Below are 71,855 nucleotides of genomic sequence, written 5' to 3' on the forward strand. Positions count from 1 at the left end.
CACAGGGTGATACTGCAATCCCATCCCCTCCAAGCTCACACAGCAACCCTTAACTGAGCAGGATCCTTCCTGCAAGTCATCCTCCCTCACCCCTGTCCATCGGGTGCAGTGCCTGCCTCCCTGCCAAGCTGCAGCCCACCTGCCCTCGCAGAGCAGGCAGTGGAGCAGCAGCTCCTGCAGCTCTGGCCCAGAACAGCCTTCAGGACTCACCTTGCCTGTCGTTGGTGAAGACCTGGCTCTGTTGGTCTCAGCTTTTTTCACCTGATCAGAGACACTGGCCTCAAGAGATAAAACAGAGCATGAGCACAGGGCCACGGACTGCACCAAACCCCTGAGCCTGCCCCCAGCCAGGCACTGGCCAGCATGCCATGAGGGACGGCTGTACTGTCCCCAGTCCCATGGAGCCTCAATGGAGGAGTCGTGGCTCATGCTCAGGCAACAGGCTCTGCTCTGCCAGATAGAGGCAGCACAACAACAGAAGCTGCTTCCCTCTTGCCTGCACCCTGCCTGACACTGGCAGTTAAGCAGCCTCCAGAGCAGTAACGGTGCAGCTGCAGGAACATCCCCTGTGAGAGCAGAGCTCCCCCACCCACACCCTGCCCCACTACCTGATCTCCAGCACCAGCTCCAGCAAAGGGTCAGAGCTCTCCCAGATCCTCTTGCACGCTGAGAACTTCACTGCAAAAGCAAGAGCAGTAAGCACACCCTGGCACAACACCTGCACCCAACACCAGCCCAGCACAGCACAGGCAGCTGCCGTGTTCCCCCTCTCCAGCTTTGGGCTCTGGGATGTCGGCACCAGGATTCACAGCGTGCAATTCCACTGTGCGCTGGGACAGCAAGTGCTGCTACATAACTGCCAACATGGGTTCCTCAGCTGGTGGCAAAGAGCTGGGGGCCCCCAGCCAACAGCTTTTTTCATCACGACAACACACACCACAACACACAGGAACCACAAGACTGACCAGCTGCACCTCTGGATAAGTTACACACACTCAGCAGTTTTCCCAAAAGATTTGTACTGCAAGGCTCTCAGGGAAACCGCTGCCCTGAGAGTCACAGGCCCAGGACCTGGCAGCCAGCGCTCACCACGGAACCACAGGGATCCGCCAAAGATCTGGTGAACCAGCATGGTGGCCTGGGTCTGGTGAGCCAACCTGGAGACAGCAGCACCAGAGCTCACACTGCCCCTCCGCAATGGCCACCCCTGTCACCCACCGCTGCGTCCTCAGCATCCAAACCCATCCCAGTGGCAGCTCCTCTCTCCCTTCCCGGCAGGAGCATCCTGCCAACATTTATCCAGCACTTGCAGTGGCCACTGACCAGGCCTGGAGCTGTCAGGAGAAAGGACTCCCTGGAGCTCACCCAGCTCTAAACTCAGCCCAACCTGCCGCTGGCTCGGCAGCCGGCACTGCGAGCAGCGCAGAGATGGAGCGGTTGGCAAAGAGCTTTAATCCTCCCTTTCTATTGTCTCTATGGGGCTCTATGGGGCTCCATGGGGCTCCTTGGGGCTCCATGGGCCCCTACAGGTCCCTATGGCTCCCTATAGGGCTCTATGAATCTCTGTGGAACCCCCAGGGTCCTAAAACCTTCTCCAGGAACTCCTAGGGTCCTAAAACCCTCCCGGGGAACGCCCAGGGTCCTGAAAACCTCCCGGGGAAGCCCCAGGGTCCTAGAACCCGCTCATTCTATGCAGACCCATTGACTGGGACCTGGCAGCTTCCAAACCACTGTGTCCAGGCCACATGCAACACCCCTCAAGGACCAGATGGACAAACATGGGGCCTCTCAGGGCCTTCTGACCAGGACACCTCTCACACACACAAACGAAAACCCACACTAAGGTGGGAGCATGCAGCACCACGGCAAAAAATGATCATCCATGTTTCTTCTAGCAAAGAGCCTGCTGGCTACTGCAAGGCGCAACTATTGCAGGAAAATGTTAACAAATAATAAACCAAATATTAGCAAATGCAGAAGGCCAGTGACCAATGAAGACTGAACACTTACCCCTGGGATTGCCCCAGGCTCAGGAACAGGATTACACCAAGAGGCTTGATCACCATGGACTGCAGGAACCAAACAGGGAGTCAACCACGGGTGAGGAGCTTCCATGGCATGTTGTGATCTCCTTCTTCCTCAGTCACCTGCAGTGATGGGAGGGGGTGAGGTAATGACACAGGACACATACAAAGGTGGACATTCCCACAGCTAGAAATGGAACACGGGTGACCTTTTTGCTGACACCTAGCAGGTTTGCAGGCAAATGAATATTCATTACTTGCCTGTGTAACACCACCAAGGCACAAAAAGCTTTTGGAAAGCCTCTGAGATGATCCTGGGTACAATCACACATTAATAACCTATTAAAACGCGAGTGTTTATTCCCTCAAGCAGACAGACGGTGACAACTTACCCCTGGGACAGCCCAAGGCTCATAACCAGGATCCAGCTGAGAAGCTTCATCAGCTCTGCCAATGCCATGGCCCGGAGTCATCACAGATCAGAGAGGTTTCCAGGCTCACAGAGCAATGCTCCTGCATTTCGGGTATAAGAGGACATAAAGAAGAGAGAAAAAACAAAACAAAACACAGCACAACATATTTAGGACAACAATGCCTTTATATTGCAGAGAAATAGCCCTATTTAGGGAGAAAACTGGAAAAATGACTAAATATTCCAAATATTTGGGGGCTAAATTGGCCAATACAGGCAAAAGATTCTGAGTATTTGGGCAAAAAGTGGCCAAAAGAGGCAAAAATGTCCACATTTGGGAGCAAAACTGCTGGCAAAGGTGAAAATATCCCATATTTGGGAACACAGCACCTCCAGTAGGGGAAAAAATGGGCAAAAGCACCTGAGTATATCAGGTAAAAAGAGCCAGAAAAAACAAAGCACCACTAGATTTGGATTAAAACTGGCCAAAAAGGGGTATAACATCCCCAGATTTGGGGTGAAATGGGGCCAAAAAGTCAAAGTATGCCCAGATTTGGGTAAAAAATGGCCAAAAGTGGCCCAAACACCCCCAGATTTGGGCAGAAACTGGACTGCAAAGCCAAAGAACTCCCAGATCTAGGCAGAAACGACCCCAAAGGGCACAAATGTGCCCAAATTGAGCTCAAAACTGGCCGAAAGGGCCAAACCAACCCCAGCTTTGATTTGAAACAGGCCCAAAGGCTCAAAGCGTGCCCTGGGATGGGGCCGTGTGGCACGGGGCTGGGGGGCAGGGAGGGCCCCGCAGGGACTCAGTGCTGGTTTCTGCCCCTGTGCCACCACTCCCAGCCCCTGCTTGCCCACAACTTGCCCCTGAAGCAGCCGCAGCCCCTCTCCCCTCCCTGCGGGGCGTCTGCCCCCTGCCCACACCCTGGTGCTGCCTGGCTTGCCCTGCCCGGCCCAGCCCGGCTGCTCTCCCGGCCCCAGCCCCAGCCCTGGCCCCACTGCTGCCCTGCTGAGCTGCTCGGGGCTGGGTGCTGCCCCTGCCCGCCCACCTGCTCCCTGCGCTCGGCTGGAGCAGCCTGGGCCTCCCGGGCTGGCAGGGACACCAGCAGGAGGAGGAGGGTGAGGACCATGGCCCCCACGCTCGCACCGTGATGCTGCTGCTGCTGCTGCTGCTGCTGCTGCTGCTGCTGCTGCTGCTGCCGAGACACAGCACAGCACGTCACCGTGGGGCTGTGACCTCATAGTCACATTGGAATCACCACATCTGCACACGACTGCATGGCCTTGTTCTACACGAGCATGGGAGGAACAGGAGTGGAGAAGAGGGCACCTATTTGGGAGGCAGCGCTGCCTATGGGAGTGCACAGGCTCTCACTTCTTGCTTCCCAGAAATCAATCAATCAATATATCAATCGTTATCAAAAGCTCCATATTAAGACTAAATTAGAAAAAAAAAGCCAACTTCAAGGGTCTTTCCTTGTAACTGTTTCTGTCAGGCAGCTCTCTAGGAAGAAACGAGCTTTACCTGCTACTTTTACCACAGCTTCAATGCCTTTAAAGCCACCACTTCTTACCTCTGCTGCTCCCACACAGCCTCACAGCCCAGCAAAATCATAGTGCAGGCAGAAACCTTCACCATACAAAGAGGGAGAGTCAGGAATACGTTACTCTCAAAAAACAGACACTGTCAACCACGCTTGCTCTCGCTTACCAAATTCAGACACTGTTAGAAAACAACAATAAGGAAGCGAGATTCTTATTTCATGGACCCCATTATACTGACCATTCAACATCAAGTCCAACCAGAGTCTGAACCTCCAAATAAGAAATATCATCTTAAAATTTCTAGGAAAATGAAGGGCTTTGAAGTGACAACACCATAAAATGTTCATAAAAGCACCGCCATGCAAGTCCACACCCCTGATCACAGACCACCTGCCCTGGTACCTAGGGCAGTGATGTTCTCAGCTGATTCGCAGCCACTGACATCTGGAAAACAGCACAAAGTCTCACGTTCTTCAGTGCCAAACATGTAGTTTGGAACTGAAACAGGCAAGAAAACCATCTACAGTCAGTCTGGTTTCATTCGAGGCCATCAGGACAAGTTGAGTTCACATTCACCAGGAACCACAGCAGGTCCCACCCGTCCCTGCAGACCCCAACACCGCTCCTGCGCAGGGTCCCGAGGAGCAGGAAGCACAGAACAAGAAACCTCCCTTCCAAAGAAGGCCCACAGCCGCTCTTCCAACAAGCTGCATAAGCAGCAGCTGAGAACAAGCTCTGCTGTAGGTGCACCCGGCTCTGCCGTCTGCTCAAGGAGACCAGCTCCTAAATGATCCCCAGCCCTACAGACACAGATCTGCCCCAGGGCAGGGATGAGGAAACACCAGAGTGCACGGACACCTGGTCATTCAGTTGAAGCTGCTGGGGAGAAGGACAGAGGACTAGAGAGAGACAAATGAGACGAGAGAGAAGACAGAGGAGCCCAGAGAGAAAGAAACACACAGGGAAAAGGAAGGAGAGATGGAGAGATCAAGGCAAAAAGGGACAAGGAGCCATGAAGAAACAGGGAGGAAGAAACAGCAGGGCTGATGGACAGGACAGAGGGATGGGGAGGGGGGAGGAGGAGAAGCAGGAAGGGGGTAGAGAAAGACAGGGAGGGGGATGTACGGATGGAGAGACAAAAAGAAAGGCAGGGAACAGAACAAAGGGACTGAGAAACAAAGCAAAGTTCAGATCAAAATGAGAGGATGGAAAAGAACGGAGGACTGTACGAATGATGGTTGCAGCAGTCAGAGAAGGTACAGCTTAGAAATCCAAAGACCGAAGGGCAGAGTATAAGGGGCCTAGTCCTAAGACAAGACCCCTTAATAGCGAGACTACAATGGGATGGGGTGAGCCGATAGAATGTTTTTACTGTGGAAAGAAAGGGCACATTAAGCGGAACTGTAGGAAGAAAATGGGGGATGAGAAAATGTTTAAAGCGGAATAGGGGTGTCAGGGGCTCTTTTTGCTGGGGACCCAAAAAGGAACAGAGCCCTTGATCAAATGGAAAGTGGGTCCCCAGCAGCAAGAAATTGAATTTCTTGTCGATGCCGGGGCAGAGCGATCTACCATACAAGCCTTGCCCAGGGGATGCAAAATATCCTCCGACACCATGCAAGTAATTGGGGCAAAAGGGGAGCCATTTCGTGTTCCCGTTATAAAGGGGGTAATTATCAAAACCAACTCCAAAATAGGAGTGGGAAATTTGCTTTTAGTTCCAGAAGCTGAATATAATCTCTTGGGACGGGATTTAATAATTGAATTGGGTATCAATTTAGAAGTAAGAGGGAAGGAAATAGAGAGAAATAGAGAGATTGTTAGAAAAAGGCTTGCTTGAACCTTGCATGTCTCCTTTTAACACCCCCATTTGACCAGTAAGAAAAAAAGATGGGAAATGGAGGCTGGTACATGACCTGAGGGAGATAAACAAGAGGACTGTGAGTCGTCAGAAAGAAGTGACAACACCAGAAAACACATTGGCAGCCGGTGCTTTGACCAGTGAAGGTGGGGTCTACAAAAGTCTGATTAAACCAAACAGCCTGAGGGCTTTATCAAGCTGCAGATCTGCCAGGCATGCTGAAATGCAAGAGTTTACTCCTGCAATATTCCACAATGGAACAGCCCTTCATATCCAATCTCATCTCAAAGTTCCAAACCAGTACATTAAAAAGCTGTCACTAGGTATTAGAAGACCACTGCAAGTTCGTATTGCTTTTTGAGTTCAATAAGAATTTTTCAATAAACCAAAACGCAAGCAATTTCTGCAGTCTGTTGCTCATCCTCCTGTTCATTCCTTAGCACTGCAGTAATCGGTTTTTATACGACGTGTCAGCAGAGGCGTTTGAAAAACCCCAAACAAAACTTATTCCAGTCCATGGACCCCCCGTCCTCCCTGCCCCCCCTCACCCTGAGCCCCACGATCAGAACTTGGTGCGGGAGAGGAGCACAGCTCAACATGTTGGATCTGGGATGCTGTATCTATTATGCTGCACCTAGGATGCTGTATCTGGGATGCTATATCTGGGATGCTGTATCTGGGATGCTGTATCTAGGATGCTGTATCTAGGATGCTGTATCTGGGATACAAGTCAGGGATGCGGACTTGCATGGTGGTGCTTTTATGAACATTTTATTGTGTTGCCACTTCAAAGCCCTTCATTTTCCTAGAAATTTTAAGATGATATTTCTTATTCGGACGTTCAGACTCTGGTTGGACTTGATGTTGAATGGTCGTTATAATGGGGTCCATGAAATAAGAATCTCGCTTCCTTGTTGTTGTTTTCTAACACTGTCTGAATTTGGTAAGCAAGAACAAGCGTGGTTGACAGTGTCTGTTTTTTGAGAGTAACGTATTCCTGACTCTCCCTCTTTGTATGGTGAAGGTTTCTGCCTGCACTATGATTTTGCTGGGCTGTGAGGCTGTGTGGGAGCAGCAGAGGTAAGAAGTGGTGGCTTTAAAGGCATTGAAGCTGTGGTAAAAGTAGCAGGTAAAGCTCGTTTCTTCCTAGAGAGCTGCCTGACAGAAACAGTTACAAGGAAAGACCCTTGAAGTTGGCTTTTTTTTTCTAATTTAGTCTTAATATGGAGCTTTTGGTACTGATTGATTGATTGATTGATTTCTGGGAAGCAAGAAGTGAGAGCCTGTGCACTCCCATAGGCAGCGCTGCCTCCCAAATAGGTGCCCCCTTCTCCACTCCTGTTCCTCCCATGCTTGTGTAGAACAAGGCCATGCAGTTGTGTGCAGATGTGGTGATTCCAATGTGACTATGAGGTCACAGCCCCACGGTGACGTGCTGTACTGTGTCTCGGCAGCAGCAGCAGCAGCAGCAGCAGCAGCAGCAGCATCACGGTGCGAGCGTGGGGGCCATGGTCCTCACCCTCCTCCTCCTGCTGGTGTCCCTGCCAGCCCGGGAGGCCCAGGCTGCTCCAGCCGAGCGCAGGGAGCAGGTGGGCGGGCAGGGGCAGCACCCAGCCCCGAGCAGCTCAGCAGGGCAGCAGTGGGGCCAGGGCTGGGGCTGGGGCCGGGAGAGCAGCCGGGCTGGGCCGGGCAGGGCGAGCCAGGCAGCACCAGGGTGTGGGCAGGGGGCAGACGCCCCGCAGGGAGGGGAGAGGGGCTGCGGCTGCTTCAGGGGCAAGTTGTGGGCAAGCGGGGGCTGGGAGTGGTGGCACAGGGGCAGAAACCAGCATTGAGTCCCTGCGGGGCCCTCCCTGCCCCCCAGCCCCGTGCCACATGGCCCCATCCCAGGGCACGCTTTGAGCCTTTGGGCCTGTTTCAAATCAAAGCTGGGGTTGGTTTGGCCCTTTCGGCCAGTTTTGAGCTCAATCTGGGCACAGTTGTGCCCTTTGGGGTCGTTTCTGCCTAGATCTGGGAGTTCTTTGGCTTTGCAGTCCAGTTTCTACCCAATCTGGGGGTATTTGGCCCACTTTTGGCAATTTTTTACCCAAATCTGGGCATATTTTGACTTTTTGGCCCAATTTCACCCCAAATCTGGGGATGGTATACCCCTTTTTGGCCAGTTTTAATCCAAATCTAGTGGTGCTTTGGTTTTTCTGGCTCTTTTTACCTGATATACTCAGGTGCTTTTGCCCATTTTTTCCCCCTACTGGAGGCGCTGTGTTCCCAAATATGGGATATTTTCACCTTTGCCAGCAGTTTTGCTCCCAAATGTGGACATTTTTGCCTCTTTTGGCCACTTTTTGCCCAAATACTCAGAATCTTTTGCCTGTATTGGCCAATTTAGCCCCCAAATATTTGGAATATTTAGTCATTTTTCCAGTTTTCTCCTTAAATAGGGCTATTTCTCTGCAATATAAAGGCATTGTTGTCCTAAATATGTTGTGCTGTGTTTTGTTTTGTTTTTTCTCTCTTCTTTATGTCCTCTTATACCCGAAATGCAGGAGCATTGCTCTGTGAGCCTGGAAACCTCTCTGATCTGTGATGACTCCGGGCCATGGCATTGGCAGAGCTGATGGAGCTTCTCAGCTGGATCCTGGTTATGAGCCTTGGGCTGTCCCAGGGGTAAGTTGTCACTGTGTGTCTGCTTGAGGGAATAAACACTCGCATTTTAATAGGTTATTAATGTGTGATTGTACCCAGGATCATCTCAGAGGCTTTCCAAAAGCTTTTTGTGCCTTGGTGGTGTTACACAGACAAGTAATGAATATTCATTTGCCTGCAAACCTGCTAGGTCTCAGCAAAAAGGTCACCCGTGTTCCATTTCTAGCTATGGGAACGTACACCTTTGTATGTGTCCTGTGTCATTACCTCACCCCCTCCCATCACTGCAGGTGACTGAGGAAGAAGGAGATCACAACATGCCATGGAAGCTCCTCACCCGTGGTTGACTCCCTGTTTGGTTCCTGCAGTCCATGGTGATCAAGCCTCTTGGTGTAATCCTGTTCCTGAGCCTGGAGCAATCCCAGGGATAAGTGTTCAGTCTTCATTGGTCACTGGCCTTCTGCATTTGCTAATATTTGGTTTATTATTTGTTAACATTTTCCTGCAATAGTTGCGCCTTGCAGTAGCCAGCAGGCTCTTTGCTGGAAGAAACATGAATGATCATTTTTTGCCGTGGTGCTGCATGCTCCCACCTTAGTGTGGGTTTTCGTTTGTGTGTGTGAGAGGTGTCCTGGTCAGAAGGCCCTGAGAGGCCCCATGTTTGTCCATCTGGTCCTTGAGGGGTGTTGCATGTGGCCTGGACACAGTGGTTTGGAAGCTGCCAGGTCCCAGTCAATGGGTCTGCATAGAATGAGCGGGTTCTAGGACCCTGGGGCTTCCCCGGGAGGTTTTCAGGACCCTGGGCGTTCCCCGGGAGGGTTTTAGGACCCTAGGAGTTCCTGGAGAAGGTTTTAGGACCCTGGGGGTTCCACAGAGATTCATAGAGCCCTATAGGGAGCCATAGGGACCTGTAGGGGCCCATGGAGCCCCAAGGAGCCCCATGGAGCCCCATAGAGCCCCATAGAGACAATAGAAAGGGAGGATTAAAGCTCTTTGCCAACCGCTCCATCTCTGCGCTGCTCGCAGTGCCGGCTGCCGAGCCAGCGGCAGGTTGGGCTGAGTTTAGAGCTGGGTGAGCTCCAGGGAGTCCTTTCTCCTGACAGCTCCAGGCCTGGTCAGTGGCCACTGCAAGTGCTGGATAAATGTTGGCAGGATGCTCCTGCCGGGAAGGGAGAGAGGAGCTGCCACTGGGATGGGTTTGGATGCTGAGGACGCAGCGGTGGGTGACAGGGGTGGCCATTGCGGAGGGGCAGTGTGAGCTCTGGTGCTGCTGTCTCCAGGTTGGCTCACCAGACCCAGGCCACCATGCTGGTTCACTAGATCTTTGGCGGATCCCTGTGGTTCCGTGGTGAGCGCTGGCTGCCAGGTCCTGGGCCTGTGACTCTCAGGGCAGCGGTTTCCCTGAGAGCCTTGCAGTACAAATCTTTTGGGAAAACTGCTGAGTGTGTGTAACTTATCCAGAGGTGCAGCTGGTCAGTCTTGTGGTTCCTGTGGGTTGTGACGTGTGTTGTCGTGATGAGAAAAGCTGTTGGCTGGGGGCCCCCAGCTCTTTGCCACCAGCTGAGGAACCCATGTTGGCAGTTATGTAGCAGCACTTGCTGTCCCAGCGCACAGTGGAACTGCACGCTGTGAATCCTGGTGCCGACATCCCAGAGCCCAAAGCTGGAGAGGGGGAACACGGCAGCTGCCTGTGCTGTGCTGGGCTGGTGTTGGGTGCAGGTGTTGTGCCAGGGTGTGCTTACTGCTCTTGCTTTTGCAGTGAAGTTCTCAGCGTGCAAGAGCATCTGGGAGAGCTCTGACCCTTTGCTGGAGCTGGTGCTGGAGATCAGGTAGTGGGGCAGGGTGTGGGTGGGGGAGCTCTGCTCTCACAGGGGATGTTCCTGCAGCTGCACCGTTACTGCTCTGGAGGCTGCTTAACTGCCAGTGTCAGGCAGGGTGCAGGCAAGAGGGAAGCAGCTTCTGTTGTTGTGCTGCCTCTGTCTGGCAGAGCAGAGCCTGTTGCCTGAGCATGAGCCACGACTCCTCCATTGAGGCTCCATGGGACTGGAGACAGTACAGCCGTCCCTCATGGCATGCTGGCCAGTGCCTGGCTGGGGGCAGGCTCAGGGGTTTGGTGCAGTCCGTGGCCCTGTGCTCATGCTCTGTTTTATCTCTTGGGGCCAGTGTCTCTGATCAGGTGAAAAAAGCTGAGACCAACAGAGCCAGGTCTTCACCAACGACAGGCAAGGTGAGTCCTGAAGGCTGTTCTGGGCCAGAGCTGCAGGAGCTGCTGCCCCTCTGCCTGCTCTGCGAGGGCAGGTGGGCTGCAGCTTGGCAGGGAGGCAGGCACTGCATCCGATGGACAGGGGTGAGGGAGGATGACTTGCAGGAAGGATCCTGCTCAGTTAAGGGTTGCTGTGTGAGCTTGGAGGGGATGGGATTGCAGTATCACCCTGTGTCCTTGGCACAGTGATTCAGCCTGGAGGCCCAAAAAGCTGCTCGCCCTCCTGCAGCTGCCTCCAGTGCCCAGAACAGTTCAGAGCTCCTGCAACACCAGCAGCACAAGTGGGGCCAAAGCAGAGCTGTCCTGGCAGAGCTCCTGGGAGAGCAAGCAGCCACCTACCTCAGCCAAGCTGCTGCTGGAGCCCATCCCCAGCCAGGAGCCCAGGGGCAGTGGGGAGAATGCTGAGACCCTGGAGAGGGACTCCTGCAGCAGCGGTGCTGCCAGCCCAGTGCACGGCACAGCGGGGATCTGCCCAAAGCGTCCGAGAAGGCCCAGGGTGGAACCAGCAGCTTCTGCACCTCTCAGGAAATGGTCTGTAGCATAGACCGCCCTACTGGCTCCAGCACCAAGCTACCTGCCCCCAGAGACTCCAAACCGGCAACATTGAAATCCTCCCTCTTGGCCAGTGCTGCTCTGGAGCTGAACATCACCATGTCTCCACCACCAGCCATGAAGCTGGTGCTTTCTGCCAAAAAGTGAGTCTGAGCTTCTGCCTGGAGTCTTCAATAGGTGCCTTGTGTCTTCAGAGCTGGAGATTGTGTTGGGGAGAGTGTAGACTGGATGCTGGGTGTCTTGCTAAGCTGGAGGCAGACAGAGAGAGCCCCTCAGCCCCAGGGCTGCAGCAGTTGCTCTGGTTTGGGTACAGGGCCAGGTCCCCGCTGTTGTTCCTATCCCTGATTAAGGCTGGAGAAACGCCTCCTGTCTTCTTGCTCAGGACAGAGGGGCGGCTGTGCCAGTCCCTGGAGCGGGGTGGCCTCACCAATCTTCTCTGAGTGTCTTGTCCCCTGGGGCGATGGGAGCAGGTGAGTCCCCAGCTGGAGGCTGCAGAGTCTCCTCCTCCCCACACAGGAGCTGGGACCGGCCCTCTGGGCGCCGCTGTGCAACCCGGGCTCAGGACAGTGCGCTGGGGTTTCTGGTGTTTAAATTTCCTTCCTTCCTTTTTTCGTTTCTGCTCCTAACAGAAAACACTTCTGAGTTGTTGACCACCCCCACTTTCCTCTCCCCTCCTGTGTCTTTACCCTTCCTTTTTCCCTGGGCTCACCTTCTTATTTTCTTCTCTTGGCTCATGGAAACCTCTTTTCTTTAGATCACCAAGTTTGTTGTGTTGTTTTTCATGTCAATAACTGCAGCGCAGCATCCTGTGGAAGGCGAGCAGAAGTGACCATTGCACACCACCTCATTCACAATTTGCCAACCACACCTACCCCATGGACACCACCCACCCCAACTCCTTGGCCTTTTGGCAAGTTGAGGTAAGTGGTGCCAGTCGCTCCCAGGCTCCTGCAGGGCAGCAAGGCCGGTAGTCCAGGAGGCAACTGTCTGACATGGCAGGTGGCCCGCGGGAGTGATTTCAGCAGCCACCTGTCCTGTTCTCTTGGATTGGCTAAGATGGGAGCAGTTGGGTGCTGTGCTTGTGCACTGTGGAGTGTGGAGGAAGAGGGGGGCTCCTGCTCCTGACCTGGCCTTCAGATCATGTCGCCCTCTTTTCCTGTCCTGCAGGCTGTCCTCGTCTGCTCTCCATTGGCCAAATCCTGAAAAGCCGACCTTCAGCTTCATCCTCAGCTCAGCCCTTTGGCTCCCAGCCTCCCCGTGACCACCTGTTCCAGTGCCCACGCTTCGCACCACCTTCCTCCCTGCAGCAGCGAGAAGGAGCCCAGCCAGGTCACCGCTGGTTCCTCCAAAAAGAGGCAGTGTAAGCAGCCCCGTGGAGCAGACAGCAGCCCCTGTGCTCTGGTTCTGAAGGACAAGGATCAAGTCTCCAGCCCTCAGGGAAGAAGAAGAAGAAGAATCTGGCAGGAGGGCTCAGTGTCCCCTGGGGGGAAGGAGGTGGCAGGCAAGGGTCCCAGCAGTGGCAGGGAGGCACCCAGCTGTCAGCACCGAAAGATCAGGCCCGTGGTGCAAGTGTGAGGCCCCAGGACCTGTCTGGACACAGAGCCCATCTGCCCCCTCAAGAGGAAGAAAAGGAGGAGATGGAGGAGACAGAAGAGTGCTGCTCAGGGTTAGAATGAGGTTTAGCATTAGGATTACAGACTGTGGGTAAGGGTTAGAATGAGGGCTTGGGTTTAGCTTTAGTGTTAAGGGTTTGAGGTAGTGATAGGGTTAAAGTTAGGTTGATGGGTTAGGATTAGGATTAGAGTTACAGTTTGCTGTTAGGTGCTAGGGTTCGAGTTCGGGTAAGACGAGTGTTAGGGCTTAGTGAAGAGTATTATGGTAAGTAGTTAGGGTTAGGAGTAGGGACAGAGTTAAGGTTGGCTTTTGGTTAGAGGTAGGTTTATGGTTTAGGTTTAGAGTTAGTGTTAGTGGTTAGGATTAGGGTAGGGTTAGGGATGAGGAATTGGCATGGTAGTTAGTGATAGGGTTTGGGGATAAGGGAAATGGTTAGATTTTGTGTTTGAGGTTAGGAACAGGGGTCTGGTAGTGCTTGGAATAGTGGTTAGGGTTAAGAGTGTTAGAGTAAGGGTTGGAATTTGGGGCAGAGCTGGGGTTAGCGGTTAGGACCAGGGTCAGAGTTTTGCTTAGGGTTATAATTTGTTGGTGATTGTTTCTTGGCTAGCGTGTATTAGTTAGGTTTAGAGTTAGGATTAGTGTTTAGAGTTAGGTTTCAGTGTTAGGGTTAGGGGCCAGGGTTAGAGAATATGTTAGGTTGAGAATTAGTGCTACAGGTTAGGAGTAGGTTTGTATTAGCATCAGAGGGGGCTAGTGTTTCATCAGATTTAGGGAAAGATGGGCCTTTGGGTAAAGCAAAGGATCAGGATTAGAGTTACCAGTTAGGGCTTAGGGAGCATGGTTAGGGTTAGTGTTTGGGGTTTAGGTTTTGAGTGAGGGTTATGGGTCAGGTTTTGGGTTAGAGTTAGTCTTAGAGTTGGGATTAAACTTTGGGCAAGAGCTTAGAGTACAGCGTTAAGGGTTAGGAGTTTGTGTTTGGGTTATATGAGGTTTAGGTTAGGGTTACGTGGAAGGATTAAGGTCTAGGGTTAGATTTAGGGTAAAGGTAAGTGTTAGGAGTTACAGTTAGGGTTAGACTTAGGAATTAGGGAGTGAGGTTAGATTTTGGGGTTAGGGGTTTGAGCTAGGGTTAGGGGGAAGGGCTACATTTAGGGTTAGAAATAGGGTTAAACGTAGGGCAAGGGGTCAGAGTTAGGGTTAGAATTACTGTGTTTGAGTTAGATGAGGTTTAGGATTAGGGATATGTGTTAGAGTTAGGCTTTAGGGTTAAGTGTTATGGTTGGTGCTAGAGTTAGGAGCTAGGGATTAGTCTGAGAGGTAGGGTTTGAGGTTCGGGTGTGTGTTTGCATTGGGGTTTGGGTTATTGTTCAAGTATTAGGGGTAGGATTTGATGAGTGTTGGAGTTGGAGAGTAGTGTCAGTGGAAGTGGTTAGGGTTAGGGGTTAGTTTTAGGAGGTAGGGCTAGGGTTAGGGTTCTGTTTAGAGTCAGGTTTAGGGTTAGAGTTAGGGGTAGGGTCAGGGTTTGATTAGGATTAGGGTTAGAATTAAGGTTAGGGCTTTTGGGTTTGGCTTAGGGGTGGAGTTTGGTTTTAGGTTGAGGCTTAGATTTGTGATTACAGTAAGAAGGCTAAACATTAGGTTTAGAGTTGGAGTTAGAGGTAGGGGTTTGCATTAGCGTTCCCTTAGAGTGAAGAGAATTGGGTAGACTTTAGGGTTAGGCTTAGGGTTGAGGGAGTAGCATTAGTGACATAGTTAGGAGTATCTTAGGTGTAGGAGTTGGGGCTTGGGGTAAGATTTAGGGGTTGGGGTTAGAGTTAGGGATAGGAAATATAATTAGGATTAGAGTAAGGGTTAGATTAAAGTTTAGGGCTTAGGCAGTAGTGTTAGAAAAGGTGGTTAGGGTCATGTTAGGGTTAGATTTCATGTTAGGGTTAGTGTTGGGTTTGGTTGGTTTAAGGGTTGTGGTTAAAGTTAGGTTAGTGATATGGTTATGGTTAGGTTATGGTTAGGGTTTAGTTTTAGTGTTAGGACTAGGTTTCGAGTTAGGGTTAGAGTTAGTATTAGGGTTTAGGCTTACCATGAAGGTTATAGTTAGTGTTAGGGGTCAGCATTAGAGTTATCATAAGTGTTGGGTTTGTGTTAGGGAGCAGTGTTACGGTTAGTGGAACTGGTTAGGGTTAGGTAGGGTTAGTTTAAGGGTTTAGGGGTTATTGCTCGTGTAAGGGTGAGGTTTAGAATGATGGTTACTGGCTAGGGTTAGGGTTAAGGTTTAGGGCTGAGCTTTAGAGTCAGCTTTAGGGGGTTGGTGTTAGGCTTAGGTATTAGGGAGAAGAGTTAGGATAAGGAAGGATAAGATTATGGCTAGGATAAGTGGTTAGGACTTAGGTTTAGGGTTATAGTTCCTTTTAGGGTTAGATTAGAGTCAGTTATTGGGTAGCATTACCAGTCAGGGAGAAAGGTGAGAGTTAGGGTTTGATGTTAGCGTTAGATTTTGGGTTGGGGATATTGTTAGGTTAGGGTTTGGATTTCTGTTTATGTGATGTTAGTCTTAGGGTTAGAGTTAGGGGTTTTTCTTAAATTTTAGGATTAGATTTAGGATTAGTATTTAGGTTTACATTTAGGCTTAAGTTTTAGGATTTGGTTTAGGGTAATGGTTGGATTAGGGTTAACGTTAGGGGTTCCGGAGTTGTCTTAGGGGTAGAGTTAAGTTTTGGGGTTAGATTTAGGGGTAGGGTTAGATTAAGGTTTAGATTTAGAATCAGGGTTAGGGCATTGAATTAGTTTTAGAGTTAGGGTTAGAGGTTGGTCTTAGATTTAGCCTTTGCTTTAGGATTACAGTAAGTGATTGGACTAACATTAGAGGTTTAGATTTAGGTATGGTGTTAGAGGTAGTGTTAGGGTTATTATTAGGGTTTGATTAGGATTAGGTTTAGGGTTTAAGGGTAGGGATGTGGTTAGTGGTAAAGGTTAGTATTAGGGTTAGTGTTAGAGGTAAGGATTAAGGTTAGGGGTTAGGGAATAGTGTTGGGTTAGTGTTGCGCGTTGGGGATACGGAGTAGTGAAAGTGGTTGGGAGTAGGTTTAGGTACTAGGGTTAGATGTAGGGTTAGGGTTTGGATTTACATTTTGGGTTTGGTTAGTGTTCAGGTTAGAGTTAGGGTTGGTGGTTAGTGGTTAGTTTTAGATTTACAGTTAGGGTTAGGTTTAGGGTTAGAATTGGGGTAAGGGCTTGGGGTTACAGTTAGATTAGTTTTAGGTTAGTGTTAGGGTTGGTGGTAGGGGCTTATTTAGGGTTAGGGATTAGAGAGTAGCGTTATTATAAGTGGTTAGGATTACTGTAAGGGGGTAGAATTAGGGGTGGGGATAAGGTTAAGGTTAGAATGATGGGTTAGGGTTGCAGTTAGGGTTTGGAACTGAGGGTAGAGTTAGGTTTCGGGACAGGGGTTTGGGGTTCAGATTAGATTCAGGGTTAGGGTTTAGGATAAGGATTAGGCTTTTGGTAAGTGTTGCGTTAGTGTTAGGGGTTGGGGACACGAAGTAGTGGAAGTGGTTGGGAGTAGGTTTAGGCACTAGGGTTAGATTTAGGGTTAGGGTTTGGATTGACATTTTGGGTTTGGTTAGTGTTCAGGTTAGAGTTAGGGTTAGTGGTTAGTTTTAGATTTACAGTTAGAGTTAGGTTTAGGGGCCAGGGAGTTGTGTCAGTGGAAGTGGTATAGGGTAGGGGTTAGTTTTAGGATTTAGGGTTTGAATTAGGGTTAAGTTTCAGATTAGATTTAGGGTTAGGGTTAGATTAGAGTTAGGGGATGGTGTTTCCAGTTAGACTTATGGTTAAGGGTTTGGATGAGGTTTACAGTTAGGATTAGATTAGTGTTAGGATATAGTTAGTGTTAGAGCTAATGATTAGGTTTCAGAGTTAGGGAATAGTGTTAGTGTAAGCAGTTAGGGTTAGGTTTTAATATTAGGTTTGAAAAGTAGGACTAGGGTTAGGGTTGGAGTTAAGCTTATGGGTAAGTATTAGAGTTAGATTAGGTTTAGAAGAGGGTTAGAATGTAGGGTTGAAGTTAGCGTTAGAGGTTAGCTTTATGTTTTGGGTTAGAGTTAGGATCACGTTTTAGCTTCAGATTTAGGTTAGAGTTAGGGGTGGGGTTAGCATTAGGGTTAGGGTTAGTGTTAGGCAGTAGTGATAGCGGAATGGTCAGAGTGAGGTTTTAGGTTTATACTGGAGATGGAGGTTGGGGTTGGCATTAAGGGTTGCAATTCTGGTTAGTGGTTAGGGGGTAGTGTTAGTGTAAATCGTTAGGATTAGTGTAAGGGGTTAGCTTTAGTGGTTAGGGGTAGGGATAGCTTTAGGGTTAGGATAATGGGTTAGGGTTTGAATTTGGGTTAGTTCATGGTTCAAGTCATTTGTAAGAGTTGCAGGTTAGGATCTAGGGTTAGGGCTTGGTTTAGTTTAGTGTTTGGTTTAAGGCTGGTGTTAGTATGATGGGTTAGGATTAGTTTTAGGGTTAGGCTAGGGTTATGGGTTAGGGTTAGAGGTCGCATTAGGGTAAGATTTCAGTGGTTCGAGTTAGGGTTAGTTTTAGTGTAAGTGGTTAAGGTTAGGGGTAGGGATAGGCTTAGGTTTAGGGTTAGGTTTAGGGTTAGGGTTATACTAGGGTTATTGTTTGGGTTGAGGGGGTTTGGTTTAGGTTAGATTTTGTGCAAGAGGTAGGGTTAGGGTGGTGTTTGGGTGAATGTTATGGTTAGGTGAATGATAGGTGTAGGGTAAGTTTTAGGTTTAGGGGTTAGGATTATGGTTAGGGTAAGGGATGGATAAGTGTTAGAGTTACGGCTTAGGGAGTTTTTTTATTTGAATGGTCAGTTTTAGGTTTTAGATTTATATTGAAGGGTTAGGGATAGGACACTGGGTTAGGGTTAGAGGTACTGTTAGTGTTATTTTTGGGATAGGGGCTTAGGGTTATAGTTGGTCTTAGAATGATGGGTTAGGCTTTAGCATCAGATTAGAGCTAGGTTTAGGTTAGGCTTTAGGGTTAGGCTTAGAGGTTGAGTTAATGGTTAGGGTTAGATATTGTGGTTGGGTTAGTGTTAATTTTAGTCTAAGTGCTTACGGTTGGTGGCTGGGTTCATGGGCTAGGGATATGAATGGGGCTAGGATTAGATTAGGGTTATGTTTAGGTTTAAGGTTTGGGTTAGGGTGAATTTAGGAGTTAGGTGTAGAGTTCAGGTTAGAATTAGGGTTAGTGTTGGGTCTGTGTTAGTGTTAGTGTTAGGTTAGGTTAGGTTAGGTTAGTTACGGCTTACCATTAAGGTTAGGTTAGTGATAGAGTTAGTGTTAGGTTAGGGTTAGAGTTTAGTATTGGGGTTAGAGTTTGGGGTTACTGTTAGAGTCAGCGTTAGGGCTCAGATTTAGATTTATGATTAGAATTAGTGGTAGTGGTTAGGATTAAGGTTAGGGTAAGGGTTGGAATAGTGTTAGGTTTGGGGGTTAGGGTGTAGTGTTAGGGTCAGTTGAAGTGGTTAGGTTTAGAGGTTAGGTGTATGGGTTAGGAAAGGGATAGGGTTAGGGTTAAGTTTAGATTTAGATTTAAGTTTTTGATTAAAGTTAGAGGTAGGGTTAGGGTTTGAGTTTAGGCTTAGACTCAGGCTTTGATTTAGGATTAGAGTGAGGGTATAGGTTAAGCATTATGGCTAGATTTTTTTTAGGGATAGGTGTTAGGGGATAGGCTTACAGTTAGGATTAGGTTGTGAATAGGGTAGAGTTTGGGGATGAGGGTAGAGATTAGGTTAGGGTTAGAGTTATGGTTTAGAGGTTAGGATCAGGGTTGAGGTTTAGCAATGAATGTTCATATATGTGGTTATGGTTAGGGGTTAGTTTTATGAGTTAGGGGAAGGGTTAGTCATTAGGGAATGAGTTAGTATTATAGTTAAGGATAGGGTTAGGGTTAGCAGTTATGACTTAGGGTTAGGGTTTCAGCTAGGGTTGGATGATGGTTAGGGTTAGAGTTGGCATTACTAGTTGGCGGAAGGGTTAGGGTCTGGTGTTACGGTTTTGGTTAGGGGTAGAGTTAGCGCTAGATGTTTAGGGTTAGACTTGGAGTTAGGTTTAGGAATTACAGTTAAGGTTAGTGTTAGGGTACAAGTTAGGGCTTAGTGTAAGGGTTAAGTTAGGTTTAAGAGTTAGGATTGCATTTAGAGTTAGGGTTAGCACTAGGGTTATCATTTAGATAAGGGTTAGTGTTGGATAAGGTTTAGGGTTAGGTTTAGATGAGGGTTAGGGAATAGAGTTCGAGTCAGGGTCAGAATTAGAGTACAGGTTAGGTTTAGGGGTAAAGGCCTATGGTTAGTGCTTGGGGTTAGGCATTTGAGATAGGGTTAGAGGTTGATTCTCAGGTTAGGGTTAGGCATACTGTTAGGATTAGGCTTTAGAGTTAGTGAATAGTGTTAGTGTAAGCAGTCAGGGTTAGGTTTTAATAGTAGGTGTAAAGGGTAGGATTATGATTAGGATTATGGGTAAGTATTAGAGTTAGATTAGGTTTAGAAGAGGGTTAGAATGTAGGGTTGGAGTTAGCGTTAGGGGTTAGTTTTATGTTTTGGGTTAGAGCTAGGATTACGTTTTAGCTTTAGATTTAGTTAGAGTTAGGGGTGGGGTTAGCATTAGGGTTAGGGTTAGTGTTAGGCAGTAGCGATAGTGGAATGGTCAGAGTTAGGTTTTAGATTTCTATTAGAGATTGAGGGTGATTTTGGCATTTAGGGTCAGAATTCTGGTTAGTGGTTAGGGGGTAGTGTTAGTGTAAGTCGTTAGGATTAGTGTAAGGGGTTAATTTTATGAGTTAGAGGTAGGGATAGCATTAGCGCTACGTTAATGGGTTAAGGTTTGAATTAGGGATCTTTCAGGGTTAGAGTCAGTCATAAGAGTTACAGGTTAGGATTTCAGGTTAGGGCTTGGTTTAGTTAATGTTTGGTTTAGGGCTGGTGTTAGTATGATGGGTTAGGGTTAGATTTAGGGTTAGGCTAGGGTTATGGGTTAGGGTTAGAGGTCACATTAGGGTGATATTTCAGGTAAGAGTTTGGGTAAGGCTAGGGTTAGGGTTAGTTTTAGGATTATGGGGGTTTGGTTTAGGTTAGATTTTGGGCAAAAGGTAGGGTTAGGGTGGTGGTTGGGTTAATGTTAAGGTTAGTTTTAGGTGAATGATAGTTGTAGGGCAAGTTTGAAGTGCAGGGGTTAGGATTAGGGTAAGGGATGGATAAGTGTTAGGTTAGGGCTTAGGCAGTAGTGTCAGTGGAAGTGGTTGGGGTTGGGGTTTAGCTCAGGGTCCCAGGGGGATTTGTGAGGTACCAAGGCCTGGATGAAGAGCTCCCTTCTGGGTCGCACACATCCCAAAAGACAGGGACACGTCTGTGACTGATCTGCCTGGCGCTGTCCCACCAGCAGTGGCAGATGCATCCTGGAGAGGAGCGGAGCTGCCAGGCGCTGTCAGAGGATCTCCCTGAGGTGCCACTGGCTGCCCACCCAGACTCACACACTGTCCCTGGCTGGGACAGATGCACCAGCTACGATCTCTGGACACAGGACACAACAGTCCAACTGCAAAGACCATCTCTCCTGTCCTGACAGACTCTTATGACCCCGGGAGCCCAAAGCCATGGACCACAAGAACTCATTGGACATTTTAGAGGCGTGGCCTATAGACTGAGGAATGAGATCTGTGTGTATATCCAGAGATAGGAAAGTGCTGTTGATTAACTGGAATGTATTGGAGAGTGTGGGACCCGGGCACAACACAGATGGTACAGAAGAAGGGGGGGGCACTGTCCTGGTTTCAGCTGGGAGAGGGTTCATTTTCTTCCTAGTAGCTGGTAGAGTGCGGTGTGTTGGATTTAATCTGAGAAGAATGTTGATAGCACAGGGATGTTTTGGTTGTTGCTAGCCATGTTTATCCCAAACCAAGGACTTTTCAGCAAGGAGGCTGGAGATGCACAAGAAGCTGGGAGGGGCACAGGCAGGACAGCTGGCCCAAGTGGCTAAAGGGATATTCCACACCATATGATGTCATGCTTGGTATGTCAACTAGAGAAAAGTTATCTGGGGGAGCGCTGTTTGGGATCTGGCTGGGTGTCACTCAATGGGATGTGAGCAATTGCATTGTGCGTGATTTGGTTTATATCTCCTGTTATTATTATTACCATTTTTGCAATTGCTACTATTACTACTGCCATCATTATTATTATAATTACTATTGCTATAATTATTTTATTTATTATCATTATTATATTATATTTATTGTAGCTATTGTTGCTATTGTTGCTATTGTTGCTATTGTAGCTATTGTTGTCCCAGTATGTTTGGGATTGGAAGGGACCTCAAAAGCTCACCCAGTGCAATCCCCCCATGGAGCAGGAACGCCCAGGTGAGGTCACACAGGAACATGTCCAGGCGGGTTGGAATGTCTGCAGAGAAGGAGACTCCACAACCCCCCTGGGCAGCCTGTTCCAGGCTCTGCCACCCTCACTGAGAAGAAGTTTCTTCTCAAATTTAAGTGGAACCTCTTGTGTTCCAGCTTGATCCCATTACCCCTTGTCCTATCATTGTTTGCCACCGAGAAGAGCCTGACTCCATCCTCGTGGCACTCACCCTTTATATATTTATAAGCATTAATAAGGTCACCCCTCAGGCTCCTCTTCTCCAAACTAAAGAGCCCCAGCTCCCTCAGCCTTTCTTCATAAGGGAGATGCTCCACTCCCTTCTTTGTTGCCCTACGCTGGACCCTCTCCAGCAGTTCCCTGTCCTACTGGAGCTGAGGGGCCCAGAACTGGACACAATATTCCAGATGGGGTCCATCAGGCCGGAGTAGAGGGGAAGGAGAACCTCTCTCGATCTACTGACCACCCCCCTTCTAATACACCCCAGGTCCCATTGGCTTCCTGGCTACAAGGTCCCAGTGCTGGCTCAGCCCACAGCACCCAGCTGGTCTCCCATCCAAGCACTGACCGGGCCCAGCCCTGCTTAGCTTCCCAGATCAGACGAGATGGGGCGTTCTCAGGGTGCTATGGCTGTGTGTGTATACATATGTATATGTATATATATATATACATATATATATATATTTATATGGTCTCCCATCCAAGCACTGACCAGACCCGACTCTACTTAGCTTCCCAGACCAGCCATTCTCAGGGTGCTCTGACTGTATATATTATATATATGTGTATGTTCCCCAAGTATATACTGGCAGTATGTGAACTAAACCCTTTCTCAAGGGCAGAGCAGAGGGGCAGGAGAACCTCTCTGACCTACTGACCACCCCCTTCTAACCCACCCCAGGTACCATTGGCTTCCTGGCCACAAGGGCTCAGTGCTGGCTCATGGTCATCCTGTCATCCACCAGGACTCCCAGGTCCCTTTCCCCTACACTGCTCTCTAATATGTAATTTCCCAACCTATACTGGAACCTGGGGCTGTTCCTGCCCAGATGCAGGACTCTGCACTTGTCCTTGTTAAATTCCATCAGGTTATCCTCCGCCCAACTCTCCAGCCTGTCCAGGTCTCTGATGGCAGCACAGCCTCTGGCATGTCAGCCGCTCCTCCCAGCTTAGTGTCATCAGTAAACTTGCTGATAGTCACTCTATTCCCTCGTCTAAATTGTTAATGAATATATTGAATAACATTGGCCCCAGTACTGCCCCCTGAGGCACTGCACTAGATACTGGCCTCCAACTAGACTCCGCACCATTGACTACCACTCTCTGGCTTCTCTCCTTAAGCTAGTTTGCAACCCACCTCACTACTCTATTGTCCAGACCACTCCTCCTCAACTCAGCTGTGAGGATGCTGTGGAGACTGTGTCAAAGGCTTTACTGAAGTCAAGGTGACCACATCCACCGCTCTGCCATCATCCATCCACCCTGTTACATTCTCATAAAAGGCTATGAGGTTGGTCAAGCATGACTTACCCTTGGTGAAGCCATGCTGACTGCCCCTAATAACCCTCTTATCCTTGATGTGCCTTGAGATGGCACCAAGGAGAAGCTGTTCCATTGCTTTCCCAGGGACATCAGTCATCAGATGTCATCAGAAGAGCAAGGTTGGTCTCTTCTCTGCCCAACAGCTGCCGGCATTGCATGGACAAGCAGCACATCACACAGGGATCTTCACTCAGTCTCTTGATGATACAAGCAACCAAAAGACCAAATACTTTCACAATATGCCTGGATCCATCTAGTTTTCAAGGACAGCGTCCTCCAGGCACAGCAATGGTTCAGATCAGAACACAATTAAAACTCCAAAAGGAATTGAAGGTCATCAAGATAAGCTGTTGCTAATTCAGAAACAGCTAAAGGAGAATCCTAAATACTGGGAGACTACTACTGAATTTAGTAAGACAAGGTGTAGGTAGACCTGAGATGTCTCCGTGTCTTTGCATCAGTTGTCACCAGCAAAGTCTTCCAGGCCTTTGTGCTTCCAGGTAGAACTCTGGAGGGCAACAACCGTGGTGGATGGGGATCAAGCCAGGGGTTTCATGAGCAAACTGCAGCCTTACCAGCCCTTGGGACCAGAGGGTTTGCATCCAAGAGTGCTGGGAGAGTGTTTTTCCCCAGTTGATGCTGCTCTGGTATGATCCCAGAAGGAAATGCACTCAGAGCCTGAGGTATTGTTTAAAATACTGTTCATTAGGTCTGGCTCTACAAGAGGGGTATCACAGAGGCAATCTGTGTCCCTCTGGATGGTGGAAACCCAAGTGGTGTAGCACTGAACAAGCTTCCGAACATACGCTGCCAGGAGGAGCCCCATGTCTTGTCAAAGCACTGTGACAGTTTTGGATTGTATGAGGTGAGGTGGGGCAGCTTGCTGAGCTGTGGTGTTTCAGTTGGAGGATACAGGGTCTGCTGGAGAGAGTCCCAGGGAGAGTGAGGACAGAGGGATCCCCCTGTGTGAAGGACCAGCTCAGTTCTATGGAGCTGCTCAATGACATGGGCAACAGGTTGATTTATCTTGTGTGAGTGAGGATGACAGAGAAGTTGGTCAGGATGACACTGTTTGGCAGTGAGCACTTTGAACATGTGATAGAAGAATTCCTCCATGGATACCGACGCAGAGTGTCTCCTGAGGAGGTGTGGACAGACAGGAAAAGCAGATTCAGCTCCAGCAGATCCCCACCACAGATGACCTGTTTCCATCAGTGCCAGCCCCTCTCCTCACACCAGAACAAGAGTCCTGCCCCAGCAACAGAGCAGCCTGACCCCAATGAGTGTCTGCAGAAAGGGGTTTCTCTTACTCCTGGATTCCTCCCTGCAGGCACAGAAATGCTGCCTTGCTCTTCTCCAGGGACATCCCTTTCCCCAGGTGAGGGTGTCCAGCCTGGCCTGGCCGGCTGGTCCTGGTTCCCTCCCTGTGCTCCCCACAGGGCCCTGAGCTGGCCATGCTGCTCTGCAGAGCGAGGGGCTGTGGTGCCCTGGGGCCATGGGTGACTCTGCTCTGGCCACGCTGGTTGGGCTGGGAAACAGACCCAACTGGAGGAGGATCACTGCTGCTGAGCCCTTTCCATCTTCCCAGCTGGCTCAGGAGCCCAGGACAAGGCTGGGCAGGACCATGGGGTGTCTCTCATGGCACAAAGGGCAGGGGAGGGCTGAACCAAGACGGTGTCCTGAAACATTTTCCAGTCTGACATCTTTTGGCATCCTGGCTCCTCACAGCCTGTCCTGGCATTGAAGGGCCCTTGTTACCCTGTGCCCTCCTCAGGTTCACCTCTTCCTCTGGGACACCTGCATGATCACTCCTTTGACCAGGACTGTTTTGTTTAACCCAGCGGGCAGCTGAACATCACACACAGCCCTTCTCTTCCTCCCTCCAGCCCAGTGGGATGGGAGAGGGAATCAGGAAAGAAATGAACATCTTGGGTTAAAATGAAGAGTTTAATGAGACAGAAAGGCAAAAGAGTAACAACAGCAACAATAGCTACAATAGCAACAATAGCAACAATAGCAACAATAGCTACAATAAATATAATATAATAATGATAATAAATAAAATAATTATAGCAATAGTAACTATAATAATAATGATGGCAGTAGTAATAGTAGTAATTGCAAAAATGGTAATAACAGGAGATATAAACCAAGTCACGCACAATGCAATTGCTCACAACCCATTGAGTGACACCCAGCCAGATCCCAAACAGCGCTCCCCCAGAGAACTTTTCTCTAGTTGACATACCAAGCATGACATCATATGGTGTGGAATATCCCTTTGGCCACTTGGGCCAGCTGTCCTGCCTGTGCCCCTCCCAGCTTCTTGTGCATCTCCAGCCTCCTTGCTGAAAAGTCCTTGGTTTGGGATAAACATGGCTTAGCAACAACCAAAACATCCCTGTGCTATCAACATTCTTCTCAGATTAAATCCAACACACCGCACTCTACCAGCTACTAGGAAGAAAATTAACTCTCTCCCAGCTGAAACCAGGACAGTGCCCCCCGCTTCTTCTGTACCATCTGTGTTGTGCCCGGGTCCCACACTCTCCAATACATTCCAGTTAATCAACAGCACTTTCCTATCTCTGGATATACACACAGATCTCATTCCTCAGTCTATAGGCCACGCCTCTAAAATGTCCAATGAGTTCATGTGGTCCATGGCTTTGGGCTCCAGGGGTCATAAGAGTCTGTCAGGACAGGAGAGATGGTCTTTGCTGTTGGACTGTTGTGTCCTGTGTCCAGAGATCGTAGCTGGTGCATCTGTCCCAGCCAGGGACAGTGCGTGAGTCTGGGTGGGCAGCCAGTGGCACCTCAGGGAGATCCTCTGACAGCGCCTGGCAGCTCCACTCCTCTCCAGGATGCATCTGCCACTGCTGGTGGGACAGCGCCAGGCAGATCAGTCACAGACGTGTCCCTGTCTTTTGGGATGTGTGCGACCCAGAAGGGAGCTCTTCATCCAGGCCTTGGTACCTCACAAATCCCCCTGGGACCCTGAGCTAAACCCCAACCACTTTCACTGACACCACTGCCTAAGCCCTAACCTAACACTTATCCATCCCTTATCCTAACCCTAATCCTAACCCCTGCACTTCAAACTTACCCTACACCTATCATTCACCTAAAACTAATCTTAACATTAACCCAACCACCACCCTAACCCTACCTTTTGCCCAAAATCTAACCTAAACCAAGCCCCCCATAATCCTAAAACTAACCCTAACCCTAGCTTTACCCAAGCTCTTACCTGAAATATCACCCTAATGTGACCTCTAAACCTAAACCATAACTCTAGTCTAATCCTAAAACTAACCCTAACCCATCATACTAACACCAGCCCTAAACCAAACACTAAACTAAACCAAGCCCTAACCTGAAATCCTAACCTGTAACTCTTATGACTGACTCTAACCCTGAAAGATCCCTAATTCAAACCTTAACCCATTAACGTAGCGCTAATGCTATCCCTACCTCTAACTCATAAAATTAACCCCTTACACTAATCCTAACGACTTACACTAACACTACCCCCTAACCACTAACCAGAATTCTGACCCTAAATGCCAAAATCACCCTCAATCTCTAATAGAAATCTAAAACCTAACTCTGACCATTCCACTATCGCTACTGCCTAACACTAACCCTAACCCTAATGCTAACCCCACCCCTAACTCTAATTAAATCTAAAGCTAAAATATAATCCTAACACTAACCCAAAACATAAAACTAACCCCTAATGCTAACTCCAACCCTACATTCTAACCCTCTTCTAAACCTAATCTAACTCTAATACTTACCCATAATCCTAACCATAATCCTACTCTTTACACCTACTATTAAAACCTAACCCTGACTGCTTACACTAACACTATTCACTAACTCTAAAGCCTAATCCTAACAGTATGCCTAACCCTAACCTGAAAATTAACCCCTAACCCTATCTCAAATGCCTAACCCCAAGCACTAACCATAGGCCTTTACCTGTAAACCTAACCTGTACTCTAATCCTGACCCTGACTCGAACTCTATTCCCTAACCCTCATCTAAACCTAACCCTAAACCTTATCCAACACTAACCCTTATCTACATGATAACCCTAGTGCTAACCCTAACTCTAAATGCAATCCTAACTCTTAAATCTAACTTAGCCCTTAAACTAAGCCCTAACTTGTACCCTAACACTAACCTTAACTAATTCCTAAACCTAACTCCAAGTCTAACCCTAAACACCTAACGCTAACTCTACCCCTAACCAAAACCGTAACACCAGACCCTAACCCTTCCCCCAACTAGTAATGCCAACTCTAACCCTAACCATCCTCTAACCCTAGTGGAAACCCTAACCCTAAGTCATAACTGCTAACCCTAACCCTATCCTTAACTATAATACTAACTCATTCCCTAATGACTAACCCTTCCCCTAACCCATAAAACTAACCCCTAACCATAACCACATATATGAACATTCATTGCTAAACCTCAACCCTGATCCTAACCTCTAAACCATAACTCTAACCCTAACCTAATCTCCACCCCCATCCCCAAACTCTAGCCTATTCACAACCTAATCCTAACTGTAAGCCTACCCCCTAACACCTATCCCTAAAAAAAATCTAACCATAATGCTTAACCCATACCCTCACTCTAATCCTAAATCAAAGCCTGAGTCTAAGCCTAAACTCAAACCCTAACCCTATCTCTAACTTTAATCAAAAACCTAAATCTAAATCTAAACTTAACCCTAACCCTATCCCTTTCCTAACCCATACACCTAACCTCTAAACCTAACCACTTCAACTGACCCTAACACTACACCCTAACCTCCAAACCTAACACAATTCCAACCCTTACCCTAACCTTAATCCTAACCCCTATCACTAATTCTAACCATAAATCTAAAACTGAGCCCTAACGCTGACTCTAACAGTAACCCTAAACTCTAACCCCAATACTAAACTCTAACCCTAACCTAACACTAACTCTATCACTAACCTAACCTTAATGGTAAGCCGTAACCGACCAAACCTAACCTAACCTAACCTAACCTAACCTAACCTAACCTAACCTAACACTAACACTAACACTAACACTAACACAGACTCAACACTAAGCCTAATTCTAACCTGAACTCTACACCTAACTCCTAAATTCACCTCTAACCCAAACCTTAAACCTAAACATAACCCTAATCTAATCCTAGCCCCATTCATATCCCTAGCCCATGAACCCAGCCACCAACCGTAAGCACTTAGACTAAAATTAACACTAACCCAACCACAATATCTAACCCTAACCATTAACTCAACCTCTAAGCCTAACCCTAAAGCCTAACCTAAACCTAGCTCTAATCTGATGCTAAAGCCTAACCCATCATTCTAAGACCAACTATAACCCTAAGCCCCTATCCCAAAAATAACACTAACACTACCTCTAACCCTAACCCAGTGTCCTATCCCTAACCCTTCAATATAAATCTAAAACCTGAAACTGACCATTCAAACAACAAAACTACCTAAGCTGTAACCCTAACACTTATCCATCCCTTACCCTAACCATAACCCTTACCCCTAAACCTAAAACTTACCCTACACCTATCATTCACCTAACCATAACATTCATCCAAACATCACCCTAACCCTACCTCTTGCACAAAATCTAACCTAAACCAAACCCCCTCAACCCAAACAATAACCCTAGTATAACCCTAAACCTAAACCTAACCCTAAACCTAAGCCTATCCCTACCCCTAACCTTAACCACTTACACTAAAACTAACCCTAACTCTACCTTATCCTAACTCGAACCACTGAAATCTTACCCTAATGCGACCTCTAACCCTAACCCATAACCCTAGCCTAACCCTAAAACTAATCCTAACCCATCATACTAACACCAGCCTTAAACCAAACACTAAACTAAACCAAGCCCTAACCCAAAATCCTAACCTGCAACTCTTACAACTGACTCGAACCCTAAACTCACACAAATTCAAACCCTAACCCATTATCCTAACCCTAAAGCTATCCCAACCCCTAACCCCAAATCTAACCCCTTACACTAATCCTAACGACTTACACTAACACTACCCCCTAACCACTAACCAGAATTGCAACCCTTAATGCCAACCCCAACCTCCATCTCCCCTATAAATCTAAAACCTAACTCTGACCATTCCACTATCGCTAATGCCTAACACTAACACTAACCCTAATGCTAACCCCATCCCTAACTCTAACCTAAATCTAAAGTTAAAACGTAATCCTAAATCTAACCCAAAATATAAAGCTAACCTCTAATGCTAACTCCAACCCTACATTCTAAACCTCTTCTAAACCTAATCTAACTCTAATACTTCCCCATAAGCTTAACTCTAACCCTAACCCTAGTCCTACTCTTCAACCCTAATATTAAAACCTAACCCTAACTGCTTACACTAACACTATTCCCTAACTCTGAAACCTAATCATTAGCTCTAACACTAACTATATCTTAACACTAATCTAATCCTAACTGTAAACCTCATCCAAACCCTTAACCATAAGTCTAACTGGAAACACCATCCCCTAACTCTAATCTAACCCTAACCCTAAATCTAATCTGAAATTTAACCCTAATTCAAACCCTAAATCCTAAAACTAACCCCTGCCCTAAACCACTTCCACTGACACAACTCCCTGGCCCCTAAACTTAACCCTAACTGTAAATCTAAAACTAACCACTAACTACCAACCCTAACTCTAACCTGAACACTAACCAAACCCAAAATGTCAATCCAAACCCTAACCCTAAATCTAACCCTAGTACCTAAACCTACTCCCAACCACTTCCACTACTCCGTATCCCCAACCCGCAACACTAATCCAACACTTACCAAAAGCCTAATCCTTATCCTAAACCCTAACCATGAATCTAATCTGAACCCCAAACCCCTGTCCCGAAACCTAACTCTACCCCCAGTCCCAAACCCTAACTGCAACCCTAACCCATCATTCTAACCTTAACCTTATCCCCACCCCTAACCCTACCCCCTTACAGTAATCCTAACCACTTATAATAACGCTACTCCCTAACCCCTTACCCTAAATAAGCCCCTACCACCAACCTTAACACTAACCTAAAATTAATCTAACTGTAACCCCAAGCCTTTACCCCAATTCTAACCTTAACCCTAACTCCTAACCCTAAACCTAACCCGAACTGTAAATCTAAAACTAACCACTAACCACCAACCCTAACTCTAACCTGAATACTAACCAAACCCAAAATGTAAATCCAAACCCTAACCCTACATCTAACCCTAGTACCTAAACCTACTCCCAACCACTTCCACTACTCTGTATCCCCAACCCGCAACACTAACCCAACACTATTCTCTAACCCCTAACCTTAATCCTTACCTCTAACACTAACCCTAATACTAACCTTTACCACTAACCACATCCCTACCCTTAAACCCTAAACCTAATCCTAATCAAATCCTAAGAATAACCCTAACACTACCTCTAACACCTATCTCTAAATCTAAACCTCTAACGTTAGCCCAATCACTTACTGTAATCCTAAAGCAAAGGCTAAATCTAAGACCCACCTCTACCCTAACTCTAAAACTAATTCAATGCCCTAACCCTGATTCTAAATCTAAACATTAATCTAACCCTACCCCTAAATATAACCCCAAAACTTAACTCTACCCCTAAGACAACTCCGGAACCCCTAACGCTAACCCTAATCCAACCATTACCCTAAACCAAATCCTAAAACTTAAGCCTAAATGTAAACCTAAATACTAATCCTAAATCTAATCCTAAAATTTAAGACAAAGCCCTAACTCTAACCCTAAGACTAACATCACATAAACAGAAATCCAAACCCTAACCTAACAATATCCCCAACCCAAAATCTAACGCTAACATCAAACCCTAACTCTCACCTTTCTCCCTGACTGGTAATGCTACCCAATAACTGACTCTAATCTAACCCTAAAAGGAACTATAACCCTAAACCTAAAGTCCTAACCACTTATCCTAGCCATAATCTTATCCTTCCTTATCCTAACTCTCCTCCTTAATACCTAAGCCTAACACCAACCCCCTAAAGCTGACTCTAAAGCTCAGCCCTAAACCTTAACCCTAACCCTAGCCAGTAACCATCATTCTAAACCTCACCATTACTCAAGCAATAACCTCTAAACCCTGAAACTAACCCTACCTAACCCTAACCAGTTCCACTAACCGTAACACTGCTCCCTAACACAAACCCAACACTTATGATAACTCTAATGCTGACCCCTAACACTAACTATAACCTTCATGGTAAGCCTAAACCCTAATACTAACTCTAACCCTAACTTGAAACCTAGTCCTAACACTAAAACTAAACCCAAACCATAACCTAACCATAACCCTATCACTAACCTAACTTTAATCACAACCCTTAAACCAACCTAACCCAACACTAACCCTAACATGAAATCTAACCCTAACCTGACCTCTAAACAGAATCCTAAGCCTAACTCTAACCCTAAATCTAGCCTCACTCCTAAACCTAATCTCCTGTGCTAATCTTAACCATTTACAATAACATTACTCCCTAACCAGGAACCCGAACCCCAGAACTCCAACAGAATTCTAAAACCTAACCCTAACCACCTTTTCTAACACTACTGCCTAACCCCTAAACTTTAATCTAACCCTTACCCTAATCCTAATTATATTTCCTATCCCTAATGCTAACCTCAACCCCTAAATCTTACCCCAAGCCCCAACTCCTACACCTAAGCTACTCCTAACTATGTCACTAATGCTACTCCCTCAACCCTAAGCCTAAATTCTACCCAATTCTCTTCACCCTAAGGGAACGCTAATGCAAACCTCTACCTCTAACTCCAACTGTAAACCTAATGCTTAGCCTTCTTACTGTAATCACAAATCTAAGCGTCAACCTAAAACCAAACTCCACCCCTAAGCCAAACCCAAAAGCCCTAACCTTAATTCTAACCCTAATCCTAATCAAACCCTGACCCTACCCCTAACTCTAACCCTAAACCTGACTCTAAACAGAACCCTAACCCTAGCCCTACCTCCTAAAACTAACCCCTAACCCTAACCACTTCCACTGACACTACTCTCCAACTCCAACACTCATCAAATCCTACCCCTAATACTTGAACAACTAACCCAAACCCCAATGCAAACACATACCCGAACCTCAAACCCTACCTCTCAGACCAATCCCTAGCTCCTAACTCTAGCACCAACCATAATGCTTAACCCTAAAGCCTAACTCTAGCACATACACCTAATCCTAAACCTCATCTAACTCAAACACAGTAATTCTAACCCTAACTCTGACCCCTTGCCCTACGTTTAACCCTATTTCTAACCCTAAATGTAACCCTTCCTCCTAACCCTAGCTCAAACCCCTAACCCCAAAATCTGACCCCACTCCCTAATTCCTAAGCCTAACCCTAACTGTAACTCCTAACACTTACCTTTACCCTAAATCTAACTCTAGACCTTAACCCTACCACGTAACCCTAACCTAAACCTTATATAACCCAAACACAAACTCCTAACCCTTAACGCTATACTCTAACCTCTTGCCCAAAGTTTAATCCCAACTCTAAGACTAACTCTAACCCAAAACCTGACCCATAACCCTCACTCAAAACCTTAACCCCAAACACTAACCCTAACCATGCTCCCTAAGCCTATCCCAAACTCTAACCCTAACTCTGTCCCCTAACCCAAAACCTTATCTAACACTAACTCTCAACCTTATCTAAAATCTAACCCTTATCTAAATGCTAAACCTAAACCTAATCCTAACCCTAACTCTCAATCTAACCCTAACTTAACCCTTAAATTAAGCCCTAATTTTTACCCTAACTCTAACCTTTACTGTAAATCCTAACCCTAAGACTAAACCTGAAACCTAATGCTAACTCTAGCCCTGACCAAAGCCCTAACACCAGACCCTAACAATAACCCTAATCTAACCCTAAGCCTAACTATAACCAGAACTCTAAATCCTAACTGCTTACTATAACCCTGTCCTTAACTCTACTTCTAACTCTAACCACAAAAACAAACCCCTAACACTTATTCTAAACCTAACTCCTAAACCTTAACCCCAACCCTAGCTTGCAAGCCTCATTCTAAACCTCATACCTACTTTAACAACAACCCCTACACCTTAACACTAACCCAAATCCTATCCCTACAACTAAAATTAATTCTTTTCCCTAAGGCTAAGTCTAACCTTACCTCTAATTAGAACTCGAAAACTAACCACTAACCCTAATCGCAAAGCTTAATCCTAACCATAACCCTAACTCCTAAACCTACCTGTAATCTAAACCTAACCTGAAACCTTACCTAATGCTAACTCTAACTCTACACCCATACCCCTTACCCGTATCTAAGCCTCACCATATACTTTATCCCAACCTAACACTAATCCTAATCCCTAACTGGTAACTCTCATCCTGACCCTGTGCTTTACCCAAAGCCCTATCTATCCCTAAATCTGACGAAACATTAGCCCCTTCTGACGCTAATACAAACCTACTCCTAACCTGTAGCACTAATTCTCAACCTAACATATCCTCTAACCCTAGCCCCTAACCCTAACACTGAAACCTAACTCTAAACACTAATCCTAACTCTAAACCTAACTAATACATGCTAGCCAAGAAACAATCACCAACAAATGATAACCCTAAGCAAAACTCTGAGCCTGGTCCTAACCGCTAACCCCAGCTCTGCCCCAAATTCCAACCCTTACTCTAACACTCTTAACCCTAACCACTATTCCAAGCACTACCAGACCCCTGTTCCTAACCTCAAACCCAAAATCTAACCATTTCCCTTATCCCCAAACCCTATCACTAACTACCATGCCAATTCTGCTCTGGGCAGATCCCCGCTGTGCCGTGCACTGGGCTGGCAGCACCGCTGCTGCAGGAGTCCCTCTCCAGGGTCTCAGCATTCTCCCCACTGCCCCTGGGCTCCTGGCTGGGGATGGGCTCCAGCAGCAGCTTGGCTGAGGTAGGTGGCTGCTTGCTCTCCCAGGAGCTCTGCCAGGACAGCTCTGCTTTGGCCCCACTTGTGCTGCTGGTGTTGCAGGAGCTCTGAACTGTTCTGGGCACAGGAGGCAGCTGCAGGAGGGTGAGCAGCTTTTTGGGCCTCCAGGCTGAATCACTGTGCCAAGGACACAGGGTGATACTGCAATCCCATCCCCTCCAAGCTCACACAGCAACCCTTAACTGAGCAGGATCCTTCCTGCAAGTCATCCTCCCTCACCCCTGTCCATTGGGTGCAGTGCCTGCCTCCCTGCCAAGCTGCAGCCCACCTGCCCTCGCAGAGCAGGCAGAGGGGCAGCAGCTCCTGCAGCTCTGGCCCAGAACAGCCTTCAGGACTCACCTGGCCTGTCGCTGGTGAAGACCTGGCTCTGTTGGTCTCAGCTTTTTTCACCTGATCAGAGACACTGGCCCCAAAACAGAGCATGAGCACAGGGCCACAGACTGCACCAAACCCCTGAGCCTGCCCCCAGCCAGGCACTGGCCAGCCTGCCATGAGGGACGGCTGTACTGTCTCCAGTCCCATGGAGCCTCAATGGAGGAGTCGTGGCTCATGCTCAGGCAACAGGCTCTGCTCTGCCAGACAGAGGCAGCACAACAACAGAAGCTGCTTCCCTCTTGCCTGCACCCTGCCTGACACTGGCAGTTAAGCAGCCTCCAGAGCAGTAACGGTGCAGCTGCAGGAACATCCCCTGTGAGAGCAGAGCTCCCCCACCCACACCCTGCCCCACTACCTGATCTCCAGCACCAGCTCCAGCAAAGGGTCAGAGCTCTCCCAGATGCTCTTGAACGCTGAGAACTTCACTGCAAAAGCAAGAGCAGTAAGCACACCCTGGCACAACACCTGCACCCAACACCAGCCCAGCACAGCACAGGCAGCTGCCGTGTTCCCCCTCTCCAGCTTTGGGCTCTGGGATGTCGGCACCAGGATTCACAGCGTGCAATTCCACTGTGCGCTGGGACAGCAAGTGCTGCTACATAACTGCCAACACGGGTTCCTCAGCTGGTGGCAAAGAGCTGGGGGCCCCTAGCCAACAGCTTTTTTCATCACTACAACACACGCCACAACCCACAGGAACCACAAGACTGACCAGCTGCACCTCTGGATAAGTTACACACACTCAGCAGTTTTCCCAAAAGATTTGTACTGCAAGGCTCTCAGGGAAACCGCTGCCCTGAGAGTCACAGGCCCAGGACCTGGCAGCCAGCGCTCACCACAGAACCACAGGGATCTGCCAAAGATCTGGTGAACCAGCATGGTGGCCTGGGTCTGGTGAGCCAACCTGGAGACAGCAGCACCAGAGCTCACACTGCCCCTCCGCAATGGCCACCCCTGTCACCCACCGCTATGTCCTCAGGATCCAAACCCATCCCAGTGGCAGCTCCTCTCTTCCTTCCCGGCAGGAGCATCTTGCCAACATTTATCCAGCACTTGCAGTGGCCACTGACCAGGCCTGGAGCTGTCAGGAGAAAGGACTCCCTGGAGCTCACCCAGCTCTAAACTCAGCCCAACCTGCCACTGGCTCGGCAGCCGGCACTGCGAGCAGCGCAGAGATGGAGCGGGTGGCAAAGAGCTTTGCAAGGCAGAGCCCTCTGGGGCACAGCGCTGAGGCGGACCCACTTCCCCTCTGCATGACCGAGCGTCAGCCAAGAAATCAGCAAGCTAAATTTCACAGGAACAGAAAATTAACATGTGAACGCCCATTTGTTCCAAGGTCGTACCTGTGGGATCGACCCGAGGCTCACGGACAGACTCAAGTCAAGAAGTCAAGTAGCCGCTGCCTACAGGGATGGCTGGAAACAAGCAGAAAGGAAAAGTGTTTCCATTTCACGTTGTGATCTACCTTGTCCTCAGCGACCTGCAGTGCCTGGACGGGGGTCAGGCAACAACATGGGAGCCAGACGCATGGTGAAAGTTCCAAAGCTGCAGAGGGGTTGCAGACCCCTTGGCTGGGACCTGGCAGCTTCCAAACCACTGTGTCCAGGCCGCATGCAACACCCCTCAAGGACCAGATGGACAAACATGGGGCCTCTCAGGGCCTTCTGACCAGGACACCTCTCACACACACAAACGAAAACCCACACTAAGGTGGGAGCATGGAGCACCAGGGCAAAAAATGATCATCCATGCTTCTTCTAGCAAAGAGCCTGCTGGCTACTGCAAGGCGCAACTATTGCAGGAAAATGTTAACAAATAATAAACCAAATATTAGCAAATGCAGAAGGCCAGTGACCAATGAAGTCTGAACACTTACCCCTGGGATTGCCCCAGGCTCAGGAACAGGATTACACCAAGAGGCTTGATCACCATGGACTGCAGGAACCAAACAGGGAGTCAACCACGGGTGAGGAGCTTCCATGGCATGTTGTGATCTCCTTCTTCCTCAGTCACCTGCGGTGATGGGAGGGGGTGAGGTAATGACACAGGACACAAATGGGCAAAAGCACCTGAGTATATCGGGTAAAAAGAGCCAGAAAAAACAAAGCACCACTAGATTTGGATCAAAACTGGCCAAAAAGGGGTATAACATCGCCAGATCTGGGGTGAAATTGGACCAAAAAGTCAAAGTATGCCCAGATTTGGGTAAAAAATGGCCAAAAGTAGCCCAAACACTCCCAGATTGGGTAGAAACTGGACTGCAAAGCCAAAGAACTCCCAGATCTAGGCAGAAACGACCCCAAAGGGCACAAATGTGCCCAGATTGAGCTCAAAACTGGCCGAAAGGGCCAAACCAACCCCAGCTTTGATTTGAAACGGGCCCAAAGGCTCAAAGCGTGCCCTGGGATGGGGCCGTGTGGCACGGGGCTGGGGGACAGGGAGGGCCCCGCAGGGACTCAGTGCTGGTTTCTGCCCCTGTGCCACCACTCCCAGCCCCCGCTTGCCCACAACTTGCCCCTGAAGCAGCCGCAGCCCCTCTCCCCTCCCTGCGGGGCGTCTGCCCCCTGCCCACACCCTGGTGCTGCCTGGCTCGCCCTGCCCGGCCCAGCCCGGCTGCTCTCCCGGCCCCAGCCCCAGCCCTGGCCCCACTGCTGCCCTGCTGAGCTGCTCGGGGCTGGGTGCTGCCCCTGCCCGCCCACCTGCTCCCTGCGCTCGGCTGGAGCAGCCTGGGCCTCCCGGGCTGGTAGGGACACCAGCAGGAGGAGGAGGGTGAGGACCATGGCCCCCACGCTCGCACCGTGATGCTGCTGCTGCTGCTGCTGCTGCTGCTGCTGCTGCTGCCGAGACACAGCACAGCACGTCACCGTGGGGCTGTGACCTCATAGTCACCTTGGAATCACCACATCTGCACACGACTGCATGGCCTTGTTCTACATAAGCATGGGAGGAACAGAGTGGAGAAGGGGGCATCTATTTGGGAGGCAGCGCTGCCTATGGGAGTGCACAGGCTCTCACTTCTTGCTTCCCAGAAATCAATCAATCAATCAATCAATCAATACCAAAAGCTCCATTAGAAAAAAAAAAAAAAAAGCCAACTTCAAGGGTCTTTCCTTGTAACTGTTTCTGTCAGGCAGCTCTCTAGGAAGAAACGAGCTTTACCTGCTACTTTTACCACAGCTTCAATGCCTTTAAAGCCACCACTTCTTACCTCTGCTGCTCCCACACAGCCTCACAGCCCAGCAAAATCATAGTGCAGGCAGAAACCTTCACCATACAAAGAGGGACAGTCAGGAATACGTTACTCTCAAAAAACAGACACTGTCAACCACGCTTGCTCTTGCTTACCAAATTCAGACAGTGTTAGAAAACAACAACAAGGAAGAGAGATTCTTATCAGAGTCTGAACCTCCAAATAAGAAATATCATCTTAAAATTTCTAGGAAAATGAAGGGCTTTGAAGTGGCAACACCATAAAATGTTCATAAAAGCACCACCATGCAAGTCCGCATCCCTGACTTGTATCCCAGATACAGCATCGTAGATACAGCATCCCAAATACAGCATCCCAGATACAGCATCCTAGATACATCACGCCAGATACAGCATCCCACGTACAGCATCCTAGATACAGCATCCTAGATACAGTATCCCAGATACAGCATCCCAGATACAGCATCCCAGATACGCCGTCCCAGATATAGCATCCCAGATACAGCATCCCAGATACAGCATCCTAGGTACAGCATAATAGATACAGCATCCCAGATCCAACATGTCGAGCTGTGCTCCTCTCCCGCACCAAGTGCTGATCGTGGGGCTCAGGGTGAGGGGGGGCAGGGAGGACGGGGGGTCCGTGGACTGGAATAAGTATTGTTTGGGATTTTTCAAACGCCTCTGCTGACACGTCGTATAAAAACCGATTGCTGCAGTGCTAAGGAATGAACAGGAGAATGAGCAACAGACTGCAGAAACTGCTTGGGTTTCGGTTTATTGAAAAATTGTTATTGAATTCAAAAAGCAATACGATCTTGCAGTGGTCTTCTAATACCTAGTGACAGCTTTTTAATGTTCTGGTTTGGAACTTTGAGATGAGATTGGATATGAAGGGCTGTTCCATTGTGGAATATTGCAGGAGTAAACTCTTGCATTTCAGCATGCCTGGCAGATCTGCAGCTTGATAAAGCCCTCAGGCTGTTTGGTTTAATCAGACTTTTGTAGACCCCACCTTCACTGGTCAAAGCACCGGCTGCCAATGTGTTTTCTGGTGTTGTCACTTCTTTCTGACCAAAGACGGCAGAGGCAGCAGCTCTACTGGTGGTGTCTGTTTTACTGAAACATGGGGATCTACAGGAACTTTAAACCGAAAGCTCAGGAAGCTGTGATCCGTGGTCTATCTTTGTAATGTTTGGAGATTCTTCTGCAGATATTCTTATGGTAACGAGCACGGAACGTTTGTGTGTGTGAACTGCTGTGCAGGTAGAAGGAAGAAAGCTGTGTGAGCTAAAGCAGCAGGAAGGCTGCAGCCGTGTAAGCCGGGGGTGCAACCGGCACGAAACGGGCTGCAGCGGCGGAGCCCTCGGTCCCGGGCTGTCCCGGGCAGGCGCAGCCCGAGCGCTCCCGGCCCCGCTGCCGCTGACCCGCCGGGGCCGGGGCCGCGCTGCGGGCGGACAGCTCCGCTCTGCGGCCGCCGGCGGCTCCGGGCCGGGAGGGGGGGCGGGGCCCGGTGGCGGGCGCGGACGGGATTGGCTCCTGCGCCGGATGGGCGGGGCCACGCTGCAGAAGCGCGCGGGCCGAGGAGCGCGTGCGAGCGGTGCGGCGACGGGGCCGGCGGTGAGCGAGAGGCGGGCGGACACCGGGGAGAGCGGACGGGGCCGCCCCGGTCCCGGCTGAGAGGGGAGGCTGGAGGGGGAGGGACGGGCTGGTTTGGGAAGGAGGAAGGCGAGGGGCAGGCAGCCGCAACAGCGCGGCCCCGGGCCGGGCCGAGCAAGGGGCGAGGGGGAAACACGCGGGCGGCTGTGAGGGAAGGGAGCCCCGGGCTGAGCGCTGCGTGGGGCTCGGGGCGGGGCCGTGGGGCGGAGGGGGGAGCCCGTGGTGCCACAGGGCAGAGGGAGGAAAGGGGGGGTGACATCGAGGGGGCTTTGGTGGGAAAGGCTGAGGGAGCTCGGGGGGGGTGACATCGAGGGGGCTTTGGCGGGAAAGGCTGAGGGAGCTCAGGGAGGAGATGGCGTCGGGGAGGCTGCAGGGGGCAATGCTGAGGGAGCTCAGGACGGGATGGCACTCAGGTCTGGTTTCAAAGGGAAATGCTGAGGTACCTTGAGGAATGGACGCTAGGCTGGGAGCTATGAACACATCAGATGGTTAAGAGAGTGTTCATGACAGAAATTTGTGCAGTGAAGTATTCCAGCAAAGAGCGGGAGAAGAGCCAAACTTAGATCAGGCCTCCTAGGACGGCTGCAGGTTTGGGGACAGGGATGACGAGGTTGTTAATCCGGTCCAACTGTTTCTTTCTCTGTCTCTCTCTTGCAGCACCTGACTGAATGGAGAAGCAAGTGGATGGGAAGTTCCTGCGCCACACACAGGTCACATTTATTACTCTCGCCCTCAGAGACCCGGAGATCCAAACCGTTCGCATCGTGGGTGAGGACCATGGGCATTTGTACTGAGCTGTGACATCTCTAACCCGTGACATTGGGGTCCAGCAAGTACCAAGGAGCAGATGAGGACTGTGGGCATTTGTACTGAGCTGTGACATCTCTAACGCATGACACTGGGGTCCAGCCTGAGCAGGGCACGTGCGGAAGCTGTGCTGCAGGGAGGGCAGAGCTGAGGGGAAGGGCTGTGCCAGGGGCTGGTGCCAAGGCAAGGTGGGTGCGCTGTGGGGTGTGGGGAGGTGTCAGCCCCAGACTCAGCCCCTGTCTGACTGTAGTGCCCTTGGGCTGGTGTAGCTCAGTCCTCCGTGTGTTTCTCTTCAGGGGGAGCAGCGTGCAAAGGAAAAGCAAGGAAGGAGGTGAACCCGTGAGGAACAGTGATGGGGAAAGAGGGTTGGAGCGCACCTGCCAGTCAAGAGGGATCAAGAAGGAAGACACCGGTGGTGGAACCGCAGGTCAGGAGAGCTCAAGGAGGGAGAAAGGTGACTGTGGCCGTATGGGTTTTTCTAGCTCACACACCAATGAAAACAGTTTGGATAATAAAAGAAATGTATGCAAAACCAATAATTAAAGATAGAGAATGTTTGCATGCTATGTATGGGGTAGACCTGAAGGTATATTTCTTCCTGCAAGGAAGGAGAATTCGCAGTGGTAATTAACTGAAGATGTGAATTTCCAGATTGCATTGGCAACATACACAGGGAACATATCAGTTTATTACTGTCAACATAAGCTGTGGGCTGAAATTGGTAATTTACCCTTGTACAGCGAATGCTGCTGTCAGCAACGACCAGTAAGTGACAAGACTGTATTTACTGATGCAAGTACCAAAGAGCGGGTGAAGACCGTGGGCATTTGTACTGAGCTGTGACATCTCTAACCCATGACATTGGGGTCCAGCAAGTACCAAGGAGCAGATGAGGACTGTAATAAATTTGGACTTAGTCTTGTAAGTAACAAAAGTTTTATTTCTAATCAAGCAATAAGCAAAGACAGTGCTGGGTGCGGCCTAGATGCCTCAGTCTCCCTTGCGGCACGCCCACCAGCTAATTCAGTTCTCTGGGTTTTAAAGCCCATCTCTGGTCCACAGCTTCCGGGTGTAACTTTTCACTCATGTTGAAGGCTCGTATCATGTGGGCATTGACTGCTGTGTAGCCAGTTTTGATCAGCTTACTTTGGTTGCTTATGAGGTAAATACATCAAGCAGGACAAAGCAAGTAAACATACAAACACTTCTCAAACAAACATCTCCAGGAGCTTTAATGAACAAACATTTCTCGGAACTGCTTGTTACAATTATTTCCCCCTTTTCTATTTTTTTACTTATTTTGTTCGTTAAAGCGTTGCAACTCTTGACCACTTAATACTAATAATTCGGTGTCGTTTTGATCATGCAATTTCTCATATTTTGCCTCAATCAACATCAAGTGAGCGGCTTCTAGTCTGCCTTTCATGATCGCTGTTACTTTAATTAAGATACAAGGTCCGAATGTTAATACTAGGATTAAAAGAATCAGTGGTCCTGCTATAGTGGATAAGAGGGTTGTAAGCCAGGGTGATTGTCTGAACCAGTTCTCATACCAGCTCTGCCGAGATTCATATTCTTTTTTTTGTTTTTCTATATTTTCTCGTAGTTTATTCATTGTGTCTCTTACTAGTTCTGTGTGATCGGCATAAACACAACACTCTTCCCTTAAAGCCGCACAAAGTCCTCCTTCCTTAAGAAACAGTAGGTCCAAACCTCGTCGGTTCTGTAAGACCACTTCAGACAGAGATCTTACCGATTTTTCTAGCGCACTTATAGATTGCTCTGTCCTTAACAGGTCCTCATCAACGGCCACCCTTAGTGCTGCAAATTGGTGGTTCTGACTTACTAGTGAGGCGATGCCGGTTCCTGCACCCGCCGCACTAAGGGCTAGTAGGGCGCCTACAGTTATGGCAGTGACTGGTTCTCTTTTTACTAACTGGTGAGTTACCGCGATTTCTTCATATCCCTTTGGGTGATAGGTAATTTTAGGAATAACTACCACTTGTATGCAAAACTCTTCTAATAGTTTTATATATTTCATGGAAACACAGGGTGTGAGCCTGCTTTTTGAACATATCCACTTAGAGTTATTAACTGGTATTATCCAATCGCTGGGCCTCGTAATTCTCGTTATCCATTGACCGGTGCATGTTCTGTTCATGCATAGGTGTTGTTTTTCAGGGGGTACCTTACCAATGCATATCCCCTTACCTCGCACTTGCTGCAATGAGATTCCCTGGGTCTCATTACTCCATTTACAAGAGTCAGGATTTGTTCCATTGGCGAGTTTAGGCGTTGCTCCGAGCCCAATGGCCTCAAAGTGTGGCGGTTTTGGATCAAAACACAACCAACATTCTAGCGTTCAATTTGGATAGGTCCTGTTGATAACCTGATAACTTGCATTCATTAGGGTCCAAAGTGAATTTTCGTTAGTATTAGAGTCCTGTGTGTTTTCAAGACCATCTGTTATTGTCTTGTTAATTTCTAATTCTTCGGTTATTACTACATTGGGACCTATTGGTTGGGCTCTTTCTTCAGGCGCAGGTTCCTTCTGGATTTTTATGAGCCCTCCTCGATCCTTTCCTGGTTCCCAATACCTGACTCCCCAAATTATTCCTCGTATCCATCCTTGGTCCTCTGGTTGCAGGGCTGTGAGTGTCAAATGTGTACAACTACCTGGGTTTATTGTACCTCTGCTTGAGTCTCGCTTAGAAGGTTGGCAACCGCTGGGCCCCCAGGTTATATTCAAAAACTTATCTCGCACAACCGGTTTCCAGTCTGAAGCAATTGTCTCACAACCCCAATATGCACAATAATACTCATTAGGATAGTTGCAGTAACTCCTCCCTGGATTGGAAGAGGGACAAACATCATAACCTTTTTGATCTAAGCATTTTTCCTGTGTTAGTTTTTTGTACAAAAATTTCACTTTCTTTGTCTAGTTTTCGATCCAATGTCTGCAGTATCCAGTCAGTCCTAATATTTGTCTTATCTGCCTCTTAGACTTTGGGGCCGGTAATGACAGGATCCCTTTTATTCTTTCCGGGTCTAAATGTTTGGTCCCCCTGCTTAAATAGTGCCCCAGATATTTTACTTCTTGTTCGACAAACTGAAGTTTACTTTTTGATACCTTGAGTCCCTGTAAACTAAGGAAATTTAAGAACCTTATACTGTCTTGTCTAACCCCCTCCTCATCCTGCCCTGCCAACAAGAGATCGTCCACATACTGTATTAGCACCACTTCAGGGCTACGTTCGTATTCCTGTAACATTTGTTCTAAAGCTTGCCCAAACAAGTTGGGCGACTCCGTAAACCCCTGGGGAAGTACAGTCCGGCGTAACTGTTGTTTTCTATGAGTATCTGGGTCCTCCCACTCAAAGGCAAAATAATTTCGACTTTCCTCATCCAATGGGCAAGCCCAGAAGGCATCCTTTAAGTTTATTACACTATACCACTCATCATCCGGGCTTAGATGACTCAGGAGGGTATACGGGTTAGCTACTGCAGGAAATCGACTCACAGTCCTCTTGTTTATCTCCCTCAGGTCATGTACCAGCCTCCATTTCCCATTTTTTTTTTTACTGGTCAAATGGGGGTGTTAAAAGGAGATATGCAAGGTTCAAGCAAGCCTTTTTCTAACAATCTCTCTATTTCTGGTTTCAACCCCCTTCGACCTTCTTCAGATATTGGATATTGTCTTACCCGAATGGGTATTTCTGGGCTAGAGATTTTAACTTTAAAGGGCGTTATGTTCAGTTTCCCTACTGAATCCTCCGTATACCACACTTCAGGATTAATTTTATTCTCGTCTTCCACTTTGAGGGGACATAATCTTATCTGAATTTCCTTCCCTCTTACTTCTAAATTGATACCCAATTCAATTATTAAATCCCGCCCCAAGAGATGATATTCAGCTTCTGGAACTAAAAGCAAATTTCCCACTCCTATTTTGGAGTTGGTTTTGATAATTACCCCCTTTATAACGGGAACACGAAATGGCTCCCCTTTTGCCCCAATTACTTGCATGGTGTCGGAGGATATTTTGCATCCCATGGGCAAGGCTTGTATGGTAGATCGCTCTGCCCCGGCATCGACAAGAAATTCAATTTCTTGCTGCTGGGGGCCCACTTTCCATTTGATCAAGGGCTCTGTTCCTTTTTGGGTCCCCAGCAAAAAGAGCCCCTGACACCCCTATTCTGCTTTAAACATTTTCTCATCCCCCATTTTCTTCCTACAGTTCCGCTTAATGTGCCCTTTCTTTCCACAGTAAAAACATTCTATCGGCTCACCCCATCCCATTGTAGTCTCGCTATTAAGGGGTCTTGTCTTAGGACTAGGCCCCTTATACTCTGCCCTTCAATCTTTGGATTTCTGAGCTGTACCTTCTCTGACTGCTGCAACCATCATTCATACAGTCCTCCGCTCTTTTCCATCCTCTCATTTTGATCTGAACTTTGCTTTGTTTCTCAGTCCCTTTGTTCTGTTCCCTGCCTTTCTTTTTGTCTCTCCCTCTGTACATCCCCCTCCCTGTCTTTCTCTACCCCCTTCCTGCTTCTCCTCCTCCCCCCTCCCCATCCCTCTGTCCTGCCCATCAGCCCTGCTGTTTCTTCCTCCCTGTTTCTTCATGGCTCCTTGTCCCTTTTTGCCTTGATCTCTCCATCTCTCCATCCTTTTCCCTGTGTGTTTCTTTCTCTCTGGGCTCCTCTGTCTTCTCTCTCGTCTCATTTGTCTCTCTCTAGTCCTCTGTCCTTCTCCCCAGCAGCTTCAACTGAATGACCAGGTGTCCGTGCACTCTGGTGTTTCCTCCTCCCTGCCCTGGGGCAGATCTGTGTCTGTATGGCTGGGAATCATTTAGGAGCTGGTCTCCTTGAGCAGACGGCAGAGCCGGGTGCACCTACAGCAGAGCTTGTTCTCAGCTGCTGCTTATGCAGCTTGTTGGAAGAGCGGCTGTGGGCCTTCTTTGGAAGGGAGGTTTCTTGTTCTGTGCTTCCTGCTCCTCGGGACCCTGTGCAGGAGCGGTATTGGGGTCTGCAGGGACGGGTGGGACCTGCTGTGGTTCCTGGTGAATGTGAACTCAACTTGTCCTGATGGCCTCGAATGAAACCAGACTGACTGTAGATGGTTTTCTTGCCTGTTTCAGTTCCAAACTACATGTTTGGCACTGAAGAACGTGAGACTTTGTGCTGTTTTCCAGATGTCAGTGGCTGCGAATCAGCTGAGAACATCACTGCCCTAGGTACCAGGGCAGGTGGTCTGTGATCAGGGGTGTGGACTTGCATGGCGGTGCTTTTATGAACATTTTATGGTGTTGCCACTTCAAAGCCCTTCATTTTCCTACAAATTTTAAGATGATATTTCTTATTTGGAGGTTCAGACTCTGGTTGGACTTGATGTTGAATGGTCAGTATAATGGAGTCTATAAAATAAGAATCTCGCTTCCTTGTTGTTGTTTTCTAACAGTGTCTGAATTTGGTAAGCGAGAGCAAGCGTGGTTGACAGTGTCTGTTTTTTGAGAGTAACGTATTCCTGACTCTCCCTCTTTGTATGGTGAAGGTTTCTGCCTGCACTATGATTTTGCTGGGCTGTGAGGCTGTGTGGGAGCAGCAGAGGTAAGAAGTGGTGGCTTTAAAGGCATTGAAGCTGTGGTAAAAGTAGCAGGTAAAGCTCGTTTCTTCCTAGAGAGCTGCCTGACAGAAACAGTTACAAGGAAAGACCCTTGAAGTTGGCTTTTTTTTTTTTTTCTAATTTAGTCTTAATATGAAGCTTTTGATAACGATTGATATATTGATTGATTGATTTCTGGGAAGCAAGAAGTGAGAGCCTGTGCACTCCCATAGGCAGCGCTGCCTCCCAAATAGGTGCCCTCTTCTCCACTTCTGTTCCTCCCATGCTCGTGTAGAACAAGGCCATGCAGTCGTGTGCGGATGTGGTGATTCCAATGTGACTATGAGGTCACAGCCCCACGGTGACGTGCTGTGCTGTGTCTCGGCAGCAGCAGCAGCAGCAGCAGCAGCAGCAGCAGCAGCAGCAGCATCACGGTGCGAGCGTGGGGGCCATGGTCCTCACCCTCCTCCTCCTGCTGGTGTCCCTACCAGCCCGGGAGGCCCAGGCTGCTCCAGCCGAGCGCAGGGAGCAGGTGGGCGGGCAGGGGCAGCACCCAGCCCCGAGCAGCTCAGCAGGGCAGCAGTGGGGCCAGGGCTGGGGCTGGGGCCGGGAGAGCAGCCGGGCTGGGCCGGGCAGGGCGAGCCAGGCAGCACCAGGGTGTGGGCAGGGGGCAGACGCCCCGCAGGGAGGGGAGAGGGGCTGCGGCTGCTTCAGGGGCAAGTTGTGGGCAAGCGGGGGCTGGGAGTGGTGGCACAGGGGCAGAAACCAGCACTGAGTCCCTGCAGGGCCCTCCCTGCCCCCCAGCCCCGTGCCACACGGCCCCATCCCAGGGCACGCTTTGAGCCTTTGGGCCCGTTTCAAATCAAAGCTGGGGTTGGTTTGGCTCTTTGGGCCAGTTTTGAGCTCAATCTGGGCACATTTGTGCCCTTTGGGGTCGTTTCTGCCTAGATCTGGGAGTTCTTTGGCTTTGCAGTCCAGTTTCTCCCCAAATCTGGGAGTGTTTGGGCCACTTTTGGCCATTTTTTACCCAAATCTGGGCATACTTTGACTTTTTGGTCCAATTTCACCCCAAATCTGGGGATGGTATACCTTTTTGGCCAGTTTTGATCCAAATCTAGTGGTGCGTTGTTTTTTCTGGCTCTTTTTACCCGATATACTCAGGTGCTTTTGCTCATTTTTTCCCCTACTGGAGGCGCTGTGTTCCCAAATATGGGATATTTTCACCTTTGCCAGCAGTTTTGCTCCCAAATGTGGACGTTTTTGCCTCTTTTGGCCACTTTTTGCCCAAATACTCAGAATCTTTTGCCTGTATTGGCCAATTTAGCCCCCAAATATTTGGAATATTTAGTCATTTTTCCAGTTTTCTCCTTAAATAGGCCTATTTCTCTGCAATATAAAGGCATTGTTGTCCTAAATATGTTGTGCTGTGTTTTGTTTTGTTCTCAGTCCTCTTTATGTCTTCTTTTACCCGAAATGCAGGAGTATTGCTCTGTGAGCCTGGAAACCTCTCTGATCTGTGATGACTCCAGGCCATGGCATTGGCAGAGCTGATGGAGCTTCTCAGCTGGATCCTGGTTATGAGCCTTGGGCTGTCCCAGGGGTAAGTTGTCACTGTCTGTCTGCTTGAGGGAATAAACACTCGCATTTTAATAGGTTATTAATGTGTGATTGTACCCAGGATCATCTCAGAGGCTTTCCAAAAGCTTTTTGTGCCTTGGTGGTGTTACACAGACAAGTAATGAATATTCATTTGCCTGCAAACCTGCTAGGTCTCAGCAAAAAGGTCACCCGTGTTCCATTTCTAGCTATGGGAACGTACACCTTTGTATGTGTCCTGTGTCATTACCTCACCCCCTCCCATCACTGCAGGTGACTGAGGAAGAAGGAGATCACAACATGCCATGGAAGCTCCTCACCCGTGGTTGACTCCCTGTTTGGTTCCTGCAGTCCATGGTGATCAAGCCTCTTGGTGTAATCCTGTTCCTGAGCCGGGGCAATCCCAGGGGTAAGTGTTCAGTCTTCATTGGTCACTGGCCTTCTGCATTTGCTAATATTTGGTTTATTATTTGTTAACATTTTCCTGCAATAGTTGCGCCTTGCAGTAGCCAGCAGGCTCTTTGCTAGAAGAAACATGGATGATCATTTTTTGCCGTGGTGCTCCATGCTCCCACCTTAGTGTGGGTTTTCGTTTGTGTGTGTGAGAGGTGTCCTGGTCAGAAGGCCCTGAGAGGCCCCATGTTTGTCCATCTGGTCCTTGAGGGGTGTTGCATGTGGCCTGGACACAGTGGTTTGGAAGTTGCCAGGTCCCAGTCAATGGGTCTGCATGGAATGGGCGGGTTCTAGGACCCTGGGGCTTCCCCGGGAGGTTTTCAGGACCCTGGGCGTTCCCCAGGAGGGTTTTAGGACCCTGGGGGTTCCCGGAGAAGGTTTTAGGACCCTGGGGGTTCCATAGAGATTCATAGAGCCCTATAGGGAGCCATAGGGACCTGTAGGGGCCCATGGAGCCCCAAGGAGCCTCATGGAGACCCATAGAGCCTCATAGAGACAATAGAAAGGTAGGATTAAAGCTCTTTGCCAACCGCTCCATCTCTGCGCTGCTCGCAGTGCCGGCTGCCGAGCCAGCGGCAGGTTGGGCTGAGTTTAGAGCTGGGTGAGCTCCAGGGAGTCCTTTCTCCTGACAGCTCCAGGCCTGGTCAGTGGCCACTGCAAGTGCTGGATAAATGTTGGCAGGATGCTCCTGCCGGGAAGGGAGAGAGGAGCTGCCACTGGGATGGGTTTGGATCCTGAGGACGCAGCGGTGGGTGACAGGGGTGGCCATTGCGGAGGGGCAGTGTGAGCTCTGGTGCTGCTGTCTCCAGGTTGGCTCACCAGACCCAGGCCACCATGCTGGTTCACCAGATCTTTGGCGGATCCCTGTGGTTCCGTGGTGAGCGCTGGCTGCCAGGTCCTGGGCCTGTGACTCTCAGGGCAGCGGTTTCCCTGAGAGCCTTGCAGTACAAATCTTTTGGGAAAACTGCTGAGTGTGTGTAACTTATCCAGAGGTGCAGCTGGTCAGTCTTGTGGTTCCTGTGGGTTGTGGCGTGTGTTGTAGTGATGAAAAAAGCTGTTGGCTAGGGGCCCCCAGCTCTTTGCCACCAGCTGAGGAACCCGTGTTGGCAGTTATGTAGCAGCACTTGCTGTCCCAGCACACAGTGGAATTGCACGCTGTGAATCCTGGTGCCAACATCCCAGAGCCCAAAGCTGGAGAGGGGGAACACGGCAGCTGCCTGTGCTGTGCTGGGCTGGTGTTGGGTGCAGGTGTTGTGCCAGGGTGTGCTTACTGCTCTTGCTTTTGCAGTGAAGTTCTCAGCGTTCAAGAGCATCTGGGAGAGCTCTGACCCTTTGCTGGAGCTGGTGCTGGAGATCAGGTAGTGGGGCAGGGTGTGGGTGGGGGAGCTCTGCTCTCACAGGGGATGTTCCTGCAGCTGCACCGTTACTGCTCTGGAGGCTGCTTAACTGCCAGTGTCAGGCAGGGTGCAGGCAAGAGGGAAGCAGCTTCTGTTGTTGTGCTGCCTCTGTCTGGCAGAGCAGAGCCTGTTGCCTGAGCATGAGCCACGACTCCTCCATTGAGGCTCCATGGGACTGGGGACAGTACAGCCGTCCCTCATGGCAGGCTGGCCAGTGCCTGGCTGGGGGCAGGCTCGGGGGTTTGGTGCAGTCTGTGGCCCTGTGCTCATGCTCTGTTTTATCTCTTGGGGCCAGTGTCTCTGATCAGGTGAAAAAAGCTGAGACCAACAGAGCCAGGTCTTCACCAGCGACAGGCCAGGTGAGTCCTGAAGGCTGTTCTGGGCCAGAGCTGCAGGAGCTGCTGCCCCTCTGCCTGCTCTGCGAGGGCAGGTGGGCTGCAACTTGGCAGGGAGGCAGGCACTGCACCCAATGGACAGGGGTGAGGGAGGATGACTTGCAGGAAGGATCCTGCTCAGTTAAGGGTTGCTGTGTGAGCTTGGAGGGGATGGGATTGCAGTATCAACCTGTGTCCCTGGCACAGTGATTCAGCCTGGAGGCCCAAAAAGCTGCTTGCCCTCCTGCAGCTGCCTCCTGTACCTGGAACAGTTCAGAGCTCCTGCAACACCAGCAGCACAAGTGGGGCCAAAGCAGAGCTGTCCTGGCAGAGCTCCTGGGAGAGCAAGCAGCCACCTACCTCAGCCAAGCTGCTGCTGGAGCCCATCCCCAGCCAGGAGCCCAGGGGCAGTGGGGAGAATGCTGAGACCCTGGAGAGGGACTCCTGCAGCAGCGGTGCTGCCAGCCCAGCGCACGGCACAGCGGGGATCTGCCCAAAGCGTCCCAGAAGGCCCAGAGTGGAACCAGCAGCTTTTGCACCTCAGCAGAGGTGCACGGCACGGCAGCAAGGCCAGTAGTCCAGGAGGCAACTGTCTGACATGGCAGGTGGCCCGCGGCAGTGATTTCAGCAGCCACCTGTCCTGTTCTCTTGGATTGGCTAAGATGGGAGCAGTTGGGTGCTGTGCTTGTGCACTGTGGAGTGTGGAGGAAGAGGGGGGCTCCTGCTCCTGACCTGGCCTTCAGATCATGTCAGCCTCTTTTCCTGTTCTGCAGTCTGTCCTCGTATGCTCTCCATTGGCCAAATCCTGAAAAGCCGACCTTCAGCTTCATCCTCGGCTCAGCCCTTTGGCTCCCAGCCTCCCCGTGACCACCTGTTCCAGTGCCCACTCTTCGCACCACCTTCCTTCCTGCAGCAGCGAGAAGATGCCCAGCCAGGTCACCGCTGGTTCCTCCAAAAAGAGGCAGTGTAAGCAGCCCCGTGGAGCAGACAGCAGCCCCTGTGCTCTGGCTCTGAAGGACAAGGATCAAGTCTCCAGCCCCCAGGGAAGAAGAAGAAGAAGAATCTGGCAGGAGGGCTCAGTGTCCCCTGGGGGGAAGGAGGTGGCAGGCAAGGGTCCCAGCAGTGGCAGGGAGGCAGCCAGCTGTCAGCACCGAAAGATCAGGCCCGTGGTGCAAGTGTGAGGCCCCAGGACCTGTCTGGACACAGAGCCCATCTGCCCCCTCAAGAGGAAGAGAAGGAGGAGATGGAGGAGACAGAAGAGTGCTGCTCAGGGTTAGAATGAGGTTTAGCATTAGGGTTACAGACTGTGGGTAAGGGTTAGAACGAGGGCTTGGGTTTAGCTTTAGTGTTTAGGGTTTGAGGTAGTGATAGGGTTAAAGTTAGGTTAATGGGTTAGGATTAGGATTAGAGTTACAGTTTGCTGTTAGGTGCTAGGGTTAGAGTTAGGGTTAGACGAGTGTTAGGGCTTAGTGAAGAGTATTATGGTAAGTAGTTAGGGTTAGGGGTAGGGACAAAGTTAAGGTTGGCTTTTGGTTAGATGTAGGTTTATGGTTTAGGTTTAGAGTTAGTGTTAGCGGTTAGGATTAGGGTAGGGTTAGGGATGAGGAATTGGCATTGTAGTTAGTGATAGGGCTTGGGGATAAGGGAAATGGTTAGATTTTGGGTTTGAGGTTAGGAACAGGGGTCTGGTAGTGCTTGGAATAGTGGTTAGGGTTAAGAGTGTTAGAGTAAGGGTTGGAATTTGGGGCAGAGCTGGGGTTAGCGGTTAGGACCAGGCTCAGAGTTTTGCTTAGGGTTATCATTTGTTGGTGATTGTTTCTTGGCTAGCGTGCATTAGTTAGGTTTAGAGTTAGGATTAGTGTTTAGAGTTAGGTTTCAGTGTTAGGGTTAGGGGCTAGGGTTAGAGGATATGTTAGGTTGAGAATTAGTGCTACAGGTTAGGAGTAGGTTTGTATTAGTGTCAGAGGGGGCTAGTGTTTCGTCAGATTTAGGGATAGATAGGGCTTTGGGTGAAGCACAGGGTCAGGATGAGAGTTACCAGTTAGGGATTAGGATTAGTATTAGGTTGAGATAAAGTGTATGGTGAGGCTTAGATACGGGTTAGGGGTTTGGGTGTAGAGTTAGAGTTAGCATTAGGTAAGGTTTCAGGTTAGGTTTAGATTACAGGTAGGTTTAGGAGTTAGGGTTATGGTTAGGATTAGGGTTTGTGATTAGGGTTAGTGGTTAGTTTTCGAGTTCTAATTAGAGGTAGGGTTGGACTTAGCCTTAGGGAAAAGAATTAATTTTAGTTGTAGGGATAGGATTTGGGTTAGTATTAAGGTGTAGGGGTTATTGTTAAAGTAGGTATGAGGTTTAGAATGAGGCTTGCAAGCTAGGGTTGGGGTTAAGGTTTAGGAGTTAGGTTTAGAATAAGTGTTAGGGGTTTGTTTTTGTCATTAGAGTTAGAAGTAAAGTTAAGGACAGGGTTATAGTAAGCAGTTAGGACTTTAGGGTTATGGTTATAGTTAGGCTTAGGGTTAGATTAGGGTTATTGTTAGGGCTTGGTGTTAGGGCTTTGGTCAGGGCTAGAGATAGCATTAGGTTTCAGGTTTAGTCTTAGGGTTAGGATTTACAGTAAAGGTTAGAGTTAGGGTAAAAATTAGGGCTTAATTTAAGGGTTAAGTTAGGGTTAGATTTAGAGTTAGGGTTAGGATTAGGTTTAGGTTTAGCATTTAGATAAGGGTTAGATTTTAGATAAGGTTGAGGGTTAGTGTTAGATAAGGTTTTGGGTTAGGGGACAGAGTTAGGGTTAGAGTTTGGGATAGGCTTAGGGAGCATGGTTAGGGTTAGTGTTTGGGGTTAAGGTTTTGAGTGAGGGTTATGGGTCAGGTTTTGGGTTAGAGTTAGTCTTAGAGTTGGGATTAAACTTTGGGCAAGAGCTTAGAGTATAGCGTTAAGGGTTAGGAGTTTGTGTTTGGGTTATATGAGGTTTAGGTTAGGGTTACGTGGTAGGGTTAAGGTCTAGGGTTAGATTTAGGGTAAAGGTAAGTGTTAGGAGTTATAGTTAGGGTTAGGCTTAGGAATTAGGGAGTGGGGTTAGATTTTGGGGTTAGGGGTTTGAGCTAGTGTTAGGGGGAAGGGTTACATTTAGGGTTAGAAATAGGGTTAAACGTAGGGCAAGAGGTCAGATTTAGGGTTAGAATTACTGTGTTTGAGTTAGGTGAGGTTTAGGATTAGGGGTATGTGCTAGAGTTAGGCTTTAGGGTTAAGCGTTATGGTTGGTGCTAGAGTTAGGAGCTAGGGATTGGTCAGAGAGGTAGGGTTTGAGGTTTGGGTATGTGTTTGCATTGGGGTTTGTGTTAGTTGTTCAAGTATTAGGGGTAGGATTTGATGAGTGTTGGAGTTGGAGAGTAGTGTCAGTGGAAGTGGTTAGGGTTAGGGGTTAGTTTTAGGAGGTAGGGCTAGGGTTAGGGTTCTGTTTAGAGTCAGGTTTAGGGTTAGAGTTAGGGGTAGGGTCAGGGTTTGATTAGGATTAGGGTTAGAATTAAGGTTAGGGCTTTTGGGTTTGGGTTAGGGGTGGAGTTTGGTTTTAGGTTGAGGCTTAGATTTTTGATTACAGTAAGAAGGCTAAGCATTAGGTTTAGAGTTGGAGTTAGGGGTTTGCATTAGCGTTCCCTTAGGGTGAAGAGAATTGGGTAGAATTTAGGGTTAGGCTTAGGGTTGAGGGAGTAGCATTAGTGATGTAGTTAGGAGTAGCTTAGGTGTAGGAGTTGGGGCTTGGGGTAAGATTTAGGGGTTGAGGTTAGCGTTAGGGATAGGAAATATAATTAGGATTAAGGTAAGGGTTAGATTAAAGTTTAGGAGTTAGGCAGTAGTGTTAGAAAAGGTGGTTAGGGTTAGGTTTTAGAATTCTGTTGGAGATATGGGTTCGGGTTCCTGGTTAGGGAGTAATGTTATTGTAAATGATTAAGATTAGCATAGGAGATTATGTTTAGGGATGAGGCTAGAGTTAGGGTTAGATTTAGGCTTAGGATTCTGTTTAGAGGTCAGGTTAGGGTTAGATTTCATGTTAGGGTTAGTGTTGGGTTAGGTTGGTTTAAGGGTTGTGGTTTAAGTTAGGTTAGTGATAGGGTAATGGTTAGGTTATGGTTAGGGTTTAGTTTTAGTGTTAGGACTAGGTTTCAAGTTAGGGTTAGAGTTAGTATTAGGGTTTAGGCTTACCATGAAGGTTATAGTTAGTGTTAGGGGTCAGCATTAGAGTTATCATAAGTGTTGGGTTTGTGTTAGGTTAGGTTAGGATTTAGGGTTAGGGCTTGGTTTAGTTTAGTGTTTGGTTTAAGGCTGGTGTTTGTATGATGGGTTAGGGTTAGTTTTAGGGTTAGGCTAGGGTTATGGGTTAGGGTTAAAGGTCGCATTAGGGTAAGATTTCAGTGGTTCGAGTTAGGGTAAGGTAGAGTTAGGGTTAGTTTTAGTGTAAGTGGTTAAGGTTAGGGGTAGGGATAGGCTTAGGTTTAGGGTTAGGTTTAGGTTTTGGCTTATACTAGGGTTATTTTTTGGGTTGAGGGGGTTTGGTTTAGGTTAGATTTTGTGCAAGAGGTAGGGTTAGGGTGGTGTTTGGGTGAATGTTATGGTTAGGTGAATGTTAGGTGTAGGGTAAGTTTTAGGTTTAGGGGTTAGGGTTATGCTTAGGGTAAGGGATGGATAAGTTTTAGGGTTACAGCTTAGGCAGATTTGTTATTTGAATGGTCAGTTTTAGGTTTTACATTTATATTGAAGGGTTAGGGATAGGACACTGGGTTAGGGTTAGAGGTAGTGTTAGTGTTATTTTTGGGATAGGGGCTTAGGGTTATAGTTAGTCTTAGAATGATGGGTTAGGCTTTAGCATTAGATTAGAGCTAGGTTTAGGTTAGGCTTTAGGGTTAGGCTTAGAGGTTGAGTTAATGGTTAGGGTTAGATATTGTGGTTGGGTTAGTGTTAATTTTAGTCTAAGTGCTTACGGTTGGTGGCTGGGTTCATGGGCTAGGGATATGAATGGGGCTAGGATTAGATTAGGGTTATGTTTAGGTTTAAGGTTTGGGTTAGAGGTGAATTTAGGAGTTAGGTGTAGATTTCAGGTTAGAATTAGGGTTAGTGTTGGGTCTGTGTTAGTGTTAGTGTTAGGTTAGGTTAGTTTAGGTTAGACTAGGTTAGGTTAGGTTAGGTTAGGATAGGTTAGGTTGGTTACGGCTTACCATTAAGGTTAGGTTAGTGATAGAGTTAGTGTTAGGTTAGGGTTAGAGTTTAGTATTGGGGTTAGAGTTTAGGGTTACTGTTAGAGTCAGTGTTAGGGCTCAGTTTTAGACTTATGGTTAGAATTAGTGATAGGGGTTAGGATTAAGGTTAGGGTAAGGGTTGGATTAGTGTTAGGTTTGGGGGATAGGGTGTAGTGTTAGGGTCAGTTGAAGTGGTTAGGTTTAGAGGTTAGGTGTATGGGTTAGGGACAGGGATAGGGTTAGGGTTAAGTTTAGATTTAGATTTAGGTTTTTGATTAAAGTTAGAGTTAGGGTTAGGGTTTGAGTTTAGGCTTAGACTCAGGGTTATCATTTACATAAGGGTTAGTGTTGGATAAGGTTTAGGTTAGGTTTAGATTAGGGTTAGGTTTAGATTAAAGTTCGAGTCAGGGTCAGGATTAGAGTAGAGGTTAGGTTTAGAGGTAAAGGCCTATGGTTAGTGCTTGGGGTTAGGCATTTGAGATAGGGTTAGAGGTTAATTTTCAGGTTAGGGTTAGGCATACTGTTAGGATTAGGCTTTAGAGTTAGTGAATAGTGTTAGTGTAAGCAGTCAGGGTTAGGTTTTAATACTAGGTGTAAAGGGTAGGATTATGGTTAGGATTATGGGTATTAGAGTTAGATTAGGTTTAGAAGAGGATTAGAATGTAGGGTTGGAGTTAGCGTTAGGGGTTAGTTTTATGTTTTGGGTTAGAGTTAGGGTTACGTTTTAGCTTTAGATTTAGTTAGAGTTAGGGGTGGGGTTAGCATTAGGGTTAGGGTTAGTGTTAGGCAGTAGAGATAGTGGAATGGTCAGAGTTAGGTTTTAGATTTATATTAGAGATTGAGGGTGGTTTTGGCATTTAGGGTCAGAATTCTGGTTAGTGGTTAGGGGGTATTGTTAGTGTAAATCGTTAGGATTAGTGTAAGGGGTTAGTTTTATGAGTTAGGGGTAGGGATAGCATTAGCGCTACATTAATGGGTTAAGGTTTGAATTAGGGATATTTCAGGGTTAGAGTCAGTCATAAGAGTTACAGGTTAGGATTTCGGGTTAGGGCTTGGTTTAGTTTAGTGTTTGATTTAGGGCTGGTGTTAGTATGATGGGTTAGGGTTAGTTTTAGGGTTAGGCTAGGATTATGGTTTAGGTTTAGAGGTCACATTAGGGTGATATATCAGGTAAGAGTTTGGGTAAGGCTAGGATTAGGGTTGGTTTTAGGATTATGGGGGGTTTTTTTTAGGTTAGATTTTGGGCAAAAGGTAGGGTTAGGGTGGTGGTTGGGTTAATGTTAAGGTTAGTTTTAGGTGAATGATAGATGTAGGGTAAGTTTGAAGTGCAGGGGTTAGGATTAGGGTTAGGGTAAGGAATGGATAAGTGTTAGGTTAGGGCTTAGGGAGTGGTGTCAGTGTTTGGGGTTGGGGTTTAGCTCAGGGTCCCAGGGGGATTTGTGAGGTACCAAGGCCTGGATGAAGAGCTCCCTCTTGGTCGCACACATCCCAAAAGACAGGGACACGTCTGTGACTGATCTGCCTGGCGCTGTCCCACCAGCAGTGGCAGATGCATCCTGGAGAGGAGTGGAGCTGCCAGGCACTGTCAGAGGATCTCCCTGAGGTGCCACTGGCTGCCCACTCAGACTCACACACTGTCCCTGGCTGGGACAGATACACCAGCTACGAGCTCTGGACACAGGACACAACAGTCCAACAGCAAAGACCATCTCTCCTGTCCTGACAGACTCTTATGACCCCTGGAGCCCAAAGCCATGGACCACATGAACTCATTGGACATTTTAGAGGCGTGGCCTATAGACTGAGGAATGAGATCTGTGTGTATATCCAGAGATAGGAAAGTGCTGTTGATTAACTGGAATGTATTGGAGAGTGTGGGACCCGGGCACAACACAGATGGTACAGAAGAAGGGGGGGGCACTGTCCTGGTTTCAGTTGGGAGAGGGTTAATTTTCTTCCTAGTAGCTGGTAGAGTGCGGTGTGTTGGATTTAATCTGAGAAGAATGTTGATAGCACAGGGATGTTTTGGTTGTTGCTAAGCCATGTTTATCCCAAACCAAGGACTTTTCAGCAAGGAGGCTGGAGATGCACAAGAAGCTGGGAGGGGCACAGGCAGGACAGCTGGCCCAAGTGGCCAAAGGGATATTCCACACCATATGATGTCATGCTTGGTATGTCAACTAGAGAAAAGTTATCTGAGGGAGCGCTGTTTGGGATCTGGCTGGGTGTCACTCAATGGGTTGTGAGCAATTGCATTGTGCGTGATTTGGTTTATATCTCCTGTTATTGTTATTACCATTTTTGCAATTACTACTATTACTACTGCCATCATTATTATTATAGTTACTATTGCTATAATTACTTTATTTATTATCATTATCATATTATATTTATTGTAGCTATTGTTGATATTGTTGCTATTGTTGCTGTTGTTGCTGTTTTTATTGTTTTGCCTTTCTGTCTCATTAAACTGTCTTCATTTTAACTCAAGATGTTCATTTCTTTCCTGATTCCCTCTCCCATCCCACTGGGCTGGAGGGAGGAAGAGAAGGGCTGTGTGTGATGTTCAGCTGCCCGCTGGGTTAAACAAAACAGTCCTGGTCAAAGGAGTGATCATGCAGGTGTCCCAGAGGAAGAGGTGAACCTGAGGAGGGCACAGGGTAACAAGGGCCCTTCAATGCCAGGACAGGCTGTGAGGAGCCAGGATGCCAAAAGATGTCAGACTGGAAAATGTTTCAGGACACCATCTTGGTTCAGCCCTCCCCTGCCCTTTGTGCCATGAGAGACACCCCATGGTCCTGCCCAGCCTTGTCCTGGGCTCCTGAGCCAGCTGGGAAGATGGAAAGGGCTCAGCAGCAGTGATCCTCATCCAACTGGGTCTGTTTCCCAGCCCAACCAGCGTGGCCAGAGCAGAGTCACCCATGGCCCCAGGGCACCACAGCCCCTCGCTCTGCAGAGCAGCATGGCCAGCTCAGGGCCCTGTGGGGAGCACAGGGAGGGAACTAGGACCAGCCAGCCAGGCCAGGCTGGACACCCTCACCTGGGGAAAGGGATGTCCCTGGAGAAGAGCAAGGCAGCATTTCTGTGCCTGCAGGGAGGAATCCAGGAGCAAGAGAAACCTCTTTCTGCAGACACTGATTGGGGTCAGGCTGCTCTGTTGCTGGAGCAGGACTCTTGTTCTGGTCTGAGGAGAGGGGCTGGCACTGATGGACACAGGTCATCTGTGGTGGGGATCTGCTGGAGCTGAATCTGCTTTTCCTGTCTGTCCACACCTCCTCAGGAGACACTCTGCGTCGGTATCCATGGGGGAATTCTTCTATCACATGTTCAAAGTGCTCACTGCCCAAACAGTGTCATCCTGACCAACTTCTCTGTCATCCTCACTCACACAAGATAAATCAACCTGTTGCCCATGTCATTGAGCAGCTCCATAGATCTGAGCTGGTCCTTCACACAGGGGGATCCCTCTGTCCTCACTCTCCCTGGGACTCTCTCCAGCAGACCCTGTATCCTCCAACTGAAACACCACAGCTCAGCAAGCTGCCCCACCTCACCTCATACAATCCAAAACTGTCACAGTGCTTTGACAAGACATGGGGCACCTCCTGGCAGCGGATGTTCGGAAGCTTGTTCAGTGCTACACCACCTGGGTTTCCACCATCCAGAGGGACACAGATTGCCTCTGTGATACCCCTCTTGTAGAGCCAGACCTAATGAACAGCATTTTAAACAATACCTCAGACTCTGAGTGCAATTCCTTCTGGGATCATACCAGAGCAGCATCAACTGGGGAAAAACACTCTCCCAGCACTCTTGGATGCAAACCCTCTGGTCCCAAGGGCTGGTAAGGCTGCAGTTTGCTCATGAAACCCCTGGCTTGATCCCCATCCACCACAGTTGTTGCCCTCCAGAGTTCTGCCTGGAAGCACAAAGGCCTGGAAGACTTTGCTGGTGACAACTGATGCAAAGACACGGAGACATCTCAGGTCTACCTACACCTTGTCTTACTAAATTCAGTAGTAGTCTCCCAGTATTTAGGATTCTCCTTTAGCTGTTTCTGAATTAGCAACAGCTTATCTTGATGACCTTCAATTCCTTTTGGAGTTTTAATTGTGTTCTGATCTGAACCATTGCTGTGCCTGGAGGACACTGTCCTTGAAAACTAGATGGATCCAGGCATATTGTGAAAGTATTTGGTCTTTTGGTTGCTTGTATCATCAAGAGACTGAGTGAAGATCCCTGTGTGATGTGCTGCTTGTCCATGCAATGCCGGCAGCTGTTGGGTAGAGAAGAGACCAACCTTGCTCTTCTGATGACATGTGATGACTGATGTCCCTGGGAAAGCAATGGAACGGCTTCTCCTTGGTGCCATCTCAAGGCACATCAAGGATAAGAGGGTTATTAGGGGCAGTCAGCATGGCTTCACCAAGGGTAAGTCATGCTTGACCAACCTCATAGCCTTTTATGAGGATGTGACAGGGTGGATGGATGATGGCAGAGCAGTGGATGTGGTCACCTTGACTTCAGCAAAGCCTTTGACACAGTCTCCACAGCATCCTCACAGCTGAGTTGAGGAGGGGTGGTCTGGACAATAGAGTAGTGAGGTGGGTTGCAAACTGGCTTAAGGAGAGAAGCCAGAGAGTGGTGGTCAATGGTGCGGAGTCCAGTTGGAGGTCAGTATCTATTGCGGAGCCTCAGGGGGCAGTACTGGGGCCAGTATTATTCAATATATTCATTAGCGATTTAGACGAGGGAATAGAGTGACTATCAGCAAGTTTGCTGATGACACTAAGCTGGGAGGAGCGGCTGACACGCCAGAGGCTGTGCTGCCATCAGAGACCTGGACAGGCTGGAGAGCTGGGTGGGAATAACCTGAGGAAATTTAACAAGGGCAAGTGCAGAGTCCTGCATCTGGGCAGGAACAACCCCAGGTTTCAGTATAGGTTGGGAAATTACATATTAGAGAGCAGTGTAGGGGAAAGGCACCTGGGGGTCCTGGTGGACCACAGGATGACCATGAGCCAGCACTGTGTCCTTGTGGCCAGGAAGCCAATGGGACCTGGGGTGGGTTAGAAGGGAGTGGTCAGTAGGTCAGAGAGGTCCTCCTTCCCCTCTAATCCGCCCTGGTGGACGCCATCTGAAATATTGTGTCCAGTTGTGGCCCCTCAGTTCCAGCACGACAGGGAACTGCTGGAGAGGGTCCAGCGTAGGGCAACAAAGATGATTAAGGGAGTGGAGCATCTCCCTTATGAAGAAAGGCTGAGGGAGCTGGGGCTCTTTAGTTTGGAGAAGAGGAGACTGAGGGGTGACCTTATTAATGTTTATAAATATATAAAGGGTGAGTGCCACGAGGATGGAGCCAGGCTCTTCTCGGTGGCAAACAATGATAGGACAAGGGGCAATGGGATCAAGCTGCAACACAAGAGGTTCCACTTAAATTTGAGAACAAACTTCTTTTCAGTGAGGGTGGCAGAGCCTGGAACAGGTTGCCCAGGGGGGTTGTGGAGTTTCCTTCTCTGCAGACATTCCAACCCGCCTGGACACCTTCCTGTGTCACCTCATCTGGGTGTTCCTGCTCCATGGGGGGATTGCACTGGATGAACTTTTGAGGTCCCTTCCAATCCCAAACATTCTGTGATACTTTGATACAGCATCCCAGATACAGCATCCTAAATTCACCATCCCAGATACAGCATCCCAGGTACAGCATCCTAGATACAGCATAGTAGATACAGCATCCCAGATCCAACATGTCGAGCTGTGCTCCTCTCCCGCACCAAGTGCTGATCGTGGGGCTCAGGGTGAGGGGGGGCAGGGAGGGCGGGGGGTCCATGGACTGGAATAAGTTTTGTTTGGGGTTTTTCAAACGCCTCTGCTGACACGTCGTATAAAAACCGATTGCTGCAGTTCTGAAACTGATTGCTCAGTTCTAAAAGCCCCGCACACCAGGACTGAATGTAGAACCAAGCAATTGCACCGTTGCGCTCAATCACATATTCTGACGGCCGTCTTTTATGCCACAGCAGTGCGAACGTATTTGCGTTCAAGCACGTATCAGAAACAATGTGTGGACCGAGGATTTGTTGGTATTTTCTCTGTACGGCACGCTTCGTGGTAGCTTACTTGCCGATCGCAGGCTTAGCGGTTTCTATACACGACTCGGTATAGGGAGAGAAAGAGAGTGCATCGGAAAACTTGCGTTTTCTGCGCTGGAACCTAGTTGCTACGCCTTCTGTTTGTCCATGTGAACACACACGATCCCCCACTGAAAACCAAGCAGAAAGCTTTCTACAAGCTCCCAGGTAGGTGCACCCACCACCTCGTGCGCGCGAACGCAGCTAGAGAAAAGCACCTACCTTTTCACACACTGATGCTTAAGCAAACGCCTGGCCACACACATGCACACATCCGCAAGCGCGCCCACTCCCATCTATGCACAGAAAGACGTACGCGAAACGTACTGACATGCTTGAGGGTAAACACGTGCGTTGATGGTTGGCGTACTGCATCACGCATACGTGGCTGCACGAGAATATTCTTTTGGAGGGTACGTGCAGATACGTCCCTGTATTTGGACGACCGTGTGCGTGAAAGCACGTGTGTCTACAAACGATTGTCTGTCCACATGCCTGTGCCTTGATGCAGGCTCCATTCGTGCTTAAGCTGGAGTGAGTGCACAGCTGCGCCGTTTGTTGGCCAGGTTCCGCGTGTTGCACGACGTTGCCCAGTTGTGCATTTCTCATGCGGACAGATGCACAGGAGCTCTGCTAGTAAAGGAGCAAAGACAGTCGTAGGCAGAACTGAATGCTGCTCCGAGCTACTTCTCACCCTTGGCAAATGCTTCACAGGGGCCCGAGGAAAGGCGCTCAGCAGCCGATCTACAAGAGAAATGAAACAGATCATGCCTTAACGCGAAAGAGCAACAGGGCGTCACTGCACAAGCTTGTCCCTGATCTACAGCTGAGAGCGAACACTTGTGTGCTTGTCGGAGCGACTGTGTCTTGCCTGTAAGTGTCTGGGAGTTTGGCACAGGTCAGTGTGGCTGTTTCGATAACAACGTCTAGGATACCTGCAGAGCGGTCCCTTTTGGTGTGGGGACAGTGTGCCTGTAAGTCAGTCTGTGTTCCTGGCGCCTGCTGTATCTATCCGTCGCTCCCCACACGTGTGAGTCCATGTCTTTCTCTCCACAAGCTTGTGTGCATCTGTTAGCAATCAAGGACACATAACCACGGGCGTAGTTATATGCGGTGCTTTATTACAGCGCTGGGAAACCAGGGGTTCGCACCCAAAGCTGGCTTCACAGGTCAGTTTAAGTTACACAGTATTTGTACAGTCCATTCACATACATATTCATATATTCATTAAGATACCTAACGGTTACTCAGTATTGATTACAACATTGATTGCAACATCTTGGAACTATTTTGATCATGTGTAGTGTCCTCACTCTATGCGTATTTAGGCTAAGATAAAAGCTAGGTTGTTAAGATAAGGGTATACTCAAACACGATGTGCTTGAACATCCTCTCAGGGACAGTTTACAAAACTGATTCATCCTTTCAGGAACATTTTGTAAAACTGGTTCGGTTACTAACATTTCCCCTCTTTGAAAATGCTTTTCTATTCTTAGACAATGCATTTTCACCTCAATTTCTTCGATTATTGATTGGTAATTCCCTTCAGGTGTGATAGTTCCAGTCGTGCCTCTTCATAAGCTGGAGGGCTATCAAATATAGGATTAGCATAATTCCTACTCAGGATACTGAAAATGTGATTATTCCTAGCATTTGTTTGACTAATTATGCGCTTAATACCCACATACAACAAACAAAGAAGAACAATCACAATTGCAAGTACAACTACACTTTGTAGTAGTGAATGTGCCCATCCTCCCAAATTTAAATTGAATTTATTCAACAGAGCTCCTATCCAGCTCTGTTCTGCATCTTGTCTTTCCTTTTGCAGCTCCACTTGTGTTTGGGTCAGCTTGGAAATGTCTTTCTCAACCTCTGAAGTTACGTCTGGAATATGGATGCAGCAGTGATTGATTCTGTCATTCAAATATCCACAGACGTAGTTTTCTTTTAATAACATTATGTCGGGTGCCATTCTATTCTGCAAGGTCATTTTAGTCATAGCTTGTAATTGTATATTGAGATCCCAAAAACCTTTTTTAGTTATTCTAGCCAATCGATCCATTTGCCCGATCAATTTATCAATCATTTCTCTATTCCTATAGGCTGCAATTGGTGCAAAGAAAGATTCTAGTGCCCAGCTACATTTAACACTGCTTGATGGTTCATGCCACACATCGTCCTCGTTTATTTCTCGTTTATGTCTGACCTGTAATAGTTCTTGACTATTTTTCAAAGGTGACCTTTTTCCAAATGGAACATAGTGTTGGCAACCCCAAAGTAATTTATCTAATTGGTCCTTCCATTGGCAAATGTGTAGTCCAGGTCCCATCACTTAGGGCCCAAACTAAATGTCCCATACTGTCTATAACTCCTTTACAGTCAATTTTGTCTTTATCAATGCCAATTTTAAAGGCTGCCTGTGAGTGTAATTGTTTACGACAAATGCAGCCTGTAATCACTGCTACTTTGACAATGGACAAAGGTATCTCTTTAATGTCTGTTTGACAAGTTATCACCCGTGAGCAATTCCTCCATGGTACTGTTATTCCTTCTGTTACATCGGACCACCGTATGCACCATGGAATTGCTTCACTGTGTTGGTATTGTTGTACAATACTTAATGTCCACATATTGTTCCATAATTCAGTTATGTTTTAGTTATCCTGATCTTTGCATTCCCAGTAGGTCTGTTCAACCTTTTGATTCACTGTTTTAGTGGTCCACTTGTCATAGAAGCACCATCCTACATCGTGGAATCGTCCTATTGTAATATACCTCACTTTAGGTAATTTTAAACAATCTGCCCTGTGTCCTGGCGTTTTCCATTTTTGTTGTTCCCTTATCCTTTGTTCAGTTGGGACTTCTTCTATTCTAGTGTGGGATTCACATGCTATCTTACCAGTTCTGTTTATTTCTGCTAAGGTAGTAGCGATCATTCCCCACTGTACTGGGTCCTCAGCTGATTTTGGTATGGGAAGGCAGGCAGTGATGCTACTGATGTTTTGTGTTTGTGCAAAGTCTCAGATTAATCCTGTCATTAGGTTCTCTGCCTGATTTTGTACACTTTGTACTACCTGTGGTACCTGGGTACTTTCATTACTATCTACTTTTCTTAGTGGCCTAATTTGCAATTCCATTCAAATAATCTCATTTTTGCATCTATAAATTTTCCATGCATTGGGCGAGCTTTCCCACTGTCTATCAGGGGCCTTGTGGAATAGAGTGGCACTTCCCTCTCCAATTTTCAAAAGCACAAAAACTCAGGGTATAACCAAAACCAAAGCTTGGTAATGCAAACCAGGCATTATTGCGATGTAATCTTGAGTGTGGTTGGACCTAGGATATGTGATCACCACACTCTTGGAACCTTCTTCACACGGGTGTAATGTACCCAGGAGTCCACTCCGGGAACTTTAACTGCGATAAATGTGGTCAAGAGTACTTGGTAGAGTCCGTCCCAACATTCTCTTAAAGGCTCTTCTTTCCAGTTTTTCGTATATACAGTGTCCCCAGTGTTCTAACATAACATCCGGATCTTGTAATTGTGCCCCCTCCAGTTTCTGCAATTTCTTTAGAATATCATCTTGAGACTGTCGTAAGAAGATTAAAGCTAACTGAGCCCTTGCTTGTTTTGTTTCAGTATCTAAATCTGTATATCTCCTTGCAGTTTCCTTTAATCTTTCTAAAAAGGCTGAAGGGGATTCGTTCTTTTCCTGCTTAACACTACACAATTTTGATCAATTCATTTGTTTCGGTATAGCAGTCTGAACGCCAATTAATAACCAGTCCTGATACCTCCGGAGGCGACTTAAACCGTTTCCAGTATCATAATCCCATAGGGGATCCTCCTTTGGAAAATTTTCATCAACGAGAAGAAAGCTGAGAGGTAGATCGATCTAGTCCAAACCCTTTTGGGCTGTGTGTGTGTCACAAACCCCCCTGGACAGCGTGTGTGTCACAAACCCCATTGGACAGTGTGTTTGTCACAAACCCCATTGGACAGCGTGTGTGTCACAAACACCCCTGGACAGGGTGTGTGTCACAAACCCCATTGGACAGTGTGTGTGTCACAAACACCATTGGACTGTGAGTGTGTCACAAACACCCCGGACAGTGTGTGTGTCACAAACCCCATTGGACAGCGTGTGTGTCACAAACCCCATTGGACAGCATGTGTCACAAACACCCCGGACAGTGTGTGTGTCACAAACACCCCTGGACAGGGTGTGTGTCACAAACCCCATTGGACAGCGTGTGTGTCACAAACCCCATTGCACAGCGTGTGTGGAGGGGTTTTGATAGATAAAGAGCTGTTGCTGATTCAGTCAGGCTCAAAGGAGTCTCAAGGCCGCTTCGGGAAGCTGAGGGCAGACTCTGCAGTTGGAAAGAGGGGCGCTCCTCGGTCACCAGGTCCTGGCGTGGCGTGAATCACCAGCCGTATCATCAGTGAGACTCCAGCGCACGGACAGCCCACGATCCTCATTTAGCAAATCCACGCTTGGAGCGTGGACGCGTGATTAGAATATAGTTACATATACACGGAGGCTTGTTTCTGTAATAAATGGCTTAGCGTGATTCACATTGAATCGACTTGTTTTGCTGAGTCCTTATCTCGCTCCTACAAGGAGGGACCCAGGCATCCGGGCTCCATAGATTGCACTGAGGAGAGACCCAGGCATCCGGGCCCCATAGATTTGAACGTGGAGGGATCCAGGCGTCCGGGCCCCATAGGTTGCGCTGAGAAGGGACCCAGGCGTCCGGGTCCCATACATTGCACTGAGGAGGGACCCAGGCGTCCGGGCCCCATAGATATATACCGAGGAGGGACCGAGGTGTCCAGGCCCCATAGATTTGACCGAGGAGGAACCCAGGCGTCCGGGCCCCATAGATTGCACTGAGGAGGTACCCAAGCGTCCAGGCTCCATAGATTTGACTGAGGGGCGACCCAGGCTTCCAGGCCCCACAGATTTGACCAAGGAGGGACCCAGGCGTCCGGGCCCCATAGATTGCACTGATGATGGACCCAGGCGTTCGGGCCCCATAGATTTGACCAAGGAGGGACCCAGGCGTCCGGGCCCCATAGATTGCACTGAGGAGGGACCCAGGCGTCCGGGCCCCACAGATTTGACCGAAGAGGGACCCAGGCATCCCGGCCCCATAGATTGCACTGAGGAGGGACCCAGGCGTCCGGACCCCATAGATTTGACCAAGGAGGGACTCAGGCGTCCGAGTCCCATAGATTTGACCAAGGAGGGACCATTGAACTGCTGGGTATCTAGGGGCACTCCTGGGTCCCTCCCGAACTCCTGGGTCCCCTCTACGGGTCCCTGATTTCATTCCCCCCCCCGACGCCTGGATCCTCTATTTGGTCCTTCCCAAATGCCTGGGTCCTCCCATAATGCCTTCCAGCAACTCCTGGGTCCCTGGGGCACACCTGGGTCCCTTGGGGCACTCCTGGGTCCCTCCCAGAATTGTGGGTCTCTCCAAACTCCCGACTTCCCCTCAAACTCCTGGGTTCCTTTCCCAAACTCCTGGGTCTCCCCCAAACTCCCGAGTGCCTTGGGGCACTTCTGGGTCCTTTCTGAACTCCTGGGTCCCTCCCGAACTCCTGGGTCCCTCATGAGCTCCTGAGTCCCTTGGGGCACTCCTGAGTCCATTCCAAACTTCCCGTTCCCTTGGGGCACTCCCACGTCACCCCCAGAGGCCTTAGTCCCTCCCGAACTCCTGGATCCGTCCCGAACTCCTGGGTCCCTTGGTGCACTCGGGGTCTGTTCGGACATCCTGGGTCCGTCCCCAAACTCCTGGCTCCCTTGGGGCACTCCTGGGTTCCTCCTCGACCTCCTGTGTCCCTTGGGGCACTCCTGGGTCCCTCCTGAACTCCTGGGTCCCTCCCGAACTCCTGGATCCATCCTGAACTTCTGGGTCCCTCCCCAAACTCTTGGTTCCCTCCCAGAGTCCTGGGTCCTTTGAAGCACTCCTGGGTCCCTTGGGGCACTCCTGGGTCCCTCTCGAACTCCTGGGTCCCTTGGGGAACTGCTGGGTCCCTCTCGAACTCCTGGGTCCCTCTCAAACTCCCGGGTCCCTCCTAGAGTCCTGGGTCCCTTGGGGTACTCCTGGGTCCCTCCGGAAATCCTGGAAATCTTGGGGCACTCCTGGGTCCTTCCTGAACTCCTGGGTCCACCCCAAACTCCTGGGTCTCTCCCCAAACTCCTGGGTCCCTTGGGGCACTCCTGGGTCCCTCCCAATCTTCTGGGTCCCTTGGGGCATCACCCGGGGGTTCCGGCTGAATATCGGGGTGTTAACACCAGCATCACCCAGGGGTTCCGGCTGATATCAGGGTGCTAACAACAGCGTCACCCAGGGGTTCCGGCTGAATATCGGGATGTTAACAACAGCGTCACCCAGGGGTTCCGCCTGAAAATCATGGTGGTCCTGGTGTTAACACCAGCGTCACCCAGAGGTTCCGGCTGATATCGGGGTGTTAACACCAGCATCACCCAAGAGTTCCGGCTGATATCGGGGTGTTAACAACAGCATCACACCAGGGGTTGATGCACAACCCCAGGATCACGACGGGAGGGCCTGGGGACCTCCCAGGGTTGACCACAACATGTGTCTGTAGGCACGTGTGAATAGACGCTGTATCAAACCCTCATAGTCACACCCGCATTAAGGAAGAGTTACTTAAGCCTAAGGTTAGGCTGGGTTTAGCTATTCCGCAGTCTTTGCTGCCATCTAGCGCCCTGCACAGGTACTGCAGCCTCTGTCGGGGGAGGGTCATGTCTCTGCTCATTCAAAGCTCTTGGTGGGAATGCAACCAGTACACACAGAAGTCACTGATGAGTTTCTTTCTTAGAAAGCGTTAATCACGTCAAGTGGTTAATTATGGATATGTCCTTTGTGACTTAATCACCGTGCTTAAATCATTTAGCAGCTTCTCTTCCTATTGCTTGCGTGTCCACATGAGGGGTCAGCGACATATACGTAGAAACTCCTCCCCAAACACTCGCGGTTGTGCACACGCTCCAGCTCTTGTATCAATAAGATCCCATATGGACGCATGTGCGTGTGCACCCGCGTGGATGCTCTCACACGCGTGTGCAAGCGCAGGAAGACGCCCAACGCTTTGCATCGCCACCACCGCGTATGAACGCACAACCACTCACACGGTTCCACGCAGGCGGTTGTGCGTTCGCAGGTACACAAATGGCCGACCGTGCACCACGTCACACGGGCTCTGCTGTTCCTTTGCTCAGTGGCCTCTTGGGAAACGTTTCTCCGGTGGATCGACTGCTCAACCTTTTTTTCCTGTGTAACTGAAAATTCTGCGCTGGGAAACGGTGTATTTCAAACACACATCAGTCCTGCCTTGGTTTTGCTTTCTTGCCTCTGCCTACGTGATTTCCCTTTATTCAAAGGCAGAGCAGAGGGGCAGGAGAACCTCTCTGGACCCAGCTGGTCTCCCATCCAAGCACTGACCAGGCCCGACCCTGCTTAGCTTCCCAGATCAGGTGTTCTCAGGGTGCGATGGCTGTGTATCTGGGCGGTCTCCCATCCAAGTACTGACCGGGCCCGACCCTGCTTAGCTTCCCAGATCAGATGAGATTGGAAGTTCTCAGGGTGCTATGGCTGCATATATACATATATATATACACATATATATAAAATAAACGTTTCTCAAGTGTATCCTTATAGGGTCTGAACTAAACTCTTTATTCAAGGGCAGAGCAGAGGGGCAGGAGAACCTCTCTGACCTACTGACCACCCCCTTCTAACCCACCCCAGGTCCCATTGGCTTTCTGGCCACAAGGGCCCAGTGCTGGCTCATGGTCACCCTGGTGTCCCCAGGACCCCCAGCTCCCTTTTCACTGCTCCAGCAGCTCATTCCCAACTTACACTGGAACCTGGGCTTGTTCTGCCCACATTCAAGACTCTACACTTGCCCTTGTTCTATTTCATCACATTTCTCCCCGCCCAGCTCTCCAGCCTGTCCAGGTCTCTGATGGCAGCACAGCTTCCAGTGTCACCCACTCCTCCGAGCTTGGTGTCACCAGCAAACTCACTGACAGTCGCTCTATTCCCTCATCCAAGTAATTGGTGAATATATTGAAGAATAGAGCCCCAGCACTGTCCCCTGAGACAATCCCACTGCCCTTCCACTAGACGATCACAGGGACAACCGAGCCGAGCAACAGCCGCACCATGTCCAGGGCGTCCCGGTGCGCGCACCACCCCCTGGTCAACAGCACCATCCGGGGCCACCGTGCTGGTAGAACAGAGAGAGAGACGCGGGGACGGCGGCTCCTAATCCCATCTCCCCGCCGTCTGTTGCTGCTGCTGATCCGCGCCGCTGATCACCTTACGCTAAGCTCATTGCGTCCGCGGCGGCGCTGAGCTGCACCGTGGCTGCGGACCCGAGGCCGCGAGCAGCATGAGCTGGGGACCGGGCATCCCGCTGCGAAACAGCTGCCCCGGTGTTAGCAATCAGGACACATAACCACGGGCGTCGTTCTATGTGGTGCTTTATTTCAGCGCTGGGAAACCAGGGGTTCGCACCCAAAGCTTCGCTGCTCAGTTTAAGTTACACAGTATTTATACAGTCCATTCACATACATATTCATATATTCATTAAGATACGTAACGGTTACTCGACATTGATTGCAACATCTTGGAACTATTATGAACATGTGCAGTGTCTTTCAGGGGGTCTTCAGGATGAAGTAAGTAGTCTTCATCACTTCTGTCCCTTTCACTTACTACTTCTATAGCTCGATAACTGCTGACTTGCTCAACCCCCGGAGATACTGCATGTACTTCTCCTCACTCAATACGTATTTAGGCTGAGATAAAGCTAGGTTGTTAAGATAAGAGTATACTCGAACACGATATGCTCGAACATCCTTTCAGGGTGAAATAAATAACTTAGGTTTTTTCTATGGATAAACAACGTTTAATCCAGTTCCTTAATTGTATTCCTTAAACACGTGTTCATTAGAGCATAAGCCAAACAGCGCTGGGTGCGTGGGGAATTCGCTCTGCCCAACATGCACACCTTTAAACAACAAGAGGTGTGCTTAAATGCAGTGAGGTGTTACATATCCATAATGACCCCAGGAACACCTGTACATATCCATAACCTTTCCTGCTTCTCATTAAAATGAGTCTCAGAAAATCATTTCCATGGTCTCCTCCTTGACCCGCCCCTGTTGGCCTGCACAGTGTCACTTGGTGAATTTGAGGAGGGGTCTTTGGATGAAGCTCCTTCAGCTTCATCACAGTGGACTTTGTACCTTTGGCTCATTAGGAGGAACTGGCTGGGACCCGAGCTGCCAAACTGACTGGAACCAGACTGGCCCCTCTTTTGCTGTAACTCTTGGCTGTCTTGTCTCCTCAAGGTTGCAGCTGGTGCTGTAAAACTTCTGATCTCGGCATTTAATGAAGTCCTGCTTTTTTTAGCACAATTAGTTACATACAGCTCTAAACTAGATATTAATAATGTGGTTTAAAATGTTAGCTTGTTAGTAGGCCCTTATTATATAGTTGCTTAACCCTTAAAATGTTAGTTCCCTCTATCAATATAACTTCCTAAACAAGTTTCATAACTTTTTACATAGAACTTACCCACCTTTCCCTTTTCCGAGTCCAGAGTCCGTGCCTCATTTGATTATACCTGTAAACATTAAACATCTCAGCACGAATCACAGCTGCATTTTTCACAAGGGACAGTTTACAAAACTGATTCATCCTTTCAGGAACATTTTGTAAAACTGGTTCTGTTACTAACACCGGGAAGGGGTTGTTGCTTCGCTCTGCTCGGACGGGTGACAAAGGGACAGATGCGGAGGGAAAGGCTGCGTGTGGGGAGCGGAAGGGACGGGAGCAGCTCAGCCCTTCCGGAGCTGGAACCCTCAGCGTGCCCAGCTGTGCACACGGGTCCGCGCTCCATCGCCCGGCAGCGGTGAAACGGCCTCGGCAATGGGGGAAACTGAGGCACGGCAAGCACGGGTGAGCGGGCCGGAGACGCTCCGACACCTTCCCCCCCAAGAAGTGAGGTGGGCCGTTCCGGCTCTTCCTGCCCCTCACAGGCGGAGGGGAAAACAACGACAAACACCCAAATTAACAATAAAATTAAACACACACACACAAAAACAATTAATGAAGGCTATAAAGGGAAAAGCAGCGTTTCGCAAGGTTGAAAACATCCGCTCCAGTGCAGGGGCTGAGCTGGTGAATTAGAGCTTCAGTCTGTGGCTCCGGTGGGCGCGGAGGGAACGATCTGCACGCAGGGGACCCTCCCCGGCCCGGAGGAGCCTCGTCAGGGCCACCGAGCGATGGGGGACGGGGAGAGGGAAGGGGATGAAAGGGAAACGTTCGCCGCGTTTCACAGGCCGCGCTGGGGAGGGGGGGGAAGGCGCCGCACGCTGGAAGCGCCGCATTGCGGGGGGGGCATTCAGCGCAGCACCCGCGGGTCTCGTTCCCCTCCAGCTCCGTGTGGACCCCGAGAGGCGCAGGCGGGCGAGGCCAGGGAAGTCGGGGACACGGAGCTGCTGTCACCGCTCGGGGACACGGGGCTGATGTCACAGCTCGGGGACACAGGGCTGATGTCACCGCTCGGGGACACGGGGCTGATATCGCGGCTCAGGGACACGGGGCTGATGTCACAGCTCGGGGACACGGGGCTGATGTCACCGCTCGGGGACACGGGGCTGATGTCACAGCTCGGGGACACGGGGCTGATGTCACCGCTCAGGGACACGGGGGTGATGTCGCGGCTCGGGGACACGGGGCTGATGTCGTGGCTCGGGGACACGGGGCTGATGTCACAGCTGGGGGACACGAGGGTGATGTCACTGCTCAGGGACACGGGGTGATGTCGTGGCTCGGGGACACGGGGCTGATGTTGTGGCTCAGGGACACGGGGTGATGTCGCGTCTCAATGACACGGGGCTGCTGTCGCGGCTCCGGCGCCCAATGTGCTCGGTGCAGCCCAACCGGGCGTGCGGGGCGGGCGGTGCTGAGGCTGGGAGCGCGGAGCAGGGGCCATCCTGCTGT

The sequence above is a fragment of the Nesoenas mayeri genome (genome assembly GCF_963082525.1).
Source record: "Nesoenas mayeri genome assembly, chromosome: 21".
In the NCBI taxonomy this organism is placed as follows: Eukaryota; Metazoa; Chordata; class Aves; order Columbiformes; family Columbidae; genus Nesoenas; species Nesoenas mayeri.